This window comes from Lethenteron reissneri, chromosome 61 (genome assembly GCF_015708825.2).
Source record: "Lethenteron reissneri isolate LAM-NWPU_2019-01 chromosome 61, ASM1570882v1, whole genome shotgun sequence".
NCBI lineage: Eukaryota > Metazoa > Chordata > Hyperoartia > Petromyzontiformes > Petromyzontidae > Lethenteron > Lethenteron reissneri.
Window position 1 is genome coordinate 274,202 of NC_083839.1, and position 72,089 is coordinate 346,290.

At 49.7% G+C, this 72,089-nt stretch overlaps 2 protein-coding genes across 2 annotated transcripts; one reads left to right on the forward strand and one right to left on the reverse strand.

Moving 5' to 3' along the window:
• The first annotated feature begins 3,849 nt into the window (after window positions 1-3,849).
• Window positions 3,850-6,157, forward strand: LOC133358211 (gap junction gamma-1 protein-like). Its single transcript, XM_061576451.1, has one exon. It carries the CDS (start codon window positions 3,866-3,868, stop codon window positions 5,222-5,224), a length of 1,359 nt encoding a protein of 452 aa, XP_061432435.1. The 5' UTR covers window positions 3,850-3,865; the 3' UTR covers window positions 5,225-6,157.
• A 14,018-nt stretch (window positions 6,158-20,175) lies between these two features.
• LOC133358210 (villin-1-like) lies at window positions 20,176-59,291 on the reverse strand. Its single transcript, XM_061576450.1, has 21 exons — window positions 59,197-59,291; window positions 58,686-58,753; window positions 46,438-46,541; window positions 45,395-45,469; window positions 43,312-43,508; window positions 41,416-41,524; window positions 39,677-39,787; window positions 39,210-39,415; window positions 38,471-38,549; window positions 37,569-37,667; window positions 36,578-36,731; window positions 36,138-36,238; window positions 35,043-35,180; window positions 34,180-34,338; window positions 32,714-32,893; window positions 31,284-31,429; window positions 29,930-30,074; window positions 28,935-29,123; window positions 26,779-26,847; window positions 25,868-26,326; window positions 20,176-24,954 (listed from the first exon to the last, which is right to left on the reverse strand). Exons 3-21 carry the CDS (start codon window positions 46,504-46,506, stop codon window positions 24,841-24,843), a joined length of 2,799 nt encoding a protein of 932 aa, XP_061432434.1. The 5' UTR covers window positions 46,507-46,541; window positions 58,686-58,753; window positions 59,197-59,291; the 3' UTR covers window positions 20,176-24,840.
• Between the last annotated feature and the right edge of the window lie 12,798 nt (window positions 59,292-72,089).

Consider the following 72,089-nt stretch of genomic DNA (forward strand, 5'->3'; position numbering starts at 1 on the left):
CCCTCCCGGAAGCCATAGAGAATACATTGCAGCGCCCCCCGTTCGAAAAAAAACATCTTTCAATGTAAGTCTATGGGGCCACTCGGGGCGATTCTCAACCAGAGTGAAATCGCCCAAAAAGAGGCGGTACTCCACAGAACGTGATATGACGCTGATTGGACTATATCCAGAGGCACAGTGACGGCTAGCGTGACTCTGTGGTTGAATGACATTGGTGGTGCGTCGCCCAATCGCCCTAATGAAGAAACCGCCCCTGGTTTAGAATATAAACAGATGATGTACATAACTCAAAGGCCTCTGCCCATGCTGGTCAATGCCCATAAATGGACACTGCCCAATGCCTCGTGGTCAATACTGCCAGAGCTGGACACTGCCCAGGATGAAGACTGCCCAGGATGGACAACGCCCATGGTGGACACTGCACAAGATGGACAATGCCTAGGGTGGACACTGCACAAGATGGACAATGCCTAGGGTGGACACAGCCCAGGATGGACAATCCCCATGGTGGAGACTGCCCAGGATGGACACAGCCCAGGGAGGACAATGCCCAGGGTGGACACTGTCCAGGATGGACAATCCTCATTGTGGAGATTGCCCAGAATGGACAACCCCCATGGTGGACACAGCCCAGGATGGACAATCCCCATGGTGGACACTGCCCAGGATGGCCACTAGACAATGTTCATGGTCAATACTTCCATAGTGGACAGCGCCCATGGTGGACAATGCCTAGGGTGGACACTGGTAACAGTTGCCACCCCCGTCAGTACGGACCAATCCCACGGGCTTGCAAGTGGACACGGCAAGTGCCACTCTTGAATTCCCAGGGACTCCGCACCGCAGACACAAACATGATGTTGCATTCATTATCGCATCTTGCCGCGCGCTATTCCTGGAATGGCACCGACACCCCGTGTCTCTGTGAACTCCATGGCGTTTTGCCAAAGTTAAGAACAAAAATAAATAATATTTTAAAATACTTTTTTATGAAACACGCTTTAATGAAATGTACCGTACGATTTAACACGTAGCAGGCTTTCGCGACCAATATTATTCATAATCAACGTTTTCGGGTTGAGATCGCGTTATTTATAAATGTGTCGTAACCCTCCACCACCCGACACGTCCAATCAGCAAAAAAGTGTCACGTTGACAAAAGACAAATAGTTCACCGCTTTAGCCCACCGGTGTGTTGAAGCGTGAAACGTCGCGCCCTTTGAGGTTGCCGTCACATTCGTAACTTACGGCCCCGTCGTCAAACCGCTGGCCGGATGAAGGCTTTAAAACCACGCTGCGTTCGGTCACAAGGGTCAGTTGCTTTGACCGTACGGTCGGCCGGCGAGAGTTGGTAAAACCAAAATTATAATAATCATAAAAAACACAGGACGGGTTCAGATATCATTCGCCGCCGATGCTAACCACGGCCCGAAATAGAACAAACAAAGCTGGTGGAGCAGTGGCAAAACTATTTTGACTTGTTGTTGTTGTTCGTATTGTAAAGTGAGGATATATCCGGGTTGCAGATGGATCACACCTCGTTACGATGATTGGCTCTACTGGTCCTGGCCCATAGCCAATGGGGGGGAAGTCTAGGGGCGTGGCCCTGACGTAATGGGAAGGTGACATCTGTAAGTAGAGGATTGGTTCTGCTGGCTTTAGCCACAGCCAATGGGGGGACGAGTCAGGGGCGTGGTCCTGGGAGCGTACGATGGAGTCTAGAAGATTCCATAGAGGGTAACCAGGATTTTTGGAAAGGTACCACGTGACCCGGGTATCTAAAGGGGTGGAGACGGACAACACGTAATCAGATCTGGAACGAACGGAGGGTGAGGTCACGCTGGAGCGGGGTCCAGGCTGCCACGTGGTCCAGGCTGCCACGTGGTCCAGGCTGCCACGTGGTCCAGGCTGCCCTGTGGTCCAGGCTGCCACGTGGTCCAGGCTGCCACGTGGCCGTGCGTCTCTTTCTCTCACTCTCACGCTGTCTGTCAGCAGCGTGAATGAGTAAGATGGGAGGGTTGTGAACGAAAGACAAATAAAGACCGGATTCCAGAAGTCGCTTCCACGACCTTTATTACAGTATGGTCACGCTTGTTTACCACCGGGAAGCCTCACCGAGTCTCACAACTCTTTTTCAGGAGCGTCCTGCGAAGTTTTCGCAGTAAGACGGCGATGCTGCTGCCGCTGCCGCTGCTGCGTGCAATGCCTGTCGAGTAACTTCCAGGTAAACTTATCAGCATTCGGATGTTTGACCCAATATCATTTACATTGTGTGTGTGTGTTTTAGCTGTAGCTAGGTCGACTCAGCTTGAAATGAGTACCTGGTGCGGTGTGTAAACATTGCTACTGGGGGAGACAAAGGCGGACGGGCGTATCGCTGCAATCTGTTGAGGCGGTACGGGGGATCTTTGTCTTTGTGTGTGCCGGGAGTGGGGAGCGGTGGTGCAGCGGTTAGCGCGCTGCGCTTTGAAACCTGCAACCCGAGTTCGATTCCCGCTCACAGCCAACACAAGTGACAATTATCTGAACCGGTCCTCCCATTGGTCGACTCAGCCTCACGTGAGCATCTGGTTGCGGTGTGTAATATATAAAATGTATATATATAAGATTATTCTTTCGGTAAGGACACGTAGATAGAAGATGAAAAAATAATAATAACAATAATAGCAATAAAATAGTAAAAATTAAAATAAAGTTAATAAAAATAATTAAAATATCGCGACGTTTCGATCGCAACACAAGCGACCGCTTGTGACTTTACCGAAAGAACCGTAGAATATGAATTCCTGCAGTCACGAAAGTTTAAGTCATTAACGATATATTTTTTTCTCACAAATGGCACGAAAAGGCAAAACGAATATGCACGGGGTATCAAACATCTGCTTGGACACAACAAATGAGTCTGGGTGTGAAATATTGAAAATCCACGCAAGTTCGATAACGCCTTGCGGAGTGGGGTGGTAGCAAATTGCCCGTTTCGCGATCGTTAGGCGGGAGGGGGGGGGCATGAAAGTTCAAATCTCAGTTGGTGGCCGATGTTGCCCCCCAGCATTCCTCTGGGTACTAATTAATTAATTAACTAATTACTTCATTGATAATACGGCCAAGAGACCACTTGACGTGTCGGGCATCGGGGGTCTGTCGTTGCCCCGAGTGCGCATTTGAAATGTTTCTCCTGAATGGAATAATTTTATTTTTTCCATTCTACGTGACTTTACCGAAAGAACCAAGAAGATGTTTCTCCTGCACAATATCCCTGCGGCGGCCTGACCCCCCCCCACACACCCGACCACCACTACCCCCCCCCCCCACCACCCCCCGCGCCCCCCCAAAAGGGCTTCCGCCCTCCCCTGAAAGGCGTCACCACGGGCTGTAAGCCGTCGCTTCACCCATCCTCGATTCTAGATTTGAAGCTTTCGTGACTGCAAGGATTCATATTCTTGGGTTTTTTCGGTAAAGTCACGTCGCTAAAATTTTTTAATAAAATTAATAAAAGTTAAATAAATAAAAATTCACGACGTTTCGGAGGCAACACAAGCTTCTGTCTTCAGGTGGAACCGTCACAGCACGCTCGCTGTATCAAGTAAATGAGAGATTACAAGAGATCTGACCCCATATATATATTCTGGTTGAGGGGGATGGAGCCAGGACAGGCCCCCTTTTTATTTTTATTTTTATTATTATTATTTTACTTTTATTAATTTTTTTTACCTACGTGACTTTACCGAAAAAAACCCAAGCATACCATCCCCGATTCCCACCGACGTCCCTCGCGTCACGTGACCCTCACCCCCGTCGCCGCCCGCCGCTGTTCTGTCCGTCCGTCCAAGGTGCGTGACGGGCGCCGGACGTGGGCGGCGCCACCATGAGCTGGGCATTCCTGACTCGTCTGCTCGAGGAGGTGCACCACCACTCCACCTTCGTGGGCAAGCTGTGGCTCACGGCCCTGGTGGTGCTGCGCGTCGTGCTGGCGGCCGTCGGAGGCGAGACCATCTACTACGACGAGCAGAGCAAGTTCGTGTGCAACACGGGCCAGCCGGGCTGCGAGAACGTCTGCTACGACGCCTTCGCGCCGCTCTCGCACGCCCGCTTCTGGGTGCTCCAGATCATCTTCGTGTCCTCGCCGTCGCTCCTTTACCTGGCCTTCGCCGCCCACAAGGTGGCCAAACGGCCGGGCCACGGGCGGTGCCGTCGCGGCGGCGGCGGCGGCGGCGGCCACGGACAGAGCCGCGGCGCCCGCAGGGGCCTCATGATCCACCGAGGGCAGAACCACTTCCTGGAGGAGGGCGAGAGCAACTTGGAGGAGGAGCCCATGATATTCGACGATGCCGTGGGCCGGCAGAGGCACCGGCCCGACAGGGAGCACCGCCACGACGGGCGGCGGAGGATCAGGGAGGAGGGCCTCATGGGCATATACGTCTTCCAGCTCATCTCCCGGACCGCGCTGGAGGGCGCCTTCCTGGCGGGCCAGTACTTCCTGTACGGCTTCGAGGTGGCGGCGCGGTTCGCGTGCGGCCGGCCGCCGTGCCCGCACGTGGTCGACTGCTTCGTGTCGCGCCCCACCGAGAAGACCGTCTTTTTGTTCGTCATGTACGGCGTCAGCTGCCTGTGCCTGGCGCTCAACGTGTGCGAGATGCTGCACCTGGGCGCGGGCACCGTCCGCGACGCGCTGGCCCGGAAGGACCGGGGCTCGCAGACCGCGCCGCGCGGCTCCCCCGAGCCGGCGTGCGGCCGCGAGTCCGGCGAGGAGATGCCCACGGCGCCGTCGCTGCTCCAGTTCGAGCTGCGGCCCATTTCCAAGGCCTCGCAGACGCCCGAGGGCCTCGCCGCCGCCGCCAAGCGGCCCAACGGCGTCGCGGAGCCGAGGCGGGGAGGCGGCGCCGACGTGCCGGACGTCTCCCCGCCGCGGAAAAACCTCGCGGAGGGCGGCGGCGGCGGCGTCGGCGCGGGGGGCCGTCCGAGCCTGCCGGTGGCCGGGGCCGAGCCGGCGGCTGCGGCTGCGGTGGGCGGGGACGGGATGAGGGGTTCGGACAGCGGCGCCGGTTCGAGCGGCACGGCGGACGAGAACGTGGGCGGCGGGGCGGGGTCCAGCGCGATGGAGCAGAACGTGGCCAACGCCCGGCACGAGCGGACCGCGACGACGCACCAGGCCCCCTCCGAGTCGGACAAGGGGGGCAGCACGAGCAGCAAGCAGAACAGCACCCGGTTGGCCGTGTGGATATGACGTCGCTTTTGTATCGCTGCTGCTGCTGCCGTCGTCGTCGTTGCGAATTCGCGTTAGCAGCACGAACGTGCCGACGGAGGGCTGCCCCAATTTGGCTACGCTCGCCGGACGAGGGCCCGGCTCTTGGCACGAGCGCGAGCTGCGGGCGTCCTGATGGGAGTGGGAACGACCCGCTCTTCAGGCAGCTTCCCGGGTGGGACAAAGCGGCGCTGACCGGGGCAGGCAGGCGGCCGTCGCTGCGCGTCGCCGGAGGCGGCTTTCGACGCGACCGCTTCGCCAACGCGGAATTGGCCAGACGGTGCAGCTGAATGCAAAAACAACCTCCTGCTGCGTTGAGTAGCGGGGAGGTGCGGGGGCAGAATGCACCGCTAACGTACGCCATCGGCAGGGGAAAGGAAAACACGTGATTCGTGCGTCCATTCGACAGCGCCGAGTTCGTCAACTTTCCGCTTAAATTCTCGCCCCGCCAGTTTTCGCGAAGCCCCACTTGTAAAGTGTGCAGCCCCCACCCAGACGATCTTGCGTTGATCGTCTGTCGTCCTTCCCTCGCACCACTGATTGGCACGGTGGGCTACGTACGGTGCGAAAGAAGTCCCACAGACGTACGTACAGACTCTTAGTAAAACAATTAAATTAAAATTAATGCAAATAAAATATTCTTTTATTTTTATTAAGTTTTTATTTCATTTTTTTACCTACGTGACTTTACCGAAAAAACTAAGAGTATGAATCCTTGCAGTCACGAAAGCTTCAAATCTAGAAGTACGTACAGACGTCAAGGCGGCCAGCCCAAATCTCGCAGCCCCTGCGCTGAATGCGATGATGTTTCTCTGAATCGCCCGCCCGCTGTGCATTTGACTGCACAGCCATTTCCACGACAAGCCTACCCTGCCACGCAAAAACATAAAACGATGTCTCTAGACAATGCATTTAAACGTTCGAATAAGCCTGAATGCAATAAAGCCATGTGTACATATGTGTATATCGTTCAAGCAGAGTGTTGTGTGTTTCGCTGCGTGTAAACCGGTGTCTGACCCACCAGGGTCACCTTTGAGTAAAATTCAGATGTCAGCTGCCGCATCCTTTACCAATTAACTATTCATGAAGCCACAAAGGATAAACAATATATATATTAATAATTCCCCCCCTTCCACCCCAACCCCCCACCTTTAAGGCAATACGCATTCCCGCTGTCACGTATAAAAAGCCTTAACGGGATGTTTGGGGCAAGCGCCGTTAGCGAGAAACAGCAGCACCGACGAATGACATCACAGCGCACGAGCGTGTGGTACGACCAACACAACGCCCGGGCTACCTTCATGTCACGAGTACCACACCGGCGTTTGCACACGGCACCAGGTGCGCAACACGCAACACGCGCACGTCTGCAACTACGGGGGCCCGTAGAATGCACACCAAATTCTACGACAGGTCACGATACACCCGGCAAAGGGGTATCAACGAGGTTCTCCCGCAGACAATGCGAGTCTAACGCTCTCCCTCCGGCGCGGTCTTTCCGGGGGTCCGTTACGCCGAGTTGTGTCGGCACCGTGTCCGACGTTTCGCTCCGCGTGCTGGGATGCTTCGTCGGCAAACGGAGGACACCGGGCAAGAACGACGATGCGCTGTGACCCGATGGCACGTTGGGAGGAGCTGTACAGGACAAGCGCGGGAGGGAATAAACGCTCTAAGGCAGGGGTGGGGAACGCCGGGCCGTGGGCTGTACGAGGCCCGCGAAATCATTTGGTGTGGCCCCTGCCAAGGCAACCGCAGGCGAGACTCGAAGTTCAATAAATCTAGGAGCAAAAGCAGTTGCGAGTAGCAGCAACATCATCAATACCAGCTAACATCACACGCCTCGCCAAAGAGAAGCAGTTCCAGCCCATCACATTAGGGGTGAGTTGATTAAATGTTTGGGCAAATATAACCGGCAAATTTTTAAGTTGATAATTTTGTATGATCCGCGAATGATATTATAGATATCCAAATGGCCCTTGGCTGAAAAAATGTTTCCCACACCTGCTCTAAGGAGTCCCACGCACGCTCACTCACTCTCTCTCTCTCTCCCCGCATTCCCATTCTCAAAATGTTTCGACCCTTCCCTCGCCTGAATGTGAACGTAGATGTCATCAGGGTGGTGCCGCAGACGGACGAGGTTTTTTGTGAAAGAGAAAAAAATGTTTGCCAAACAAAGGTATCCCATGATGTAGCGCTGCTCAACCTGAGCTCTGAATGCTCTGATACGTGTGACATTGTCTCTGTATTAATTCTAGATTTGAAGTTTTCGTGACTGCAAGGATCCATACTCTTTGGTTCTTTCGGTAAAGTCACGTAGGTGAATAATAAAAATGATGATTAAAATAATAAAATGAAAATAACTAAATTAAATCACGACGTTTCGGAGGCAACACAAGCTTCCGTCATCAGGTGGAACAGCCACAGCAAAATGACTACAGAAAAATTACTGCAGTAATTACTACAGTATTTATATTATCAAGAGTTTTTTGCATGTTCGCCACAAGTATTGTGTGGTTAATGCAGACTTGATTCCATGCAAGAGGTATCCATTTCTAGATTTGAAGCTTTCGTGACTGCAAGGATTCATATTCTTAGGCTTTTCGGTAAAGTCACGTAGGTAAAAACATTTAAATTAATAAAAGTAAAATAAAACAAAATAAAAAATTCACGACGTTTCGGAAGCAACACAAGCCTCCGTCTTCAGGTGGAACCGTCACAGCCACGACAGCTGTATCAAGTAAATGCGAGATCACAAGAAATGCCACCCCGTATATATAATGGTTGAGGGGGGGAAGGGCCAGGAACGGCACACTTTTTAAATCCTTTATATTAAGTTCGCTTGCGTGCTTGCTTGCTTGCTTACGACCGTGCAAATCTTTCGGTCGTTTTTTAACCCACTTCCCGTGATCCAATCGAGCTGACATTTTGCACACAGACTCGTTGTGCGAGACAATTAATGTTCGTGAAAAAGAATTTCCAAAATTTTACACTGTTTAGGGAAAACAAATTAAATATTTAATTACCAATTTCTTAATACTGGCAGACAATCATCTGACCCATAGGTGGCAGCCATCTCAAGCCAGAGGACGAGAGGACTCTAGCTGCCACGCATATAAAGGATTTATAGTGAAAAACTTTGTTTTTACGGGTTATACTTATTTATTAATATGGTAAGGTGAGGCTTAAGACCAAGAGTAGACTGCATAACAAAGGACTGAGCCTTTGTTATGGACAGAGGTGCGGTTTGTAACTAACACCTAGCATACTTTTATTAATTTAAATTTTTTTACCTACGTGACTTTACCGAAAAACCTAAGAATATGTATCCATTTGGTCTTTGAACATCTTCATGCCACTTGTTTTAATTTCCACAAAAGGTAAAACCCATTCCTATTTTTCATCCTTCGATAGTGGCAAAAAAGTTCCATGACACGGAGGAGACTTTAGCTGTCTGCAGTAAAATTGGAGCCCACAGATGCCCTCCTGAATGCGCGATCACACTTCGCCCCGACTCCCATTACCCGTGGGAGCTGCAGGGCACGCGGGAAACCTCCAAATTACACTTCCCCATTTTTCGTCCCGCTAGATAAGTGGAGTAATTTTGCGGATAACCCGGCAGATGATAGGATCCACGAATGTTCGTCCCTTCCCCACCCTCCACATCGCATGGCATCGCCGTGAATGAGAGGATGAAGAGATTATTTCTTTTTCTTCTTGGTTCTTTCGGTGAAGTGACGTAGAAGGGAAATAATAAAATAATAAAAATAAAACAATAATAAAAATAAAACATAATAAAATAAATATTTTTGTGAGAATTATTTTATTTGATTGCTTTATTTTTTTATTTTATCTTTTCCCTTCTACGTGACTTTACCGAAATAACCAAAAAGATGAATCCCTGCAGTCACGAAAGCTTTAAATCGAAATTATTTATTTTGTTCTATCTTGCTCTTAACATTCTCAACAACGACGATGCATCACGAAGGATTTCTGGTAGGGCACGATGCACGTTGTTTTTGCGTCCAACTATGACCCACTCCTCACAACAACAACAACAACAATGCCTCTTCTTTGTTCTTTCGGTAAAGTCACGTAGAATGGAAATAATAAAATAATAAAAATAATACATAATAAAATAATTCTCACGACGTTTCGGCCACAACGTAAGCAGACGTCCTCAGGTGGAGAACAGGTCTGTCGAGAAGACAGCGTCTGAATGACACACCCCAGGCTTGGAGCGTCTATTTAACCAAGAAGATGAATCCCTGCAGTCACGAAAGCTTTAAATCGAAACAAAAATGCCCCTTGCCGAGAGACATCCGCAAGCTCGCCAGCATCGACGGTTCAAGCAAGCCTGACTCGGTGAGCTGACGAGGCAACGATTGTCGAAACCGGTCCAGAGTTTGTTTTAAAAAAAGCGAACGCGACCCAAGAGATGCACTCTCCCAGAAGGCTCGTATGGCCGATGGGTTGTTAACAAACAAACAAAAAACTGCTTCTTCTTCGGTGGAAAGACAAGTATGGGAAGGACGGCGTTATTTATTGGGAATAGAGAGGATTTATTTTTATCCACCCGGAATTGATGAACGGTGTCACATGAAGTTTTGCATTACACCAGATGGCCTTGACGCTGGATGGCCAGGCCGTAAGCAAGTTGCCAATGCACGCACGGTGGCGAGTGGGAATGAGATACAGCGCCGCTTGCTAGGATGGGGAAAAAAATATCTGACTGTTGCAAAGCTGTTAAAAGTGTCATTTCAAAAAATATCTAAAAAAAATTAACCCGTAAAAACAAAGTTTTTCACTATAAATCCTTTATATGCGTGGCGGCTAAAGTCGTCTCGTCCTCTGGCTTGAGATGGCTGCCACCTATGGATCAGATGATTGCCTGCCACCATTAAGCAATTGGTAATTAAATATAATAATTTTTTTCCTAAAAAGTGTACAATTTTAGAAAAAAATGTTCACGAAAATAAATTGTCTCGCACAACGAGTCTGTGTGCAAAATGTCAGCTCGATTGGATCACGGGAAGTGGGTTAAAAAACGACCGAAAGATTTGCACGGTCGTAAGCGCGCAAGCAAGCAAGCAAGTGAACTTAATATAAAGCATTTAAAAAGACAACCGCCAGTGATAAAACGCGGGTTCTCAAGTGCAGAAAGTTCATGGTCTTCGTCTGGTCACCGAAGGAATTCACAACAAAAACACCGTCATGTTACATGAGGGTTTTTTTATTGAAGCCGATTTGATTCCAGCAACTCAGAATATTGAAATTGGTCAGACGTGCTAACGACAATCTAAATACTAAGAATTTACATCATATTGTCTTCATATTAATAATATAAGCATCTCTAGATGCTCTACAGGAGCAACAGATGGTATTGCATTATGCGGACAAAACTTTCGAGTGACCTCGCACACAATAGCAGTAAAACCAAAAATACAATCTAGAATAAACTAGATTCAATTATGAAAGGCAAAACAAATCCGACTGGGCCGTATACTTTCCTACAGAGACTCCTCTGCGTACGAACGTTCAACTTCTGAACTTTCAGAGACAGGAACAAACATTAATTCGAAGCTTGCGTGACTGCAGGAATCCATACTCTTTGGTTCTTTCGGTAAAGTCACGTGGGTAGAAAAATAACAGATCACGACGTTTCGATCGCAACACAAGCAATCATCATCAGGTGGGACAACCACAGCAAGATAATAACTGCCGAAGTAGGCGAGAGGTCTGCCGTGGCACGAGGTTATATAGTGTAGTGTATAGTGTAGTGTATAGTAGTGTATAGTGTAGTGTATAGTGTAGTGTATAGTGTAGTGTGTAGTGTATAGTGTAGTGTGTAGTGTATAGTGTAGTGTATAGTAGTGTCTAGTGTAGTGTATAGTGTAGTATATAGTGTAGTGTATAGTAGTGTCTAGTGTAGTGTATAGTGTAGTAGTGTATAGTGTAGTGTATAGTGTAGTGTATAGTAGTGTCTAGTGTAGTGTCTAGTGTAGTGTATAGTGTAGTGTATAGTGTAGTGTATAGTGTAGTGTATAGTAGTGTATAGTGTAGTGTGTAGTAGTGTATAGTAGTGTATAGTGTAGTGTATAGTGTAGTGTATAGTGTATAGTGTAGTGTATAGTGTAGTGTATAGTGTAGTAGTGTATAGTGTAGTGTATAGTGTAGTGTATAGTGTAGTGTATAGTAGTGTATAGTGTAGTGTGTAGTAGTGTATAGTAGTGTATAGTGTAGTGTATAGTGTAATGTATAGTGTAGTGTATAGTGTAGTGTATAGTAGTGTATAGTGTAGTGTGTAGTAGTGTATAGTAGTGTATAGTATAGTGTAGTGTATAGTGTAGTGTATAGTGTAGTGTATAGTAGTGTATAGTGTAGTGTATAGTAGTGTAGTGTATAGTGTAGTGCATAGTGTAGTGTATAGTAGTGTATAGTAGTGTCTAGTGTAGTGTATAGTGTAGTGTATAGTGTAGTAGTGTATAGTGTAGTGTATAGTGTAGTGTATAGTAGTGTATAGTGTAGTGTGTAGTAGTGTATAGTGTAGTGTATAGTGTAGTGTATAGTGTAGTGTATAGTAGTGTATAGTGTAGTGTATAGTAGTGTAGTGTATAGTGTAGTGTATAGTAGTGTATAGTGTAGTGTATAGTGTAGTGTATAATGTAGTGTATAGTAGTGTATAGTGTAGTGTATAATGTAGTGTATAGTAGTGTATAGTAGTGTATAGTGTAGTGTATAGTGTAGTGTATAGTGTAGTGTATAGTGTAGTGTATAGTGTAGTGTATAATGTAGTGTATAGTAGGCCTCGGCAGTATGGGCAGTATGGGGCGAGAGAGAAGGGGGGGGGGGGGGCAAGGAAGCAGGGCAGAAAGTGGACCCCGCAGCAACCCCGACTGCTGTATATATTTTTTTTTTATGGAGAGGCTCCTTAAATACCAACGTTTGCCGCATATTTGGAGTTAGCGTGTCTCTCTGTCTCGTCATTATCATCATCACCGTGGCTAGGAGATGTTAACTACCTCGTCTGGTACACAGGAGGTCGTGGGTTCGAACCCGACCCTGATGCCTGCTGCTGTATATTTGGAGTTTGCATGTTCTTCCCGTGGTCAAGTGGATTTTCCTCCAGGTCCTGCGTTTTTTTACCCTTAACATTTAAATCAACACCACGTGTTTCATGTATTGGGCTGCTATCCATTTCAACGTGATAAGCCACTTTGTTGAGCAATCATTTGTGGCCAGGTCGCTTCTAAAAAAGATCTATACATCAGCTCAGTGGAACTTACCTGGTAAACAAAAAATACTTTACTTTAAATAGATGTCGTCAATGCTACAGTGACATTTGGACCACTGCGTGCAGTCACTTGCTAAACCCAGCGGAGAACAATTAACTTCCTACGCTTTAAAAGCCACTTGGTAAAATGAAAAAAAATAATTTAGACTTCACTCCCACCACAGTCATATTTCATCTCCTTCCCATGTGGCCCCTAATTTAATGTTCTGCCTTCTTTGGTCACCCGTTTACATAAATTCCCCTGACTCTCTCCCTCCCTCCCTCTCTTGGCAGCGCCACGGGGGTTTCATCCGTCGGCTGCAATCGCCGTGAGCGACGCGCCGACGTCGTTTTTCGGGCACGGACGTAGATCCTCAACCGCGTTGGAAAATAGGGATTCAATTGCGCGCGTTCTTTGGGAAATGGGTTGGTGGAAGGGGGGGTGGCACCGTTACTTCAAACTCACACGGAGATCTAAAGATTCACACTGAGACCCATAGACTCACATAGAGAACTATAGACTCACACAGAGACTCATAGACTCACATAGAGACCCATAGACTCACACGGAGATCTATAGACTCGCACAGAGACCCGTAGACTCACACGGAGACCCGTAAACTCACACAGAGATCTATAGACTCACACAGAGATCTATAGATTCACACTGACACCCAAAGCCTCAACATAGAGACCCGTAGACTCACATAGAGACCCGTAGACTCACACAGAGACCCATAGACTCACACGTAGACCCGTAGACTCACACAGAGATCTATAGACTCACACAGAGATCTATAGATTCACACTGACACCCAAAGCCTCAACATAGAGACCCGTAGACTCACATAGAGACCCGTAGACTCACACAGAGACCCATAGACTCACACGTAAACCCGTAGACTCACACAGAGATCTACAGACTCACACAGAGACCAATAGACTCACACAGATCTATAGATTTACACTGACACCCAACGCCTCAACATAGAGACCAGTAGACTCAAACGGAGACCCATAGACTCACACGTAGACCCGTAGACTCACACAGAGATCTATAGACTCACACAGAGACCCATAGACGCACACAGAGTCCTATAGATTCACACTGACACCCAAAGCCTCAACATAGAGACCCGTAGACTCACATAGAGACCCATAGACCCACACAGAGACCCATAGACTCACACAGAGATCTATAGATTCACACTGAGACCCATAGACTCACACAGAGACCCATAGGCTCACACAGAGATCTATAGACTCACACAGAGACCCACAGACTCACACGGAGACCCATAGACTCACACAGAGACCCACAGACTCACACAGAGACCCATAGACTCACACGGACATCGACCCGAAGCGGGCATCACCAGAGCGTTGTGCCACTCGGCGACTCCTCACGCAATCACGTGACTCTACCAGCTCCATGTAAAACCACTGCTGTTGTTGGACATCGACATCAGCGGCTACGCGAAGGAGAATAATGAATATTAATAAGAATAATTGTCTGGAGTTGTCACATGGAACCCATTTGGCGACACACACACACACTGTGCGGTGTATATAATTACAGTTATTTTCTGTCTTTAAAACACACGAAAAAACACACACAATAAGCAAAACAAACATGCTTTCACGTGAACTCTCTCAGTGTCGATTGCTTTGACTGGCTTTCTTATTTTAGTACGATTCTATTTTAGTACCTTGTGATTTTACTTCATGCTTTGCGCTCTCGAACTGTGGATGCCCCCCTTCATCCCCCGTAAGTCTGTGGGACAGGATGTGGAACCCACGCCATGCACCCCTCACTTCGTATTTCATAGGGTCGTCCCCAGTTTATAGGGGCGCCACGGTGGCTATGAGATGTTAACTACCTCGCCTGATATACAGGAAGTCGTGGGATCGATCCCGACCCTGACGCCTGCTGTATATTTGGAGTTTGCGTGTCTCTCATCATCATCACGGTGGCTATGAGATGTTAACTACCTCGCCTGGTATACAGGAGGTCGCGGGTTCGACCCCGACCCTGACGCCTGCTGTATATTTTGAATTTGCGTATCTCTCTCTCATCATCATCACGGTGGCTAGGAGATGTTAACTACCTCGCCTGGTATACAGGAGGTCGCGGGTTCGATCCCGACCCTGACGCCTGCTGTATATTTGGAGTTTGCGTATCTCTCTCTCATCATCATCACGGTGGCTATGAGACGTTAACTACCTCGCCTGGTATACAGGAGGTCGCGGGTTCGATCCCCACCCTGATGCCTGCTGCTGTATATTTGGAGTTTGCGTGTCTCTCTCCCCGTGGTGGCTTGAATTCTTTTCCGGGTCCTCCGGTTTTCCCCTGCACATTTAAAATCAACATCACGCGTTTCGAGTATGTGGCTGCTTTTAAATGTCCACGTGATGATGATGATATGCCACTTCGTTGAGCTATCATTTGTGATAACCAGGTCACTTCTAAAAACGAGCTATATATTGCATCTCAATGGGTCTTACCTGGTAAAATAAAAAAATAGTTCAATCTTTATGAGACATCTCCTTTACCAGTGGCAAAATATAGTAATAGGTTGTTACCCTTTCAACTGGTACAAAAACTGACACCTTTATACAAGGCATCATGTTTGCAATAACCACAACACAAGCAGTCAAAATGCAAACAAAAAGAAACAACTCTGATAATGATAATGATATGCACTGCCCTTGAAGTTGATTGGTCCATATCATTATCATTATCAGAGTTGTTTCGTTTTGTATGCATTTTGACTGCTTGTGTTGTGGTTATTGCAAACATGATGCCTTGTATAAAGGTGTCAGTTTTGTACCAGTTGAAACGGTAAAACCCTATTAATATAGTTCAATCTTTGTTTTGTGGTGGCTTCCGCTCCACCACCACCACACTCACCCACCCTTCATTTATTTGTTTATTTCCTCAACTCGAAAGCTGACAGCTCCATCCAAGCAGATAAATTGTGTGGCTCCCAGGCTCGGCATGGCTTTATTTGGATACATGGAGGCTTGCCAATGGGAACACGTCATGGGAAAAGGTCACAAAGTGAATGAAATCGTTAGCCCGAAGACGCGGACTCAAGCTGTTTACCATCGAGCCCCCCCCCCCCTTCCTGCCTTAGAGGGATCTGACAATATGCATGGGAAGGAAGGAGGACCTGGTCATGTTAAGAATGCGACCAATGCGAAAAATATACGAAAGGGAAAAGAAATAAACCACATTCCTCGATAACATTGCCCTAAAGTGAACGCACGTGCGTGCGTGTGTGTGCTTGTGTATGTGTGGCGTTGGCTCAGCCTCAAATGAGTACCTGGTGCGATGCGTAAACATCGCCACTAGGGAGACAAAGGCGGCCGGCCGTGGTGTCGGCCACCCACCCCCTCGTGTTCCGTGCCAGCCTTCATAGGTACTCGCTAACAGCACTTGCCCCAACAGTTCATTAAGGCTATACGGGGGATCTTTGGTGTTGGCCACCCATCCCCTTGTGTGCCGTGCCAGCCTTCATAGGTACTCGCTAAGAGCACTTGCCCCAACAGTCTATTTAGGCTATACGGGGAACCTCTGTCTTTGTATACAACAACGAGCGGAGCGCCGGGCGGCTAAAACACAGCAAGTTGTCGCACAGACGGTGCATCGGCCACTCGTCTCAGTCAGTCGACCCGTGGCACCTGCAGGGTCTGCCACTTGACCTCCTGGCAGCGGGCCTTCAACACTTCACGTGGCCTTAACGTGCACCTAGCCTGGCACAAGCGCCGCGGTGACGTCACCGCACCTCAGTGGCGAATGGCGGTTGTTGTTGTTGTCGTGTATGTGAAATAAGCGACGTTTCAGGCAATGGGCCATTCGTCATCGCACAGAGATCTATCCCACCCACGTGTTCGGCGTTTATTTCATTTCATGAATTGTTGAGAACGCTGGGCCAGGATTGGGCAAAAAATATATAAAAGTGGGCCCACGTTTCATAAGCGACAGCAGTGCGATGAATAATGATGATGTGAAAAGTAAGAATAGGTTTTATTACCCTTTTCTGCCATTGAAACGGGTGGTGTTAAGACGTTCGAACACCAAGTAAGATGCTTTTTGCAAGGCAATTACGTCCCTATCAACTACACGGTACCTGTAGTGAACATGCAAACCAACATGCTCTGATAACACTGGTTAAAAAAAAAAAACTTTTTTTCTGGCCTGGACATTTGCAGCTGTTTTATACTAATTTCAGGGTGCTGATTCCAAATCTGATCTCAGATTTGCTCTATCACATCTCATTTTTATGCTATCGGCATACCCCATTTTCATTGATTTTACCCGAAACTAACTCTGTCACTTATGATTGCAAGTTATTGCGAGTCAGTGACTGCTTTAGTGTTAAAATATGGTGCTGTATTTTTAGGATAGTGTGTTTATAATATCATTTTATGTAGATATCCACATTTATTTAATCTTTTTCTTCTGCAGTTTTTATTGAAAATGCAATATTTGATATCTCAAAACCTGATGTGATAGACAAAAACTGATGCCAGATTTGGAATCAGCACCCCAAAATTACCTTAAAACCGTTGGAATACCTTATGCCAGAAAAAGTGTGTTGACCAGTGTAATATATGCATTGACCTTGAAACTGATTGGCCCTACACACCAGCAACCTTCATGGACGAGTCTCGCTGGTGTAAGACCAGAGAAGGTCAACAGTTGAACAGTGCCAAGGCAATGCCACACGTCTCAGAGAATGTATAGCTCGGGGTGAGAAGCTTCATCATGGGAGCCCTATTTGTCAGTATCAAAGTATTACAAATAAGGAAAGGTTTCACCCTTTCTGGCAATACAACAGGAGTTGTGTTAAGATTCTAGATTTGAAGTTATCGTGACTGTAATGGTCCATACTCTTGGTTTTTTCGGTAAAGTTACGTAGGTAAAAAAAAAAAAGATTTTTTTTTTTATTTTATTCTTTGTTTTTTTTCGGTAAAGTCACGTAGGTAAAAAAATATATATTTTTTTACCTACGTGACTTTACCGAAAAAACCAAAGAGTATTGATGTTAAGATGTTCACCAAATAGAAACCTTTTGCAAGGGATCACGTTACTGCATTAACCACGTACAGTACTTGCGATAAACATGCAAACGAACAGGGCTCTGATGATGTTTGCATTGACCTTGAAACGGATTGGCCGACGCCAGAGGCAGCAGCCTTCTTCAGGGCCTCATCTCACCACCAGTGTCAGACCAGAGGACAGCGCCGAAAGGCGAACAGTGCACAGACAATGCCACGCGTAGCAGAGCATTTAGAGCTCGGGCTGAGAAGCTATATCGTCAGTACTGGCTAAAAGGTCCCATGATGATAATAATACTAATTTACATTTGTAATTTATATTTGCGCCGCCGCGTACGGAAAGCAGTAGAAATCAGATGGAGCCAGCAGTTGTAAATAACCAAAACTATGGCCGGGGGGGGGGGAGAGGATATTTTTAGAGAGGTGACTTTTGAGGGCAAAGATTTAAATAGCTCTATTGATTGTCCTATTACAGGGGATTATTGTGTCCGTCGTGCAGGGAGGGGCTGGGTGGGGAGGGAGGGGCTGGGTGGGGAGGGAGGGGCTGGGTGGGGAGGGGAGGGTGAGGAGGGGCTGGGTGGGGAGGGTGGGGCTGGGTGGGGGGTGGGAGGGGTGGGGCTGGGTGGGGAGGGGCTGGTCACCCCGTGGTGCCCTTATAAAACTCAACGTTTCACCTACTCACGCCGGCTTGTGCCCGCCCTCACAGTCGGGCATATTTGCGGAATACACCACGCCGCCGTTGACCCTGCAGGCCATTGACCGAGCAACCCAACGTTCCTACCAGCTCCCTCCGCAGGAATGTGTTTAGTTATGACCTTGCTGCTGTAGTGAACTTGCATGTAAAAAATAAGTGGTTCAATCTTGATTTGAAGCTTTCGTGACTGCAGGAATCCATACTCTTTGGTTCTTTCGGTAAAGTCACGTGGGTAGAAATAAAATACGACGTGTCGCCAGTAACCTACATAACCGCTTGCCACGGCAGCTCTCTCGCCCACTTCAGCTATTTTTATTTCTTGCTGTGGTTGTCCCACCTGATGACGGACGTTTGTGTTGCGCCCAAAACGTCGTGATTTGTTTTATTTAATTTTATTTCTAACTACGAACCAAAGAGTATGAATAAGTGAAATTTCGATTTAAAGCTTTCGTGACTGCAGGGATTCATCTTCTTGGTTCTTTCGGTAAAGTCACGTTGAAGGGAAATAATTAAATAATACAAATGAAACATAATAAAATATAATTTAATTTCGATTTAAAGCTTTCGTGACTGCAGATATTCATCTTCTTGGTTCTTTCGGTAAAGTCACGTAAAAGGGAAATAATAAAATAATACAAATAAAACATTAAAATAATTCTCACGACGTTTCGGCCACAACGCAAGCAGCCGTCCTCAGGTGAAGAACAGGTCTGTCGATTAGACAGTCAGACTCTGTCTTATCGACAGACCTGTTCTTCAGACAGACCTGTTCTCCACCTGAGGATGGCTGCTTGCGTTGTGGCCGAAACGTCGTGAGAATTATTTTATTATGTTTTCTTTTTATTATTTTATTATTTCCCTTCTACGTGACTTTACCGAAAGAACCAAGAAGATGAATAAGTGGTTACACTTGTCCCATGGCGTGACCACGTGGCCCTGGCGAATGGACTGTCCTGGGTAAGAAAAGTACTTCTGTGGAAGTTGGTGGACATTTAAACAACAACAACAAATAAAAGGCAATAGTTTCCATAAATACATTCTCACTAGTAGTAGGTTTAAGGAATGTTTCCCTCGGAAGCAACTTTTCGGATTATGTGGAGGTCTTCTGGTGACGGGCAGACATCTGAAAAAAAAATCTGTTCTCAACAACGCCATGAGGTGAGCTCCATCTTACCCGGGTTCACCTTTGCCTTGACCCATGCCCTGGAATTTTTTTTTTTTACCAGGTAAGGCCCCTCTGAGCTATGCAGATCGTTTTCAGAAGCGACCTGGCTCTCAAAAATGATAGCTCAACGAAGTGGCTCATCATCATCATGTGGACCTTTGTAGCAGCCAAATACCCATGAACGCGTGACGTTGATTCTAGAAAAATCCACGCGACCACAGAAAGAGAGACACACAAATTCAAAATGTACAGCAGGCGTCAGGGTCGGGGTCGAACCCACGACCTCCTGTATACCTGGCGAGGTAGTTAACATCTCCTCGCCACTGTGATGATGATGAGAGAGAGACACACGCAAACTCCAAATATACAGCAGGCGTCAGGGTCGGGGTCGAACCCACGACCTCCTGCAGACCAGGCAAGGTAGTTAACATCTCCTAGCCACCGTGATGATGATGATGAGAGAGAGAGACACGCAAACTCCAAATATACAGCAGGCGTCAGGGTCGGGATCGAACCAACGACCTCCTGTAGACCAGGCGAGGTAGTTAACATATCCTAGCCACCGTGATGATGATGAGACACGCAAACTCCAAATATACAGCAGGCGTCAGCATCGGGATCGAACCCACGACCTCCTGCATACCAGGCGAGGTTGTTAACATCTCATAGCCACCGTGGCACCCTTTTCATCTTCACAGATCTGCCATTCGCGACATAAAACTAACCTCGATTGTCTCGTCGATTTTTCTGCATTTTATTAACATCCGTTGTAAGTAAGTGACGAGGGAAGGGGGGGGCGACACGTACATTTCTCGAGAGGCAACAAGTTTGGAGTTAGATCGAAGCGTAAAAAAACAATTATCATATTTGTACTGGCAAATGAGGTTCCCATAGTGTAGATGCTTGCCCCGAGCTCTCATACTCTGATGGTGCATTGTCTTTGAGTTGTGCGCCTTTTGGCGTCATCTGGTCCAACCCATGTGAGACTAGGCTCTAAGGAAAGCTGTCTCGGGTGTGGACCAATCAACTTCAAGGACAGTGCATACATTATCAGAGTTATGTTTTTTGTTTGTATTATGACTGCAGGTATTGTGGTCTATGCAAACATGACTCCTTGTAAAAAGGTGTCAGTTTTGTTGCCATATAGAAGGGTAAGAAAAGAATTATCAAGTTTGGAGTTGTGTGTGGCAGTGGCTCGTGACCTGGGCCTTTTGGGGATGGTTCTCAAAAAATGTCCCCCCCTCTCTTCTTACACAACGCTGTCGCTGAGAGCAAAGCAATTGTTGAGTTTTGCCCCCAACTGTTACAGTTGAGAAAAAAATATAAACTGAAGTTTACAGAGAGAGAGAGAGAAAGACGGGAGTCGATTCGGTCGGGGTCACGTGTGGCGCTTGTTGCAGAGGTCTGTGCGTGGTTCGCACCCCAGGCGGCTGCCCTAGTAAATACCGCAAACCCCGCGCCGTCCCGTTTAGCCATTGACGATGTTTTATTTTTCAAGATCCCCGTGGACCAGATCTGCAAAAAGAGCCGGCGTCGTGGTCCAACCATGGGACCTTTTTTTTGTTGCCGGTATCAAAGTATGAAAACTAAGAAGAGGTTTTATCCCCTTTGGGGCCATCCATTTAGTACGTACGCATGGAGGGGGGAGGCGGGGTTAACCCAAATGCGTTCGCTTGCGTATAGGGGGTCTACTGACAATGTACGCATAGGAAACGGGAGAGGGGGGTGAATCCTCGATAATAATGTTTGTCTACATTGGCCTTCAAATGAGTTAGATAGTCCGGTGGTGGACTATCTGTTTGCTGAAACACGTCAATATTGTTAATCCTTGATCGTTTCTGATTAAATATCGGCCGTTCGAATCGATTCGGGGGGGGGGGGTGTGTGCATCAAGCGTACGTACGCAGGTGGGCGGGAAGTAAAAAGTCCGTGTGCGTACAGGGAGGGGGGGAGGGGTCAAGTTTTGGCAGATGTTTGCGTACTAAATGGATGGCCCATTTCCGGCAACAAAACAGGAGTTGTGTTCAGATGTCTAAAGACCAAAAATAAACCTTTTGTAAGGAATCAAGTATTGCGTTAACCACACACAGACGTACTTGTGGTGAACATGCAAACAAACATGGCTCTGATAATATCTGCATTGTCTTAGAAACGTATTGGCCTACAGCAGAGACTGCCTTCTTTAGGGGCCTAGTTTCAACAGTGTCAGACCAGAGGTTGCTAAAAGGCGAGCAGTTCCTAAGACAATGCACGTATCAGAGCATTTATAGCTCTGGGTAGGCAGCTACATCAAATTGATATCGTTTCTTCACCTCCTGATTTCATTTGCCCGAAAGGATAAAGCCCATTCTTGTTTTTCATGTCGTGGTCCAAATCCATTATAAAAGCCCGGCGTTCTGTTTTGTCCGTCAATGAAATAATGAGATGTTTCAGAAGGCCTGAATCAAAAAGTTAGAGAGTGCACTCCCCTCCCTCCCAGAAGTGGGGGTAAAAAAGTTGATTCAACAGGTCTACAACAATTGTCGACCTCCCCAAACAAAAAATAAATACAATTTGAAGGCATATATGCCTACACACCCTACATACAATAGAGTCAGTCGTATCTCCTATAGAGTCAGGAGTCTCTACTCATACTACACCTGTACCTAGCCACACGGCAACACCAAGCCACACGGCAAAAATTTGCACTTGCGAACCCTTTTCCTGGTGTCTCTCGCTGCGTCTTCTAAGATTTGCGTGCGTTTCCTCCAACCACCGTTTCAACGCCTCTCTCGTCTTGTGCGTTATCCCTTGAAGAGGGCAGTGAGGCGGTTGACATTCTTCTTGTTGTTGTTGTTATTGTCTATGTTGTCGTTTTTTGTCGCTGTTGTCATCTCTGTGGTTGTTTTGTCTGTGTTCTTAGGTTTTTTCGGTAAAGTCACGTAGGTAAAACATTAAAATTAATAAAAGAAAAAGAAAATTAAAATCACGACGTTTCGGAGGCAACACAAGCTTCCGTCTTCAGGTGGAACCGTCACAGCCACGACAGCTGTATCAAGTAAATGAGAGATTGCAGGAGCTACCACTCCGTTTATATAATGGTTGGAGAGGGGGGGGGCACGTACAGCACACTTTTTATTCATATGGTAAGGTGAGGCTTAAGAGGGTGAGCCTTTGTTATGGAGAGGTACGGTTTGTGACTCAACCTGTGACAAGGAGACAACCACTAAACATCAGAGGTGTGGACTCGAGTCATGTGACTTGGACTCGAGTCAGACTCGAGTCATGAATTTGATGACTTGAGACTCGACTTGGACTTGCATAACAATGACTTTGTCCCACCTCTGAGGTGTGGACTCGAGTCATGTGACTTGGACTCGAGTCAGACTCGAGTCATGAATTTGATGACTTGAGACTCGACTTGGACTTGCATAACAATGACTTTGTCCCACCTCTGCTAAACATGGTAAACCTGCCCTAAGTCTGTCAAATAAAATTGGCCAACTAAGTGTAGTTAAATCTTTTTTGCATGGTTAATCACATCTTTCCAATGATTGTTTTGTCTCTTGTTGTTATCTCTGTTGCTTTTGTATCCGTTGTTGTTGTGTCTGTTGTTGTTGTTTTTTTGTCTCTGTTGTTGTGTATGTTGTTGTTGTCTCTGTTGTTGTTGTCTGTTGTTGTTTTTTTGTCTCTGTTGTTGTTTTTGTTGTTGTCTCTGTTGTTGTTTTCTCTGTTGTTGTTGTCACTTGTTGTTATCTCTGTGGCTTTTGTCTCCGTAGTTGTTGTGTCTGTTGTTATTTTTTTGTCTCTGTTGTTGTTGTGTTTGTTGTTGTTGTTGTCTTTGTTGTTGTCTCCGCTGTTGTTGTTGTTGATGTCTCCGTGGCTCAAGCAACGCCGTGCACCTCTCGTGCAAGACAGCCGCGGCAACGACCGGCTCAACGGGAAGTGCCATCCGCGTGACGCTGTGGGCCTTCACTGCAAGGCCCCCACGGGGCCACTGACGGTCTCCCTGGTGGCCTTTAGTGCGGCCCCTGACGTGCCCCCCCCCCCCCCCCACGACCACACACAAACAGTGACAACACCCCATCATCATCATCGTCGTGCTACTGTCAAACCACAACAATGGTTTTCATGAGAGTTTTTGGGTTAGATCTCGTAAATAAAAACGCGTCCTTAAACCCGCCGCAGCCAAACAGCAAGGTTTGGCACGTAGCACAAAACGCGCCAATGAGTTCCTACTTCGGCGCACACGGGTTGAGCGTTGGAGAGTTAAGCCCCACAACGGTCACCACGGGAAAATATTGGTGGCGAAAGCCTGCGCGTTGAAAGCCGACGAACCAAATGGTGTCAGATGGCGTGGCGTGGCCTCGCGCGCTGACTTTGTCTTATCGGCGAAAGCGGGCCATCACCTCTGGGAATTAGCGGAGGAAACGCTGGCGCAACGGATCAAAATTAACTCGAACTCAGGCGTTGCCTGTCTTGCGAAGCGTCGCCGTTGTAAGGGAAGTCGGGGGCAACGCTGCCGAGGTGCGACGCGTCATGATAATCCGTGAAGGCCGCTTATTGTAAAGATCGTTATTTTCTGCGGAAGGACGGCCGGAATGCCAATATTCCTCTCCAAATATACAGCAGCAGGCGTCAGGGTCGGGATCGAACCCACGACCTCCTGTATACCAGGCGAGATAGTTAACGTCTCCTAGCCACCGTGATGATGATGAGAGAGACACACGCAAACTCCAAATATACAGCAGGCGTCAGGAAAACTAAAGTGAGCAAAAACATCGTTATTATTTTCAATTATCCCGTTGTTTTTCGCCCCGCGTAAACTCTCGTTGTCAGCGCTCGAAAACGGCTGCGAGCCAACCACGCGGAAGACCATGGTCCATAATGTTCCAAATTTGGTAAAAATTTAATTGGGATGAAAAACAAAAAAAAACAGCACGTACAAGCACAAAGACAAAGATCCCCCGTGTAGCCTGTACACAGACTGTTGGGGCAAGGGCTGTTAGCGAGTAGCACCTACGAAGGCCGAAACGGCACACAAGGGTGTGGTTGGCCAGCACCACGCCCGGCCGCCTTTGTCTCCCCAGTGGCGATGTTTACGCATCGCACCGGGTACTCATTTGAGGCTGAGTCGACCCAGGGGAGGCCCAGGACCGGATAATTGTCACCGGTGTTGGCCGTGAGCGGCAATCGAACCCGGGTCGCCGGGTTCGTAGCGCAGCGTAGCGCTAACCGCTTCCCACACACACGAACGGGAGAGTAACATCGACCCTCCCCTCCTACTGCCAGGAACAACTACCACTGGGGGGAGAAAGGTGGCCTCCCATTGGCTAAGATTGCAGCCGGGGGGGGAGGGTAGGGGGGTGAGGGGGGATGAGATGAGATGACGCCCCAGGTGCTTCTGCCGTGCCGCTGCGCTCTCATCAGAAGAGGCCCTTGGCTTTCTTCAGCTCTTTCTGCCTCCACTGGGGCAGGCCGGCGAACTGCGATGGAGACATTTCAAAGATCCTCTCGAAGTCCTCGCTGCCGAGGTAGACCTGGGGGGAGCACGGAATGTGAAGATGATCAGTATTCTTAGGTTGTTTTGGTAAAGTCACGTAGGTAAAAAATTTAAATTATTAAAAGTAAAATAAATAAAAATCACGACGTTTCGGAGGCAACACAAGCTTCCGTCTTCAGGTGGAACCGTCACAGCACGATAGCTGTATCAAGTGAGAGAAATTCCAAGGACACAGTATTTGTATATATACTGGTTGAGGGTGGGAGGAGCCAAGGTAGGCCCTGAATATTGTTTATGATGATCAGTGTTCGTAGAAGGAGAAGAAGTCGGAGAAGACGAGGTGGCGACAAGTCAGTGATTGCATTCCTCATGATAATTGATAATTTGTTTTTTTGCCCTTTTATCTGGCAACAAAACTGACACCTTTTTTTTTTACACGGAGTCATGTTTGCATTGACCACAAAACCTGCAGTCGGAATGCAAACAAAAAACACAACTCTGATGATGTTCTGCATTGTCCTTGAAATTGATTGGTCCACACCCGAGACAGCTTTCTTTAGAGCCTAGTCTCACATGGTGTTGGACCAGATGACGCCAAAAGGCGCACGAAAAGGTGCCAGTTTTGTTGCCAGAAAAAAGGGTCAAAAAACAATTATCATATTTTGCTACTAGCAAATGAGGTTCCAATGGTGCATTCCTCATTTTTGAAAACCTCCCGAAAGGCCCAGGCCACGAGCCACAGGCAGCCACCACACGGCCACCGTCACACACAAGTCCAAACTTGTTGCCTCTCTAGAAATACACGTTCCACCTCCCCCTCGCCTCGTAATTTACTTACAACGGTCCACACCCGAGACAGCTTTCCTTAGAGCCTAGTCTCACATCTACGAGTGCACAGAGAACTGGCCGGTCCCCACTGCGCATGCCGCACCACCGTCCCCGCTACTCACCTCTTTCTTGCTGGGGTCCACGCCAGGCGGCAGATCCTCCGTCGCGACGTTCACGAGGCACTCCGGGGGGTAGGGCCCTGAGTGGGCGCCGTCCACCTCATTCCCGCCGGGCTGGTGACCCCCGCTTTGGTCTGGTTGAGCTGCCACCGCCCCGCCGGCTCCGGCTCCGGTCCCCGCACCGGCGCTCGTCGTCTGCCTCGCGCCTCCCACGGAATTCTGGGTAGCACCGCCCCCTCCGCCGCCGCCGACGCCGGCGACCTTGGCGGAGGCCTTCTCGTCCGCGGCGCTCTTGTAGCCTTGCGGCTGGAGCCCCGGCGCTCCGACTCCCGGCAACTTGCTCCCCGAGGACGCCTTGGCGCCGGCGACTTTGCCGCCACCGCCGGCGGTGGCTGCTGCCGCCTTGCCGCTTCCGCCGCCCGGCTTGCTTTGACCCCCGACGCTCGCCTTGTTGTTCATGTCCTGCCGGGACGAGGGGGCGAAAGGACGTCGATATTCCGTGCCGTGACCCCCGCGGGAGAAGCGAGATTTCGCTTCCCGAAGAACTAACTTGATTTTTTTTCTTTTTTTACCAGGTTAGGCCCACTTAGCTGTGGAAAGGCGAACTGGCCTATAAATGATGGCTCGACACAGTGGCGGAAATGTAGAGCAGCAGCTGGATATCCGAAACGCACGTTTATAAACAACAACACAGACATCATCAACGTTGCAGAGAACGAGTGAGTACAGCAGCGGGCCTCCTCGAGGGATAACCGCATGACCGACAAAACGAGGAGTTTGACGGCCATTATCGAAACAGCACAAGTGTGATAATATGAGAGAAAGAGGCAGGGGAGAGAGACCGGGGGAAGATGGGGGAGTGGGGTTGCAGGTGGAGAGCGGTGCCATCATTGGTGGAGTGGAGTGGAACTCACCACAGTGATCTGGGAGATCCCCGTCACATCCCCGAGCTCCAGCTTGAGATCTTCGTAAGACTTGGCGCTCTGGAATGACACGGTGAACGGGAGGCATGAGAAGGCGGCCACTTTGGCTGGGAGATGTTAACTACCTCGCCAGGTATACAGGAGGTCGTGGGTTGGATCCCAACCCTTGTGACGCCTGCTGCTGTATATTTGGAGTTTGCGTGTCTTTCTCTCATCATCACGGTGGTTAGGAGATGTTAACTCCCTCGCCTGGTGTACAGGAGGTCGCTGGTTCGATCCCAACCTGACGCCTGCTGCTGTATATTTGAAGTTAGTTTGCGGTGTCCCTATCTCCCCATGGTCACGTGGATTTCTCCCCCCCCCCCCCCCCCCCACCGGTTTTTCCCTACACATTTAGAATCAATATCACGCATTTAGGGAATGTGTGGCTGCGATACATTTGCACGCGACGACGCTGATAAGCCGCTTCATTGAGTTATCATTTGAAGCCAGGTCGCTTCTGAAAAAGAGCTATAAAGCAGTTCAGTGGGCATTACCTGGTAATAAGAGTTGTGATGACGGACGGGAGGTTGGAGGCGATTCGTCGCTCGCGCAACGAGGCGAGTGCACGCAGCTCGACAACATCAACCGCGTCGCATATTTACACCTGATTTTTGTGAGTTAAGTTTTTTGTCCAACCCTCCCGCCCTCATACCTCCGATTAGCACGGTGCAAAAGAAGTTCAACATACACACGTACATATGAGTCTCTATGGATATCTGTGGGTCTCTGTGGGTCTCTGTGGGTCTCTACAGTTCTATACGAGTCTCTGGTTCGTCGTGGGTCTCTATCGGTCTCTTCCTTGCTCGTGAATAGCAAATTTGGAAGATAAAGATATTGGCCTTTTTAATGAATTATCTTAAATAAATACATAAATAAGCTATGAAATACTTGCAAGTTATAAGAACGCATCACTTCATCTCATCACTTTATCTCTCGACGCAGTAGCCATGTAGACTCCCAGATGACATTCACGGACAGCCATTGTATCAGACAGCCAATGTATCAGACAGCCAACGTATCAGACAGCCAACGTATCAGACAGCCAACGTATCAGACAGCCAATGTATCAGACAGCCAACGTATCGGAAAACCAACGTATCAGACCGCCAACGTTTTAGACAGCCAACGTATCAGACAGCCAACGTATCAGACAGCCAACGTATCAGACAGCCAATGTATCAGACAGCCAACGTATCGGACAGCCAACGTATCAGACAGCCAATGTATCAGACAGCCAACGTATCAGACAGCCAATGTATCGGAAAACCAACGTATCGGAAAACCAACGTATCAGACAGCCAACGTATCAGACAGCCAACATAGCGGACAGCCAACGTATCAGACAGCCAACGTATCAGACAGCCAATGCCACAGACAGCCAATGTATCAGACAGCCAACGTATCGGAAAACCAACGTATCGGAAAACCAACATATCAGACAGCCAACGTATCAGACAGCCAATGCCACAGACAGCCAACGTATCAGACAGCCAATGCCACAGACAGCCAACGTATCAGACAGCCAACGTATCGGAAAACCAACGTATCGGAAAACCAACATATCAGACAGCCAACGTATCAGACAGCCAATGCCACAGACAGCCAACGTATCAGACAGCCAATGCCACAGACAGCCAACGTATCAGACAGCCAACGTATCGGAAAACCAACGTATCGGAAAACCAACATATCAGACAGCCAACGTATCAGACAGCCAATGCCACAGACAGCAAACGTATCAGACAGCCAACGTATCGGAAAACCAACGTATCGGAAAACCAACATATCAGACAGCCAACGTATCAGACAGCCAATGCCACAGACAGCCAACGTATCAGACAGCCAACGTATCGGAAAACCAACGTATCGGAAAACCAACATATCAGAAAGCCAACGTATCAGACAGCCAATGCCACAGACAGCCAACGTATCAGACAGCCAACGTATCGGAAAACCAACGTATCGGAAAACCAACATATCAGACAGCCAACGTATCAGACAGCCAATGCCACAGACAGCCAACGTATCAGACAGCCAACGTATCAGACAGCCAACGCCACAGACAGCCGAGCTCGCGACCGCCGGGGAAGAAGCTCGCGCGTCACCTTCCACTTGAGGTGGTCCCAGGCCATGAACCACCCGGTGAAGGTGGGCGGCTCGAAGCCCTGCTTGACGGTCACCACGGGGGTGTCGGGGTCCCGTTGCGACGGGTGAGACTTGAGGAACTCCCTCGCCGTGGCGGCCGACTCCACGCGCTCCTTCTCGCTCGCTCCGCTGCCCAGCCACAGGAAGAGCTGCGGTGGCGGCAATGCCAGCCGGCATCCAACGAGAGAACCGTCGGTACACGGAGATGGTGAGATGGCTCCACGGCTCTTCCCCCCACCGTGGTCCCCCCCCCTCGCTCCCTCCCCCCAACTCACCGCCCCCCCCCACCCTGATCACCCCCTCGCTCTACCCCCCCCAACTCACCGCTCCCCCCACCTTGATCCCCCCCTCGCTCCCCCCCCTCAACTCACCGCTCCCCCCCCCACCACCCTGCTCCCCCCTCACTCCACCTCCCGCTCCCCCCTGCTCCCCCCACACTCACCGCTCTCCCCCCCCCCCCACCCTGCTCCCCCCCTGCTCCCCCCTGCTCCCCCCACACTCACCGCTCTCCCGCCCCCGCTTCCTCTGCCCGCTCACACCAACCCTGCTCCCCCCTCCCCGCTCCCCCCCTCCCCACTCCCCCCCTCCCCGCTCACCGATCCCCCCGTCCCCCACTTCCCCTGCCCACTCGCCCCCCCGCTTCCCCCTGCTACCCCCCCTGCTCCCCCCCACTACCCCCCCCTGCTCCCTGCTACCCCCCCCTCTCCCTGCTCCCCCCTCACCCCCGACCGGAGGTGTCGGCAGGCTTCGGCCCGCTGCGCCCAGGGCGAGATCACGACCAACACCGTCGGCAATAACCCAGTGACCACCGATCGCAGATCGATCGTCGATGCACCACAGTATCGCCCCGGTGCCTCGGCGGGGTGGGTGGGGAGGGGCGAGGGGTGTTTGGATAGGGGGAGGAGAGGGGCGAGGGGCGGGGGCGGGGGGGAGGGAGAGGGGGGGGTGGCGGCACCTCTTCGCCGGCGTCCAGCAGCATGACGTCATCCTCGTCCAGGTCGTCCTGCGTGAAGCCGGCCACCTCGGTGACGAAGAAGCGGCCGCTCTGCGTGGAGCACTCGAAGAGGCGCGGCATGAAGTCCGTCGCCTCCTCCTGCAAGCTGTGGGCGCATCGCACGGACCCACGTTGGACTTCTTTTGCACCGTACGTAGCCATCGGTGCTAATCGGAGGTGCTGTGTATGTACGTTGAACTTGATAATTGTTTTTTTACCCTTCTACCTGGCAACAAAACTGACACCTTTGCAAACAAAAAACATAACACATTATCAGAGTTGTGTTTCCATTATGACTGCAGGTATTGTGGTCTATGTAAACATGACTCCTTGTAAAAAAAGGTGTCAGTTTTGTTGCCAGATAGAAGGGTAAAAAAAACACTTATCATATTTTTACTGGCAAATGAGGTTCCAATGGTACGTTGAACTTTCGCACCGTAAGTAGCCATCGGTGCTAATCGGAAGTGCTGTGCATGTCCATATGTTGAACTTCTTTCACACCATACGGAGCTAACCCAGCTAATCAGATGTGTGGAGACACGCGAGGCCTTTAACAGGGCATCACGTGCAGCGAGCGCTGTTTGCGAGCGCCTATTCAGGCCGCCACGGCACACAAGGGGGCGTGTGGCCAGCACCACGCCACGGGGAAGTTCGCGCACCGCACCAGCTATTCATTTGAGGCTGGGTCGACCTAGGGGAGGGCCCAGGACCGGTTCAGATCAATCATCGCCGGTGTTGGTGGCCGCAAGCCGGGAATCGAATCCGGGTCGCCGGATTTGACCGCGAGAAGCCTCCGTCTCTGTGTGAAACGGCTGTACGACGTATGGACCTGAAAACTCAATTTCCTTGCACAAGAATATGGGTTGAACCGTATGGGTTGACAGGTATGCAGTTATCATTATCATCGTCAACCGTGATGAATCCACCACCGTACGAGGATTCGTAACGATCGGTTCGATTATGGCCGCATAGCAATGCACCTCGGCCAAGCTCTGCAGTCCTGCATCTGTTAAGGTGTTCTCGGCCAATTGGTGAGCGTTTATTTGCGGGAGCAATGCAGAAAACCTGGAGAATCGTTGAGTTTTGCCCCCAACTGTTACGAGTTGAGAAGAAAATATTAACCGAGGTTTACAGACAGAGAGAGAGAAAGAGGGGAGTCGATTCGGTCGGGGTCACGTGTGACGAGATAGAAAGAGAGACACGCAAACTCCAAATACACAGCAGGCGTCCGTGCCCGGTTCCCGACACGAGGCCCGCGCACGGTGCCGCCGCTCAGGCCGCGGCCGCGGGGGGCCCCACCGCCGCGCTCACCCACCGCTTGTCGCTGGCGTAGGCCGCCTTGCCGCCGATGGCCAGCCAGAAGTCGACGGGCTCCTGGCCCTCCAGCACGGTGACCTTGTCCCCGCGGGTCAGCAGCCCGGCCACCGACTTGCCCAGCTCGCGCTCGTCGCCGCTGCAGCCCTGGCGACGCGAATCACCGCGGGCGGAATGGTGACGGTGGTGACTGTGGTGACGATGGTGACGGTGTGCGTAGCGAACCGCGCTAATCGGAGGTACGTGGAAGGACAACGAATTATGGGTCTCTGTGTGAGTCTATGGGTCTATGCGTTGAGTCTATGGGTCTATGCGTTGAGTCTATGGGTCTCTGTGTGAGTCTATGTGTATCAGTGTGAGTATGGGTCTCTGCGTTGAGTCTATGGGTCTCTGTGTGAGTCTATGAGTCTCTGTGTGAGTCTATGGGTCTCTGTGTGAGTCTATTGGTCTCTGCGTTGAGTCTATGAGTCTTTGTGTGAGTCTATGGGTCTCTGTGTGAGTATGGGTCTCTGTGTGAGTTTCTGTGTGAGTCTACGTGTTTCTGTGTGAGTCTATGGGTCTCTGTGTGAGTATGGGTCTCTGTGTGAATCTGGGTCTCTGCTCTCTGAATTGAGTCTATGGGTCTCTGTGCGAGTCTCTGTGTGAGTCTATGTGTATCAATGTGAGTATGGGTCTCTGTGTGAGTATAGATATCTGTGTGAGTCTACGGGTCTCTGTGTGAGTCTATGGGTCTCTGTATGAGTCTATGTGTCTCTGTATGAGTCTATGTGTCTCTGTGTGAGTCTATGTGTCTCTGTGTGAGTCTATGGGTCTCTGTGTGAGTCTATGGGTCTCTGTGTGAGTCTATGGGTCTCTGTGTGAGTCTATGGGTCTCTGTGTGAGTCTATGGGTCTCTGTGTGAGTATGGGTCTCTGTGTGAGTCTATGGGTCTCTGTGTACGTCTATGTGTCTCTGTGTGAGTCTATGGGTCTCCGTGTGAGTATGGGTCTCTGTGTGAGTCTATGCGTCTCTGTGTAAGTCTATGTGTCTCTGTGTGAGTCTGTGGGTCTCTGTGTGAGTCCACGGGTCTCTGTGCGAGTCTATGTACGTACGTTGAACTTCTCTCGCACCATACGCCGCCGACCTCGCTAATCGCCGGCGCGCGACGCCCCCCGCGGCATCTCCCGCATGCCACAGAGGTCGCAAACGGGTTTTGATTCCTTACCCGTACCTGGCCGCACCAGGGTCGTACGCTACCCATACCCTACCTGAAATGAGTGACAAACGGTGACTCACCAGTGACTCACGGCCTACCTGTACACGTACCCGGCCGCGCCAGGGTCGCAAATGGGTACCCGTACCCCCGTACCCGGCCGGGTACGGGTAGCCGGGTATCGGGTAAGGGTACGGGTATCAGGTAGCCGGTTGCGACCTCTGGCGTGCCGTGCTCACCTTGCCGCACCACACGTCACAGTGGTTGGGCTGCTGGAGCACGAAGACGTCGTTGGAGTTGAGCGACCCGGCGCAGGCCGGCACCTCGATGGCCTTGGTGTTGTGGCTGCCTGTCCCTCGCACCTGGAAGAGCCTGGTGGCTCGCTCGAGCTCCTGGCCGCCCTTGCGGGATGTGCCGCCCTGTTGGAGCGCAACGACGGGTCGTCATCTTCGCCGTCACACGGATGCCAACCCCTTAGCAGTGCCCTTGCCTTGTTACAGACCAAGTCAGACCTCACTGGTCACCCCGTGTCCCGTATACATCTCAACGTTCATCCTACAAAGTCACTATACACTACTCTACTGGACACTACATTACTCTACACTACATTACTATACACTACACTATACACTACACTATACACAACACTATACACTACACTATACACTACACTATACACTACACTACTATACACTACACTATGCACTACACTATTACATACCTGTCAACCCCTTCTCAGTGCCCTGCCTTATTATAGAACAAGTCAGTACCTTCTTGGTCACCCCGTGGCCCTTATACATCTCAACGTTCATCCTACAAAGTCACTATACACTACTCTGCTATATTTGGATTTATAGCTTTCGTGACTGCAGGGATTCACATTGTTGGTTCTCTCGGTAAAGTCACGTGACTTTACCGAAAGAACCAAGAATACTCTACTATAAACTACATTACTATACACTATACACTACACTATTGCATACCTGTCAAACCCTTATCAGGGCCCTGCCTTATTGCAGAACAATCAGACCTCACTGGTCATCCTGTGTCCCTTATACATCTCAACGTTCATCCTACAAAGTCACTATACACTACTCTATACTATGCACTACACTATACACTACACTATTACATACCTATCAACCTCTTATCAGTACCCTACCTCCTGTATACTAGGCGAGGTAGTTAACACCTCCTCGCCACCGTGATGATGATGAGATAGAAAGAGAGACACGCAAACTCCAAATATACAGCGGGCATCAGGCTCGGGATCGAACCCACGACCTCCTGCGTACCAGGCGAGGTAGTTAACATCTCCTAGCCACCGTGATGATGATGAGAGAGAGAGGCGCAAACTCCAAATATACAGCAGCAGACGTCAGGGTCGGGATCGAACCTGCGACCTCCTGTATACCAGGCGAGCTAGTTACCATCTCCTAGCCGCCGTGATGATGAGAGACAGAGAAACACGCAAACTCCAAATATACAACAGCAGGCGTCAGGCTCGGGATCGAACCCACGACCTCCTGTATACCAGGCGAGGTAGTTAACATCTCCAAGCCACCGTAGCACCCTCGACCTGGCTATCACAAATGACAGCTTGTTGAAGTCGCCTATCGTCACGTGAACATTTACAGCAGCAGCAGCATTAGCAGCAGCAGTCAAATCAATCCGCCGCAGTCTGACTAAACGACGACCACGATACCTCGAAGATGACCACGGGCCCGCGGAAGATGGCGAGGAAGTGACGCGGCTCCTTGCCCATGGTGACGCGCACCTGCGTGGGCTCACCGCCGTAGCGGCGGTCCAGCTCCACCGCCTGGTAGGCCGAAGCCGTCACCTCGTCGCGGGATGCGTGCCGGCCCTGGTGGGTCAATCGCGCGTCCGTCACAGGGTGGTTTTTTGTTTGTTTGTGTCGTTTGGATTTTTTTTTCTAATTATCATTTACTTCTTCTTGGTTCTTTCGGTAAAGTCGCGTAGAATGGAAATGATGAAGTAATTGAAATAAAACATGATAAAATAATTCTCACGACGTTTCGGACACGACGCAAGCAGCCGTCCTCAGGTGAAGAACAGGTGAAGAACAGGTCAGACGCTGTCTTTCCGGCAGACCTGTTCTTCACCTGAGGACGGCTGCTTGCGTTGTGGCCGAAACGTCGTGAGAATTATTTTATTATGTTTTATTTTAATTATTTTATTATTTCCCTTCTACGTGACTTTACCGAAAGAACCAAGAAGATGAATCCCTGCAGTCACGAAAGCTTTAAATCGAAATTGATCTTTCACTTGCTTACGCTTTAAAATGGATTTCATAATTTTATTATCACATACTTTTAGATCCATAACACAGGGTGTTTTTTTTTCTAATTATTTTTTACTCTCATTATTTTATCGCGCATTAATATTTATTATGTATTTTTATTCAAATAAACTTTTATATCCATAATACAGGGTTTTTTGGGGGTTAGGTCGCGGTGGTGGCGGTGGTGTTGGCGGCGGTGGCGGCGGTGGCGGCGGTGGTGTTGGCGGTGGTGGCGTCGGTGGTAGCGGTGGCAGTAGCCGTCGTACCTGCCACATGTAGATGAGGTGGGAGGGCTTGTTGGCCTTCAGGTAGGTGTAGAGCACCAGGTAGCAGTCCCCGCCGTAGAACTGCCCGTGGAACTTCTTCTCCACCGGCTGCAGCTCCAGGTTCTCGATGCGGTAAACCTGCGCCCGGCAATCCGCAGCGACGGCCGCGGTTAGCAGGCGGGTGGCGGTGGCAAACGCCCGTGACCTCGCGGCACGAAAGGGCCTGGGTTCGACTCCCAACTCGCTGCGGCCCTCTCTGTGTGGAGTGTCTACGTTTTTTCTCTCTGTTGTCTCTCTGTCTCTGTCTCTCTCTCTCTGTCTGTCTCTGTCTCTGTGTCTCTCTCTCTCTGTCTCTCTGTCTCTGTGTCTCTCTCTGTCTCTGTGTGTCTCTCTCTGTCTCTCTCTCGGTCGTCGCTCTGTGTCTCTGTGTCTCTCTGTCTCTCCCTATCTCTCTCTGTCTCTCTCTGTCTCTGTGTGTCTCTCTCTGTCCCTCTCTCGGTCGTCTCTCTGTCCCTTTGTGTCTCTCTGTCTCTCTCTGTCTGTGTGTGTGTCTCTCTCTATCTCTGTGTGTCTCTCTCTGTCTATGTGTGTCTCTCTCTGTCCCTCTCTCGGTCGTCTCTCTGTCCCTTTGTGTCTCTCTGTCTCTCTCTGTCTGTGTGTGTGTCTCTCTGTCTCGCTCTGTCTCTCTCTCTGTCTCTCTCTGTCTCTGTCTGTCTCTCTCTCTCTCTCTGTTTTTCTCTCTCTCTCTCTGTCTCTCACCACGTGTGTTTTCTCGGGGCTCTCCGCTATTTCTCCTCCCGGAGGCAAAGCAAGTGACGCGCCGACACCCGGCGTCTTTGGCCAAATCGTTCCACCCGGGCCGACGACTTCAGCGACTCAACTGGCGCGAGCTGTAAACTCCGCAGTTCCCCTGGCAGAGCCGCTTCCGGGCAGCCGAGCCACCCCACGGGGCAACCGCGAGGACGCTCGGCACGGCGAGCAACGAGCGGATCGCGTAACGTGGACCGGTGGCGTTCCTTGGAAAACTGGGACAGGTGGTAACCTGAGCTGGGTGGGGGGCAGTGGGGGGCAGTGGGGGGGGGGGGTGACCCTGACCTCCACGTCGCCGGACGCGTCGTCCACCATGCGCTCCTGGGCCGCGATGTCCGGCCGCGCGTGCAGCAGCGTCGCGTCGAACTTGCCGTCCTCCACCTTGGCTGTGGGGGCACGCGGCGTGGTTACCGCGGCGACGTGGAGAGAGAGCGGCGCGGTTACCAAGGCGATGTGAAGTGAGAGTGCCACGGTTACCAAGGCGATGTGAAGTGAGAGCAGCACAGTTTCCGAGGTGACATGGAGAGAGAAGTGGAGAGAGAGAGAGTGGCGCGGTTACCGAGGCGATGTGGAGACAGCGACACGGTTACCGAGGCGACGTGGAGTGAGAGCGACACGGTTACCGAGGCGATGTGGAGAGAGAGCAACACGGTTACCGAGGCGACGCGGAGAGAGAAGTAGAGAGAGAGAGAGCGGCGTGGTTACCGAGCGCTCTCGGCCCTCACCGATTTTGCCGGCGTTGTAGGCCTTGCCCAGGCCCACGGTCTGCCCCGGCACGCTCCACTTCTGGAAGAGCTGCTTGAAGACGGCCGACTCGGCACCGTCGTTCACCAGTTCGACGCCGGTCGAGGACGGATATCCCTTGGCCTTGATGAAGCCCTGCGACGGCGAGGATCGACGCGTCAACGCCGAGAGCGAGCTACGGGGTGGGCTGTGAGACCCACTGGTGATGTGGGGACCTCACTCTGAGACCCACAGGACCTCACTCTGAGAACCACTGGTGGTGTGGGGACCTCACTCTGAGACCCACTGGTGATGTGGGGACCTCACTCTGAGACCCACAGGACCTCATTCTGAGAACCACTGGTGGTGTGGGGACCTCACTCTGAGACCCACTGGTGATGTGGGGACCTCACTCTGAGACCCACAGGACCTCACTCTGAGAACCACTGGTGGTGTGGGGACCTCACTCTGAGACCCACTGATGGTGTGGGGACCTCACTCTGAGACCCACTGGTGGTGTGGGGACCTCACTCTGAGAACCACTGGTGGTGTGGGGACCTCACTCTGAGAACCACTGGTGGTGTGGGGACCTCACCCTGAGACCCACTTGTGGTGTGGGACCTCACTCTGAGACCCACTGGTGGTATGGGGACCTCACTCTGAGACCCACTGGTGGTGTGGGGACCTCACTCTGAGACCCACTGGTGGTGTGGGGACCTCACCCTGAGACCCACTGGTGGTGTGGGGACCTCACTCTGAGACCCACTGATGGTGTGGGGACCTCACTCTGAGACCCACTGGTGATGTGGGGACCTCACCCTGAGACCCACTGGTGGTGTGGGGACCTCACTCTGAGACCCACTGGTGATGTGGGGACCTCACCCTGAGACCCACTGGTGATGTGGGGACCTCACCCTGAGACCCACTGGTGGTGTGGGGACCTCACCCTGAGACCCACTGGTGGTGTGGGGACCTCTGGACCACACAACTCACCAGTGCACGGCTCATGGCCTCCTTCTTCTCCGTTTTGGTCGCTCCTTTCCCCTTCCACACGAAGATTTTGGAACCGCCCTGGTCCAAGATGTAACAGTCCTGCCCACGGGAAACACGCACGGTACCGTCACGGTGCAATCAGATCAACTGCACGACTATGCACGTTTCATTGCGCCGGGTTAAAGCCCACTGAGCCATATGGAGGCCTATTCTTAAGTTTTTTCGGTAAAGTCGCGTAGATAAAAAAATTACAATTTTAATTAATAAAAGTAAAATAAAATAAAAAATCACGACGTTTCGGAGGCAACACAAGTCTCCGTCATCAGGTGGGACCGTCACAGCCAGATTTTCTGTATCAAGTGACTTTATTTTTTTTTTACTTTAATTAATTTTAATTTTTTTACCTACGTGACTTTACTGAAAAAACCTAAGAATATTAATCCTTGCAGTCACGAAAGCTTCAAATCTAGAGCCATATGGAGGCCCTTGTTTCTGAGTCGACCTGGCCACGAGTGATGATGGCTCGCCATCGCGTGGGCCAGCGGTCATTTTACGTGAGGTGCACTCCGCACCCTCTGGGGGTGCGAGATGCCCTTGTTGGAGTGGCGAAACATTTAGACGGTAAATGATCAAAAACACAAATTCAGCACGGGGCATCAAACCCGACGTGCTTATGAACATTGTAACAACAACAATCACTTAGGGATGCAAGGCTCCAGCAAAGGTTAAGAACCACTGGGCCGTGGACATTCACAGCGGGCTTTTAACACGTGGGCTCTTCGCGACCAACATCATCCACTTGGCACGCCGCGTCCGGCGTTCACCACCACCGGCGCCGCCGCCGGCCCAACGGCGAAAGCCGGGACGACCGTCGGCGGCGCGTGGCGTTCGGGGAGACTTACATCGTGCATCAGGAGGTCCTGGGTGAGGGGTCTCGTCGCGACCTCCTGAACCACGAGGCTGCCCTCCGAGTCGGACACGCTGGGGGGCGGAAGCACAAACATCGGCCACGGTCACTCTGCTGCTGGATGAGGGCCTCCCCGGGGCCGCACGCACCGCGGGCTCGTTTCGTGGCACGCGTCCCAACCGCGGCCTGCACGTCACCTCCCTGTTTCTCCGTCACAGCTACGAGCGTGGGACCTCCGTGAACGACACATCTGTTGTCCCTTCTGCATACCGTGTCAACCCACACAGTTTACTCCGTATTCTTGTGCAGGGAAATTGAGTTTTCAGGTCCATACGGTGTACAGCCGTTTCAATAGGGCAACAACAATCACATTTTGTCTATTTCTTTGTTTGCGTCTGTAACAAGGTAGGGCACTGATTAGGGGTTGACAGGTATGCAATGGTGAGCACTAGGGGTGAGTGCAGTAGTGGTGGTTGTCTATTGTTTGTGTTTCTCCCTCGCCATGTGACTTTGTAGGATGAACATTGAGATGTATAAGGGGCGCGGGGCGAACAACGAAGCCTGAATTTGTCTGTAACAAGGTATGGCCACTGATAAGGTGGTTGACAGCTCTGCTTCCGTAGTCCACACGTCACCGCCTCCTTGCATCTCCTTGCATCTCCTTTCGCTACATCCCCCCCCGCCCCCGGGCCGCTCCGACGGGGCGGCCGTGGGCCCCCCGTGCGAGGCCTCACTGGTAGAGCTTCACGTTGGACTTCTGGTGCTGGTCGGCGCGGTCGTCGGGAGCCCCCTCGGGGAGGGGCCCCTTGCGGGGGCCCAGGATCCCGACCATGGCGGCGACGAGGTCGGGGCTCTCCTCCTCGCGGTCGCCCTCCACCACGCCGATCTGGCTGCGGCCACCGCGCTCGCGGTCGCGCACGTCCATCGCCAGCTTCATGCCCTGGTGGTAGAGGGAGGGGGGGGGGCGCCATAGCGAGCCAGCGAGCGAGCGCGTTGTTAGGTCGACGATAGTTTTTGAAGAAGAAAAAAACACACCGGGCATGCCACGTGGCTGTGTGTGTGTGCGTGTACGTGTGATGAGGGAGCGGCGAAGGAGTGGTGGTGGAGCGGCGAGAGATTGGCAAAGGAGTGGCGAGGGAGCGACGGTGGAGTGGCGAGTGAGTGGCGGTGGAGCGGTGAGGGCGTGGAGCCGGGCACCGACCTTGAGGCGCTCCATGCGGTTGCTCCCGGCGCCATTCCACTGGACGATGACTTTGCCGATGTCGAGCAGGAAGACGTCGCTCGTGTTGAAGCTGTCCCACGACAGCTCCACCTGCGCCCGTCAACCAAACCATAATTAGACAACAACAACATCAATATGATGGTGATGTCACATTCATTGCATACATATTCAGGTTATAATTGCTTGTTGATCAACTGTGACTAACCCAACCGGTGATAGATCCTGCATATTCTCAAATTAATATGATTCATTGACAATAAAATAATAGGAAAATATAAAACAATAAAATTCTCACGACGTTTCGATTGCAACACAAACAATCATCATCAGGTGTGAAAACCACAGCAAGAAATGTTTTAAAAAGTGGCGTTTTTTTACTTTCTTGCTGTGGTTTTCACACCTGATGATGATTGCTTGTGTTGCAATCGAAACGTTGCGAGAATTTCATTGTTTGAAATTTGTATTATGTTATTGTTTCCCTTCTACGTGACTTTACCGAAAGAACCAAGAATATGAATCCCTGCAGTCACGAAAGCTTTAAATCGAAATTTACGTGACGACATTAACCCCCTTCTGATCTGCGCACATGACAGGCTCACGGGCGGTGACATCACCTCTACTCCGTCTATCTAAGACGGGAATCAGCACGACTTCTTCACAATTCTGACTATCACCTGACGAAGCTGGTGGTTGTTGTTGTTGTAACCGCCAGGCGACACGTCACGGCGCTACTGGAATTGTAAATGCCGTCGTGGGTTTACTCTCGTAACAACGGAACCGAATTGGCACGTTTCGTTAACGTGAACAGAAACTTTCTGGATGTGTCGCCGCTTTGGCACACCGGTGTGTGTTGGAGAGGGGGTTTCTTTCGCTGTAGTAGTATTTGTACCCTGGGGTTCAGGGATCATATAGTATTCTGTACCCTGGTAGGTGTGGGGGGTTATAGTGCTCTAATAGTATCTGTATAATCTTGATTTGAAACTTTCGTGACTGCAGGGTTCCATACTCTTTGGTTCTTTCGGTAAAGTCACGTGGGTAGAACAATAAAATAGATTACGACGTTTCGGGCGCGACACAAGCATCCGTCGTACTCAAATTGTAAATGTTGTGGTTTCACGCTTCAACAAAAAGGTGTGGGGCTAAAGCAGTGAACTATTTTGTCTTTTGTCAGCGTGACACTTTTTTTACTGATTGGCCGTGTCGGGTGTTGGAGGGTTACGACACATTTATAAATAACGCGATCTAAACCCAAAAACGTTGATTATGTGTATCAGTATAGTTTTTTTTTTCTTCTTGGTTCTTTCGGTAAAGTCACGTAGAAGGAAAATAATAAAATAATAAAAATTAAACATCATAAAATACAATTCTCACGACGTTTCAGCCACAACGCAAGCAGCCGTCCTCAGGTGAAGAACAGGGCTGTCGGAAAGACAGAGTCTGAATGAACACCACCAAGCTTGGTAGCGTATATTTAAGCTGGGTTAGAAGAGGAGGGCGCCTTGACAAAGGAATTTGCATATCAACAGAGGGATTTAGCATATTTATGGAAAATGCAGATATGGAATTAGTCACTACTTGTGGAATGTGTAGGTTCACGATACTATATGACGGAGTTTGGGGGGAGAAAGTTATATTGCTATAATAGTATTCGTCTTAGGATCCTGAAATCAAGATACTATGTGGCAGGCGGGGTAGGGGGGGCGGACGGGGGCTGTCACCTCGCTGGCCGTCACGTTCTTCTTGCCCTTGACGTGCAGAAGCCGTTTCACGTTGTAGGTGTTGCTCTCCACGTGCTTGAAGCCGGATGCAATGCCTCCTTTCTTGTATCTGAGTAAAGACAAAGATTTCGATTTAAAGCTTTCGTGACTGCAGGGATTCATCTTCTTGGTTCTTTCGGTAAAGTCACGTCGAATGGAAATAATAAAATAATAAAAAGAAAACATAATAAAATAATTCTCACGACGTTTCGGCCACAACGCAAGCAGCCGTCCTCAGGTGGAGAACAGGTCTGTTCTTCAGACGCTGTCTTCTCGACAGACCTGTTCTTCACCTGAGGATGGCTGCTTGCGTCGTGGCCGAAACGTCGTGAGAATAATTTTATTATGTTTTATTTTTATTCTTTTATTATTTCCATTCTACGTGACTTGACCGAAAGAACCAAGAAAAGACAAAGATCCCACCCCCTGTGTAGCCTCGACAGACTGTTGGGGCAAGGGCTGTTAGCGAGCAGCACCTATGAAGGCCGGCACGGCGCACGAGGGGGTGGGTGGCCAGCGCCACGCCTGGCCGCCTTTGTCTCCCGGGTGGCGATGTATACTCTACACGCGGCAGCATCTACTCATTTTGAGGCTGAGTCGACCTAGGGGAGGCCCACGACCGGTTCATATAACCGTCACCGGTGTTGGTGTCCATCAGCGGGAATCGAACTCGGGCCACTAGGTTCGCAGCGCAACGCGCTAAGCGTTACGCCGCCTCACACACCGCAGCGCATGCAGCAGCAACGCAAGCGATTCGTGAGCACCCCATTTCCACTGGCACATCCGAGCCGAGCCAGAACTAAACCATGAGTAACCTGGGCCTCGCAGAGAAATGATCTGGGCTGGGGCTAACGACTCGTTCATTGCGTGCGACGATGAAGATGATCAGGACGAAGACGATGATGACAATGATTGCCGATGCTGATAATGGCGTTTGTGATGATGATGATGATGATGGCGACGATTATGCTGATAATACTGATACTAATGAGGAGCACGATGTGCATGGTGACAATGGTGTTGAGAATGATCACGATGATGATCGTGATGATCACTGTAATGATGATACACTAATTATGAGGATGATGACGATGATGTTGATGATCACTATCCTAATGATCACAAATGATGATTATCACGATGATGATGTTGCAGATACTAATTATGGGGATGATGATGTCGATGATCACTATTCTAATGATCATCACGATGATCATGATGATCACCATAATGATGACACACTAATTATGGGGGTGATGGTGTTGATGATCGCTATACACATGATGATCACGATGATGATCACATTATAATCACACACTAATTATGGGGGTGATTATGTTGATGATCGCTATACTCATAATGATCACGATGACCATAATGATCACATTATAATGACACACTAATTATGGGGATGACGATGTTGATGATTGCTCTACTAATGATGATCACATTATAATGACACACTAATTATGGGGATGACGATGTTGATGATCACTCTACTAATGATGATCACATTATAATGACACACTAATTACGGGGTTGACAATGTTAATGATCGCTCTACTAATGATGATCACATTATAATGACACACTGATTATGGGGGTGACGATGTTGATGATCGCTCTACTAATGATGAACACATTATAATGACACACTAATTACGGGGTTGACAATGTTAATGATCGCTCTACTAATGATGATCACATTATAATGACACACTGATTATGGGGATGACGATGTTGATGATCGCTCTACTAATGATGATCACATTATAATGACACACTAATTACGGGGGTGACGATCGCGACGATCGCGACGATCGCGACGACGGCTACGAGCACAACGCTCCGGCTCACATGACGCCGGACTTGAAGTAGCCCTTGAAGGTGTCGGACTCGCTGCCCTGCACCTCGCGCCGCTGCACGGCCGCCCCCCCGAGCTGCTCGTCCAACTGGGTGCACAGGATGGCGGCGGCGCCCTGCTCGTCCTGCGTCGACTCCCCGCCCAGCCAGTAGTGCACGTCCAGCGTCGCGCCGCTCGGAGACTTCAGCACCTGCGCACCGTGCGCCGAGCGCAGTCAACACCGTCATCGTCGTCGTCGTCGTCGTCGTCATCGTCATCATCATCATCGTCATCACCGTCGTCATCATCGTCATCGTCATCATCGTCATCACCGTCGTCATTGTCATCATCGTCATCACTGTCGTAATCACCGCCGTCATCACCGCCGTCATCGTCGTCATCATCATCATCGTCATCGTTGTCATCACCGTCGTCATCGCCGTCGTCATCGTCGTCATCGTCATCACCGTCATTATCGTCATCATTGTCATCGTCATCACCGTCGTCATCACCGTCGTCATCGTCATCATCGTCATCACCGTCGTCATCACCGTCATCATCGTCATCATCGTCATCATCGTCGTCATTGTCATAACTGTCATCATCACCGTCGTCATCGTCGTCATCGTCATCACTGTCGTCATCACCGTCGTCATCACCGTCGTCATCGTCATCATCGTCATCATCGTCATCACCGTCGTCATCGTCATCACCGTCATCATCGTCGTCATCACCGTCGTCATCGTCATCATCGTCATCACCGTCGTCATCACCGTCGTCATCGTCGTCATCGTCGTCATTGTCATAACCGTCGTCATCAAATCGTCATCGTCACCATCGTCATAACCGTCATTACCGTCGTCATAATCGTCATCACCATCATCATAACTGTCATCACCATCGTCGTCATAACTGTCATCACTGTCATAACCGTCATCATCATCACCGTCGTCATAACCATCATCGTCATAACCATCATCATCATCACCGTCGTCATAACCATCATCGTCATAACCATCATCGTCATCATCGTCAGCAGTGTCGGCGTGGTCCATGTTTGTTTTTGGGTTGGGGTCACTTGGTGGTGGCTTTTAGTCCAAAAATGTTTTTTCATTAACCCCTCCACCACCTGATGAGATTGTCATGTTCACACAGATGGTATTATTATTGGAATTTATACATTGCCAATGTATTGATTATAGGATATATGGGGGATATTTGTCTTTCTCTGTGTGTGTGTGTGTCGGCACGGACTAAAGATGAGATGGACTGATGCTTTACAGGAGGATAGCCCGCATGCCCAGCCACCGCATGCCTTAACAGCTTTTGTTTGGCCGGATCGAGGGGGCTAAACGGGCGCAGCACGGGCTAGAGAAGAGATGGAGTGATGTGGTACAGTAGGATGTGGAGCTGAGCGGACTTGCCGATGACCGGTACCGGCGGTGTCAAGATCGGCCTCTGTGGAGGAGGCTCGTGAAGGATGCTGCTACTGGTCAGTTGGAGGCAGTCGCCCACTCCAGCAACAATGAATGGCAGAGGAGCGACGCTCACAACAATGAGCGGAGCGCCGGGCGGCTAAAGCTCAGCAAGTTAGCACGGTGGAGGGCATAGACGGTGCATCTGCCGGTCATCTCAGTCAACCCACAACAGCGTGGTCTGTCCCGTGACGACCCGTCATCAGCAAAAGCCTTCGACACTTCACGTGACGTCTTCCAAACGTGCACCTAGCCTGGCACAAGCGCCGTGGTCACGTCACTGCCACTTGGTGGTGAATGTGGTCTGTGCTGTTTTTGTCTTTCTGTGCGTGTGTGCGTGTGTGCTTGCAATGCACGGTGCGGTATGCATGAACGTTAAACTTCTTTCGCACCGTGCGTCGCCAGCTGCACTAATCGGAGGTGCGGGGGGAAGGACACCAAAATAAGCACGCAAGAGGCAGTTCTAAAGAAACGAGTTGGTCAATCTAGAACACGGTTTAAAAGGGAGGGCGCTCCAGACGGCTGCAGGAGCGCGTCTGAAAGCGCCGCGAGGTGTCGTGCTTTGTTCGCGGACGAACGGCTTTGAATGCGGTGCGGCCTTCCAACGCAATGCGTTACTCACGTTCAGCAGGACGTAGCAGTCGCCCTCGAAGAAGTTTCCGAAGGCTTTTGGTGGCACCGGCACGAGGGCCATGTTCTGAAAGGACACCGAGAGGAAGGCCCTCGAAGTGATTCACGGGAGGCCATGCGCTAAGACAAAGACGCCCCGTGTAGCCTCAACGGACTGTCGGGGCAAGTGCTGTTAGCGAGTAGCAGCATCTGTGAAGGCCGGCACGGTGACACGCGAGGGGGTGGGTGGCCCAGCATCCACGCGCGGCCGCTTTTGTTTCCCCAGTGGCGATGTTGACCGCACCGTACCAGGTGTTCATATGAGGCCGAGTTGATTTCGGGGAGGGCCAGGAGTGGTTTAGATATAATCGTCACTGGCGGTGTTGGCCGTGAGCGGGAATCGAACTCGTGTCGCCGGGTTCGTAGCGTAGCGCTGACCGCTACACCCCCCCATATAGACATACATCACGAATACCGCGTATCTATGGGGCCTTTTTGCCAGTATCAAAATGTAATCAAATAGATGTCAAGATATTCAAACACCAAAGAGAAACCTTTTTTGCAAGGCATCAAGTCTACATTAACCACACGCGGTGCTTGTGATGAGCATGCAAACAAACACGCACTGATCATTTATCTGCGTTGTCTTTGAAACTGATTGGCCTACACCAGACGAGTGAAGCAATCCACCTGCTTCTGGTCTTAAATAGAGGAAGATGACGTTATCTTGTGTGTGTGTGTGCGTGTGTGCGTGCGTGTGTGCGTACGTGTGTGCGTGTGTGCGTGTGTGTGTGCGTGTGTGTGTGTGTGTGCGTGTGTGCGTGCGTGTGTGCGTGCGCGCGTGCGTGCGTGTGTGCGTGCGTGCGTGTGCGTGCGTGCGTGTGTACGTGTGTGCGTGTGTGTGTACGTGCGTGCGTGTGTGTGCGTGTGTGCGTGCATGCGCGTGTGTGCGTGTGTGCGTGTGTGTGTGCGTGTGTGTGCGTGCGTGTGTGCGTGTGTGCGTGCGTGTGTGCGTGCGTGTGTGTGCGTGCGTGGGAGTGTGACTGTCCTTCACACCTCGACCCTCCACACGTTGAGCCCCGACACTTTCGTGACGGCCTTCACGGTGTCCGGGGAAAGCGCCATCGTCGTTGAGCCTCGCTTGAGGTCGGTCTTGTCAGCTGTGCCGGGAAAGAGAGAAAAGTTACAATGTAAGGCTATGCATGTCAATAGAAGTCTATGGGCAATGTTAGTCTGTGGGCAATGTAAGTCTATGAGCAATGCAGATCTGTGGGTAATGTTAGTCTATGGGCAATGTTAGTCTATGGGCAATGTTAGTCTATGGGCAATGTTAGTCTATGGGCAATAATGTTAGTCTATGGGCAATGTTAGTCTATGGGTAATGTAAGTCTATGGGTAATCTTAGTCTATGGACAATGCTAGTCTATGGGCAATGTTAGTCTCTGAGCAATATAAGTCTATGGACAACAATGTCAGTCTGTGGTCAATATCCTAAACCCACAGTGGTCTGCATTCCTTCAGCAGAGGAGGAGGAGGAGTAGGCACAACGAGAATGTGTCGCTCAGGGCGAGCAGCTACATCATGGAAGACCTTTTCTGCCGGTCTCAAAGTATGAAAAACAAGAATGGGTTTTACCCTTTCTGGCGATATCACAAGAGAATAGGTGTTAAGATGTCCAAACACCAAATGGAAACCTTTTGCAAGGAATCAGGTAACTGCATTAAGCACACATGCTCCTTGTGATGAACATACAATCCAACGCGCTCTGATCATGTAGAATGCATCGTCTTTAAAACTGATTGGTCTACACCAATGTTAGTCTATGGGCTCAAAGACTAGCATTGCCCATATGGCCTTGTCTCATCGCTGTCAGTCCAAAAGGCGAGCAGTTTTTGTTGTTGTTGTAGTGAGAATGTGAATTCAGTTCCTTGTCCCGGGATCGCATCTCCTCCCACCGTCCTTTCGAGGTCGATAAACACAAAGTACCGCTTGGAGCAAGTCAGAATCATAAAATGTGTTTATACTTCAGGAGGAATCCGATGTGCTATAAAGCACGGGGTCAGACCATTACAACAACGGGCGCAGTGAAAAAGCACGATCGGAGTTCGAAGTAACAGGAAATGTAAACACATCACTTGGAAAAAAAATACACAAGTAAAACTAAACTATTTTAATGTTTCGATTTAAAGCTTTCGTGACTGCAGGGATTCATCTTCTTGGTTCTTTCGGTAAAGTCACGTAGAATGGAAATAATAAAATAATAGAAATAAAACATAATAAAATACAATTCTCACGACGTTTCGGCCACAACGCAAGCAGCCGTCATCAGGCGAAGAACAGGGCTGTCATAAAGACAGCGTCTGACCTGTTCTTCACCTGAGGACGGCTGCTTGCGTTGTGGCCGAAACGTCGTGAGAATTTAATTTTATTATGTTTTATTTTTATTATTTCCCTTCTACGTGACTTTACCGAAAGAACCAAGAAGATGAATCCCTGCAGTCACGAAAGCTTTAAGTCGAAATTGAACGCTGAGCCGTCTTGCGGCGTTCCGAGATTCGTCGCTGAATGGGACACCCAAGCACTGCAATTTGGCAGATGCCTCGGAGCGGGAAATAGTTCATTGACAGGAGCGGGCTGGTCGGAGGAAATGTGGAACAATTTGATGATTAATTCGTTATGAATTCTGTTCACGGCGATCACCACAGTCGCGAGCGCACACGCTCAACACATGTTAGCAGAATTATTTATGTCTCTTGAGGTGTGCGCGGCGCAAAGCTGTACAACAGACGGACAACCGAAACTCTCATTCATTATTAAAGCCACGGCTAAGTTCCTTGTTGTGTAGATCGTAGTAATAGGTTTTTACCCTTTCAACTGGTTCAAAAACTGACACCTTTATACAAAGCATCATGTTTGCAATAACCACAACACAAGCAGTCAAAATGCAAACAAAAAGAAACAACTCTGATGATGATAATGATATGCACTGTCCTTGAAGTTGATTGGTCCACACCCGAGACAGCTTTTCTTAGAGCCTAGTCTCCATTGGTGTTGTCTCGGGTGTGGACCAATCAACTTAAAGGACAGTGCATATCATTATCATCATCATCAGAGTTGTTTCTTTTTGTTTGCATTTTGACTGCTTGTGTTGTGGTTATTGCAAACATGATGCCTTGAATAAAGGTGTCAGTTTTTGAACCAGTTGAAAGGGTAAAAACCTATTACTATATTTTGCCACTGGTAAAGGAGGTCTCATAGTGTGTAGATCGTAGTTCAAGCCCTTTCCCAATCATCATCATCGATTCACTGCTGGATGAAGGCTTCCCCAAGCCAACGCCGTCTTTCGGCGTTCCCCGATGTTAGTAACTCGCCCGTCACAATCAATCCTCAAAATCACGTGTCATCAAAGCGTGAATGTGCCATCATTGCACCTCCGATTAGTGCGGTCCGGCTACGGAGGCTGCGAATGAAGTTCAACGTAAAGTCACGTAGAAGGGAAATAATAAAATAATAAAAATAAAACATAATAGAATACAATTATGTTTCATTGGTATTATTTTATTATTTCACGTAGAAGGGAAATAATAAAATAATAAAAATAAAACATAATAGAATACAATTATGTTTTATTGGTATTATTTTATTATTTCACGTAGAAGGGAAATAATAAAATAATTAAATTTATACTTTATAGAATACAATTATGTTTTATTGGTATTATATTATTATTTCCCTTCTACGTGACTTTACCGAAAGAACCAAGAAGATAAAAATGTAAGTGGGTGTGAGACGGATGAATGTACACGTGTGCTGAATGTATCTTGCGCCGTGCGTAGCCAACCGCGCTAATCGGAGGTGCGGTGTATGTACGTGTGTTGAACTTTTTTCGCACCGTACGCCGCCAACCCGTGCCAATCGGAGACGTCAGTTATCGCACTCGCAGGCCACCTTCATACCGATTGTGAAACGGCTCCTCGTCCGGTTTCAGCTGGATCGGGAGTGGAGTTGCTGACCGGTTGTACTGCTTTTATTTACCCACGCAGGGGCCAACAGCGCCGGCGTCACACCGGCGTGACACGCCAAAGGGCAATCAACCACAAGCGCCAATCTATTCGTGCGCGTGGATGGCAGCGATGTGGTTCAGGATCTCGATGTCAACGTGCAGGCCCAGCGGCTGCTGCACGTAGCCAACCCTGAATGGATGAGTGGGTGAGTGAGTGGGTGAGTGAGTGGGTGGGTGAGTGGGTGAGTGTGTGGGTGAGTGAGTGCGTGGGTGAGTGAGTGAGTGGGTGAGTGAGTAAGTGAGTGGGTGAATGGGTGAGTGAGTGGGTGAGTGAGTGGGTGAGTGAGTGGGTGGGTGAGTGGGTGAGTGGGTGAGTGGGTGAGTGAGTGGGTGAGTGGGTGAGTGAGTGGGTGAGTGAGTGGGTGTATGTTGAACTTCTTTCACACCGTACTTCACTAAGAGTGAATGAATGAGTGGGTGAGTGGGTTAGTGAGTGAGTGGGTGAGTGAGTGGGTGAGTGATTGAGTGAGTGGGTGAGTGAGTGGGTGAGTGAGTGGGTGAGTGAGTGGGTGAGTGAGTAAGTGAGTGACTGGGTGAGTGAGTGAATGGGTGAGTGAGTGGGTGAGTGTAATGTGTGTATGTTGAACTTCTTTCACACCGCACTTAACCAAGAGTGAGTGGGTGAGTGTGTGGGTAAGTGGGTGGGTGAGTGAGTGAGTGGGTGAGTGAGTGGGTGGGTGAGTGAGTGGGTGAGTGTGTGGGTAAGTGGGTGGGTGAGTGAGTGAGTGAGTGGGTGAGTGAGTGGGTGGGTGAGTGAGTGGGTGAGTGATTGAGTGAGTGGGTGAGTGAGTAAGTGAGTGACTGGGTGAGTGAGTGAATGGGTGAGTGAGTGGGTGAGTGTAATGTGTGTATGTTGAACTTCTTTCACACCGCACTTAACCAAGAGTGAGTGGGTGAGTGAGTGAGTGAGTGGGTGAGTGAGTGAGTGGGTGAGTGAGTGAGTGAGTGGGTGAGTGAGTGAGTGGGTGAGTGAGTGGGTGAGTGAGTGGGTGAGTGAGTGGGTGAGTGAGTGGGTGAGTGAGTGTGTGTGTGGGTGTAATGTGTGTACGTAACGATCGCTATCCACGTGCGGGCCACCGCTTATCTCGGACAACTCGGCCACACAAATGTGGAATGTCCACAATTTTGCTCAGGGCGACGGTGCGGTACAAATAGCAGCTGCTCAATGCTCGCTTTCAGGGCATTGACCTTTTGACACGACCCAACATGAATTCCCGCTGCCCCGGGGCAAATTGCTCACGACTGGTTGGTAGGCGCACACTCAGCGTGCACAGCGGCAAATCCATTCGCGTCGGCTTCCCTCGCTCTCCGCGGGTCTCCCTCTCTGCTTCCCTCGCTCTCCGCGGGCCTCGCTTTGTGCGGTCTCGCGTGCGGCACGTGCCAGTCACGTGACGTGTTTGGCGACACGAGCACAGGAAGTGAACGTCCCTCCAGCCAGATAAAACTAGTTTGTTTTTACGTTTAACAGCCCTGCGGAACAGATGGGAACTTTTATTTTTTGGACACGCACTTTAGCGTTTGAAAGTGTGTTTTTTCTAATGCGGTCAAGTTGTTTTGGTACGCTGTGAATGGACACACGGTGTGTGTTCATTCTGAATAACGCGATGTGAATAATACATAACGACAACGATGATGGTGGTGGTGGTGACGATGGTGGTGGTGGCGATGATGATGATGGTGACGATGATGATGGTGGTGGCTATGATGGTGGTGGTGACGATGATGATGGTGGTGGCTATGATGATGGTGGTGGTGGCGATGATGATGGTGGTGTGGTGATGACGATGATGATGGTGGTGGCTATGATGATGGTGGTGGCTATGATGGTGGTGGTGGCGATGATGATGGTGGTGGCTATGATGATGGTGGTGGTGGCGATGATGATGGTGGTGTGGTGATGACGATGATGATGGTGGTGGCTATGATGATGGTGGTGGCTATGATGGTGGTGGTGGCGATGATGGTGGTGGTGGCGATGATGGTCGTGGTGGCGACGATGATGATGGTGATGGCTATGATGATGGTGGTGGCTATGATGATGGTGGTGGCGATGATGATGGTGGCGGTGATGGTGGTGGTGGTGACGATAATGGTGGTGGTGACGATGATGATGGTGGTGGCGATGGTGGTGGCGACAATGATGATGGTGGTGGCTATGATGATGGTGGTGGCTATGATGATGGTGGTGGTGACGATAATGGTGGTGGTGACGGTGGTGGTGGCGATGATGATGGTGGTGGTGACGATGATGATGGTAAGGATGATGAATTTCTCACTTTTGCATACAAGCAGCACACTCACTCGCACAAACATGCACGCACTCACTGCCACACCTATACAAAGACAAAGAGGCCCCGTATAGCCTCAACAGGAAGCCACTGTGAGCTTTGCACTTTTAAATCTAGATTTTAAAAAACAACGAATGTCTTTAGAACTGCTTTTCGCGTGATAGCTTCCTGCCCTTCCCACACGCTTCCGATGAGCCCCGGATGGCGACGTACGGTGCGAAAGAAGTTCAGAAAAAGTTTTACCCTTTCTGGTAATAAAACAGGCGTGTTAGGGTGTTAAAAACACCAAACAAAATCCTTTTTTTTTTTCAAGGAATACTGTCTGCAACACATTCCTGCGGAGGGAGCTGGTAGGAACGTTGGGTTGCTCGGTCAATGGCCAGGGTCAACGGCGGCGTGGTGTATTCCGCAAATATGCCCGACTGTGAGGGCGGGCACAAGCCGGCGTGAGTAGGTTAAACGTTGAGTTTTATAAGGGCACCACGGGGTGACCAGCCCCTCCCCACCCAGCCCCTCCCCTCCCACCCCCCACGCAGCCCCACCCTCCCCACCCAGCCCCTCCCCACCCTCCCCTCCCCACCCAGCCCCATCCTCCCCACCCAGCCCCTCACCACCCTCCCCTCCCCACCCAGCCCCTCCCTCCTCACCCAGCCCCTCCCTGCAGGACGGACACAATAATCCCTTGTGGGCTGGTGTAACCAGGAGGTTCCTACCAGTAATAACCACACACACACTACTTGTCGTGAATATGCAAACAAACACAAGAACCACGCCCTGATAACATGATGGCATTGTCTTTGAAACGCATTGGTCCACACCAGAGACAGCTTTCTTTAGAGCCCAATCTCAACCGGTGTTAGGCCAGAGGACGCCAAAAGGCGTTCAGCAACAGAGAGGCAATGCCACTCTCAGGGTATTGAAATCTCGGGGTGAGCAGCTGCAATGTTATAATACTCTGATTGATGCTCCTGCTGTTGTAGAGTGACTCATGCAGCCAGCTATGGCAGCAGGGTTTTGGTAGTACATGTTGTTGTTTATGCCATTTATTGTGAAAAGTGTATTGGTTTAGCCATGTTTGTTTGTTGTAGTACAGAGTTAGACTGATGGCCTTAATCTAAGTTGTCTTGTGGTTGTTGTTGTTTGACTTGCATCCCACTGGGATTTTTGCACACAGCGTTGGTGTACGGTGTTTTTTCTGCAATATTTTGCCGTCTTTTCTTGGATTTTCTGTTTGCACTTAGTCACATATTCACTTTAAGATGTTTTTTGCTCATGTTTTTGTTTGTTGCGGTTGCACCCGATTCAAGAGCCGAATGGCTCACAGGGCTATATACCTAATCAATGAACTTGAATGTTGTACATGCGCTGAGAGGCAATTGCGTAGTAGTCAGTTTTTTTTAAATCCTTTATATTAAGTTCGCTTGCTTGCTTGCTTACGACCGTGCAAATCTTTCGGTCGTTTTTTAACCCACTTCCCGTGATCCAATCGAGCTGACATTTTGCACACAGACTCGTTGTGCGTGACAATTAATGTTCGTGAAAAAATGTTTCCAAAATTTGACACTGTTTAGGGAAAACTAATTAAATATTTAATTACCAATTGCTTAATACTGGCAGACAATCATTTGACCCATAGGTGGCAGCCATCTCAAGCCAGAGGACGAGAGGACTCTAGCCGCCACGCATATAAAGGATTTATAGTGAAAAACTTTGTTTTTACGGGTTATACTTGTTTTGTGTTTGCATGTTCACCAAAAGTGCGTGTGCTTAATGCAGACAGGAAAAACGGTTTCTGTTTGCTGTTTGAACATCTTAACAGAACTGTTGTATTGCCAGAAAGGGTACCACTATCGTTATATTTGAATATTGATTTGACGCTTTCGGCCCGCAGGAATCCATACTCTTTGGTTCTTTAGGTAGCACATAAAATCAAACAAATCACGACGTTTCGGGCGCAACACCAGCGTCCGTCATCAGGTGGGACAACCACACAGACCACTTAAGCAATTTTGAAGTTGAACATACGGTACACACACATACAACAGACTGCTGGGGCAAGTGCTGTTAGCGAGCACCTATTAAGGACAGCACAGCGCACGTGGCGGTGCTGTGTCCACCAAATACCACCCTCCCCCCGACCGCCTTTGTCTCCCCCAGTGCCGATGTTTACGATCCGTACAGCGAACTGATTTTAGGTTGAGTGGACGTAGAGGACGCCCACTCTCGGCTCAAATATTCGCCACCGCGTGCTGGTGAATCGAACTCGGGCCCATTGCGCTAACCGCTGCACCACCACTCCCCGTAAATACACCAAAGATAAAGATCCCCCGTATAGCCTTGACAGACTGTAGGGTCAAGTGCTGTTAGCGAGCACCTATGAAGGCCGGCACGGTACACGAGGGGGTGGGTGGCCATAACCACGCCCGGCCGCCTTTGTCTCCCTAGCGGCGATGTTTACACATCACACCAGGTACTCATGTGAGGCCGAGTCGACCTAGGGGAGGCCCAGGACCGGTTCAGATAATCGTCACTGGGTGTTGGCCGTGAGCGGGAATCGAACCCGGGTCGCCGGGTTCATAGCTAAGCGCGCTAACCGCTACACCACCGCTCCCCACCGCTCGTGGAGGCGAGCACCTACACGCACGCACACACATGGAACATTTAATTCGGACTGAGCCAGAAATGTTCGCGAGAACAGGCTGGACCACATTTCTCGCCCCTTGTCATTCGCTCACCAAGCGGAATCGCATTAAAAACTACCCACACGCCACCAACACCACACACGCACCACCACACACGCACCACCACACACGCACCACCACACACGCACCACCACACACGCACCACCACACACGCACCACCACACACGCACCACCACACACGCACCAACACCAACACCACACACACACCAACATACACTACTATACACTATTATACACTACACTATACACTTATACACTACACTATAAATTACTATACACTACACTATACACTACACTATACACTACACTATACACTATTATACACTATACACTACACTATACACTATTATACACTATACACTACACTATACACTACTATACACTACACTATACACTATTATACACTATACACTACTATACACTACACTATACACTACACTATACACTACACTATACACTACTATACACTATACACTACACTATACACTACTATACACTACACTGTACACTATTATACACTATACACTACTATACACTACACTATACACTATTATACACTACACTATACACTACACTATACACTGCACTATACACTACTATACACTACACTATACACTACTATACACTACACTACACACTACACTATACACTACACTATACACTATTATACACTACACTACACACTACTATACACTACACTATAAATTACTATACACTACACTATACTCTACACTATGCACTACACTATACACTACACTATACACTACACTATACACTATTATACACTACACTATACACTACACTATACACTACACACTACACTATACACTACACTATACACTTATACACTACACTATACTCTACACTATGCACTACACTATACTCTACACTATGCACTACACTACACTATACACTATTATACACGACACTATACACTACACACTACACTATACACTACACTATACACTACTATACACTACTATACACTACACTATACACTACAATACACTACACTATACACTAATATACACTACTATACACTACACTATACACTACTATACACTACACTATACACTACAATACACTACACTATACACTAATATACACTACTATACACTACACTATACACTACTATACACTACACTATACACTACTATACACTACACTATACACTACACTATACACTACTATACACTACACTATACACTACACTATACACTATACTATACACTAATATACACTACACTATACACGACTACACTGTACACTACACTATACAAGGCTACACTATACACTACACTATACACTACAATACACTACACTATACACTAATATACACTACTATACATTACACTATACACTACTATACACTACACACTAGTGCTGTACTAGTGACGAATTGGCCACGTTCTGTTCACGTGACAACCCCTTACTAGTTGACCGTGTCGGGTGGTGGCGGGTTTAGCGACACATTTATATTTTCACGCGATCTCACCCCCCCCCCCCCCCCAAAAAAAAACTCCAGGCCTAGATTGGCCCGCGTCAATTTCCATTCGCTCCGCGTTCAACCAGGGGGAGAAGAAGAAGAGAGAGAAAACAAGGGCAAGACCAGCGGAGTACAACACTGAAATACGTGAACTCCCCGCGCCCATATAGTATTGCACCGTTGATATCACTGGTCAACACACTTTTTCTGACATAAGGTATTCCAACGGTTTAAAAGTAATTTTGGGTTGATGATTGATTCCAAATCTGGCATCAGATGTTGTCTATCACATCAGGTTTTTGAGATATCAAATGTTGCATTTTCAATAAAAACTGCGGAAGAAAAATATTATATAAATGTGGATATCTACATAAAATGATATTACAAACACACTATCCTAAAAATACAGCACCATACTTTAACACTAAAACAGTCACTGACTCGCAACAACTTGCACTCATAAGTGACAGAGTTAATTTCGGGTAAAATCAATGAAAATGTGGTATGCCGATAGCATAAAAATGAGATGTGATCGAGAAAATCTGAGATCAGATTTGGAATCAGCACCCTGAAATTAGTCTAGAACAGCTGCAAAAGTCCAGGCCAGAAATTATTTTGTTGTTGACCAGTGTAATACTCGGCCAAATATTATTGAGTATTTTGCCAGGTAAGGGCACCACCTCCCCCACTCTCTTTTTCAGAAGCGACAGCGGCAATGACAAATGATAGCTCAACGAAGTGGGCTCATCGTTACCGTCGTCGTGTGGAAATTCATAAGCATCAGCCAGATGACTCTAAAACGCGTGACGTTGATTCTAAATGTGGAGGGGGGGGGGGGGAATCGGAGGACCCGGAGAAAAATCCACGCGACCACGGGGAGAGAGAGAGACGCAAACTCCAAATATACAGCAGCAGGCGTCAGGGATGGGATCGAACCCACGACCTCCTGTATACCTGGCGAGGTAGTTAACATCTTCTAGCCACCGTGATGATGAGAGAGAGAGAGTGACACGCAAAGTCAAAATATACAGCAGCAGGTGTCAGGGTCGGGATCGAAGCCACGACCTCCTGTATACCAGGCGAGGTAGTTAACATCTCCTAGCCACCGTGATGATGAGAGAGAGAAAGACACGCAAACTTCAAATATACAGCAGCAAGCGTCAGGGTCGGGATCGAACCCACGACCTCCTGCATACCGGGCGAGGTAGTTAACATCTCCTTGCCACCGTGATGATGAGAGAGAGACACGCAAACTCCAAATATAGAGCAGGCGTCAGGCTCGGGATCGAAGTCACGACCTCCTGTATACCTGGCGAGGTAGTTAACATCTCCTAGCCACCGTGATGATGACAGAGAGAGACACGCAAACTCCAAATATACAGCAGCAGGCGTCAGGGTCGGGATCGAACACACGACCTCCTGTATACCTGGCGAGGTAGTTAACATCTCCTAGCCACCGTGATGATGAGAGAGAGAGACACGCAAACTCCAAATATAGAGCAGGCGTCAGGGTCGGGATCGAAGCCACGACCTCCTGTATACCTGGCGAGGTAGTTAACATCTCATAGCCACCATTTCATTTGCTGCAGCTACATACTATTAACATTCCTTCCCTTTATTAATGCTTCCCCCTGTCCCCTCCCTTTGATGCTGCTGGTCCTGCATAATGCACGGGCAAAACATGACTTTAAACACCCCGCCAAACCTCTTACGCATTTCACAAGTAGTACTCGTCGCATGTCTGCATTTCCCATAAATATGCTAAAATTCCTCTTGATATGCAAATTCTTTTGTCAAGGCGCTCTTCCTCCTCCCTCCCAGCTTAAATAGACGCTCCAAGCCTAGGACGTGTCATTCAGACGCTGTCTTATCGACAGACCTGTTCTTCACCTGAGGACGGCTGCTTGCGTTGTGGCCGAAACGTCGTGAGAATTATTTTATCACGTTTTATTTTTATTATCTTTTTATTTCCATTCTACGTGACTTTACCGAAAGAACCAAAAGAAGAATAAGCCACCGTTTCGCTTTCTCTATCGCTGCTGTGAGTCAGCAAGATCCATCAGCAGGAGCCGTGGTTGATCCCCTGCTGGATTAAGGGCGTCACGCCAAAGTCGGCCGTCAACATTCCAGCGACCAACATTTTTTTTAAAAATCATTTGGTGAAAAAAAAAGATACAGCCTGGTCAACTTGTAGACGGCTCGAGTTTGGTGTCTGCCGAGCACCTCCACCCCCCCCCCCCGGGACCCCTAACTGGGTATTTGTGGTGGGCAAAGAGCTTGACAGCTCATCGGATTTTTCTCCAGGACAAATCAAGATTACTACATTATCAGTGACGTAGTTACCATTGTTAAGACAGAGCGGGCTTATCCCAGGAACGCCGCGCATCCATTCTGCTGCTTTGGCGTTGAGAATTGCCGGCGTAAGGCACTACCACTAGACCACAAAGCCGCCGGGTACGAGTTATCCACAGTAATCCTATCTTACAGGTGTCAGTTGCTCCGCATCAACATCAGCCATACGAAAGACCGAGCGTTATTGCGATTGTATTGCCCCTAAATCACTCTCGTGCTAAGAACATATTTAATTTGGACGAAAAAAAGCAGGTAAAAATAGTAATAAAATAACATAATAATAAATGAAAATAACTATTTTTTTATTTTTTTTTACCCACGTGACTTTACCGAAAAAACCTAAGAGTATGAATCCTTGCAGTCACGAAAGCTTCAAATCTAGAAAGAAAGAAACAGCAGGCACATCGACTCACCTGTGTTCGCTGATGTCAGTTTCTCACTCGGGAATACCTTTCTGGGACAGCCTTCGGAAGCGTTCCGGCTGAAATCAAGAACCAGCATCTGTACTTAATACTGGGGGGGGGGTGAATGAATCCGATGATCTATAAAGCTCTTAACAGGCGTTCACGGGTTCATCTTCTTGGTTCTTTCGGTAAAGTCACGTAGAAGGGAAATAATAAAAATAAAACATCATAAAATAATTCTCACGACGTTTCGGCCACAACGCAAGCAGCCGTCCTCAGGTGAAGAACAGGGCTGTCGGAAAGACAGCGTCTGAATGAGCTGTCTTTCCGTCTGAATGAGCTGTTTTTCCGACAGACCTGTTCTTCACCTGAGGACGGCTGCTTGCGTTGTGGCCGAAACGTCGTGAGAATTATATTATTACGTTTTATTTTTATTATTGTATTACTTCCCTTCTACGTGATGACATTACCGAAAGAACCAAGAAGAGGCTTCCACGCGTAAGCACAGCAGCGTTCTTACCTGGTCGGTGCACTGCTGCTGCGTCTCGTTCCTTGTTCAACCTTTCGCTCGAGACGCTGTGGGCTGAGCTCGGAGCTGAGTTATTTAAACTCAGCCCACACACACACACACCCTCCCCTATCCCCCCACCACCCCCCACGTGTGTGTATGTGTGTGTGGTGTGCGCGTTGTGTGACAATGCCTGTGGGCATGGGAGTACACTCCGGGTCGCAACACTGTCGCACGAGCCGACAGGGGTGTCTGGTGACACGTGGGGAATTGAATTGTCACTTGGTCTGGTCAGGTTTTCTCGTGTCCGGCTCGTAGACCTCCTGAGAGAAAGCCTCGAGTCTTGCCCCATCAGCCGCTCGTTTTCGCCGGGGCAAAACAACAACGCCGAGAAATTCGTGGCTTCAGGTCTTGCTGCAAACACCTTTGAGTCTGAACGCGTCCGAACTCGCTACGCTGCGCTACGAATCATAGCGAACGCGAGTTCGAAAAATTTTCGAAACGTTTTTTAGTTTGGCCATTTTTTGTTTGTTGTAGTACAGAGTTAGACTGATGGCCTTAATCTAAGTTGTCTTGTGGTTGTTGTTGGTTGACTTTTATGGCTTTATTTTGTTGATTTCGAAAAGTGTTTTGGTTTAGCCATGTTTGTTTGTTGTAGTACAGAGTTAGACTGATGGCCTTAATCTAAGATGTCTTGTGGCTGTTGTTGTTGTTTGACTTGCATCCCACTGGTATTTTTGCACACAGCGTTGGTGTACGGTGATTTTTTTCTGCAATATTTTGCTGTCTTTCCTTGGATTTTCTGTTTGCACATAGTCACTTTAAGATGTTTTCTTGTTCATGTTTTTTTTTGTTTGTTGCGGTTGCACCCGATTCAAGAGCCGATTGGCTCACAGGGCTATACCTAATACTTGAACTTTGCTCACGGCCAACGCTGGCGGCGATGATTTATCCGGACCGGTCCTGGGTCACCCTCCCACTCCCCCCTAGGTCGACTCAGCCTAGAATGAGCGCTTGGTGCGGGTGCGTAGTAAACATCGCCGCTGGGGAGACAAAGGCGGCCGGGCGTGGTGCCGTTCACACCGTCCCCTCGCGTGCCGTTGCCAGCAATCATAAGTTGCGAGCTCGCTAACAGTACTTGCCCGGGCTACACGGGGGATCTTTGTCTTTGTTAAATAAACACCATAAACGGGAAGACCTAACACGATTATTTACATGCCCTTTTAAAGGCTGTTGGGAGCAAGTGCTGTTAGCGAGCACCTATTAAGGTAGCCGTGGGGAACGGTGTTGTGGCCGGTGCTCAGCACGATGTTACGACAACCTCGCTCATTTGCGCGGTTTGTGTTGAGCCGATGTAACTCTGCCACTGATTTTCTTGGTTCTTTCGGTAAAGTCACGTAGAAGGGAAATAATAAAATAATAAAATATAAAACAATAAAAATTATCACGACGTTTCGACTGCAACACAAGCAATCGTCATCAGGTGTGAAATCCACAGCAAGAAAATTAGAAAATTAGAAAATTTGAAATTTGACAATTTTAACTTTTCTTGCTGTGGATTTCACACCTGATGACGATTGCTCGTGTTGCAGTCGAAACGTCGTGAGAATTTTGATTGTTTTATATTTTTATTATTTTATTATTTCCCTTCTACGTGATGACTTTACCGAAAGAACCAAGAATATGAATCCCTGCAGTCACGAAAGCTTCAAATCAAAATCTGCCACTGATGTTAGCCGTCGCTGGGAGGCGCCGGGTTTTTATTAGACGTGAGACTGGGTACTCATTTCAGGCTGAGTCGACCTAGGGGGCGGGCATGGGTTGTGTGTGGGGGGGGGAGTTCTATTAAACTAAAACTAAACTAATTTTTTTTATTTCACCAGGGGTAAGTTCCCACTGAGCAGCTACGTAACTTTATTTTTCGGAAGCGACCATGACCTCACGAATCGTAGCCCAACATCATCATCATCATCGGCTACACAGGAAACAAGGACAACTAATAACTTACAGTCGTGGAAGAATTTTCGGTAATTATTAACGAGTCCGAGTCTCGATCACTCCACTGTCAGTAAAGTACAGCAAAAAAAACAAACACTGTTGTACTGTACTATGCCCCAACGTCTATGCTGCCCTCCTGCCAACCCGCAGCTAGCCAGCCGTGGTGAAGTATAGTCAAAACTCCCTCCACCCCCCCCCCCCCCATGATCCACATTGCGTGGGGAAACCCTCATCCAGCAGTAGAGTAACAAAGCGACTGTCTCTCTCTCTGGTACATTTTTACATCCCAGATTCATTCAAGAACCTCAGTGGGTTCCAGTTGTTTAAAGAAACCAAAATAAGTATAACCCGTAAAAACAAAGTTTTTCACTATAAATCCTTTATATGCGTGGCGGCTAGAGTCCTCTCGTCCTCTGGCTTGAGATGGCTGCCACCTATGGGTCAGATGATTGTCTGCCAGTATTAAGCAATTGGTAATTAAATATTTAATTAGTTTTTCCTAAACAGTGTAAAATTTTGGACAAAATTTTTCACGAACATTAATTGTCTCGCACAACGAGTCTGTGTGCAAAATGTCAGCTCGATTGGATCACGGGAAGTGGGTTAAAAAACGACCGAAAGATTTGCACGGTCGTAAGCAAGCAAGCAAGCGAACTTAATATAAAGGATTTAAAAATAGCGAGAGGTGGGAGGCTTAATTCGCAATCTGCCGCGGTGTCTTTGCGTTAGCGATCAACGTCGCCAGATACAAGATCATTCACCTAATATTCAATGCCCAGTGTTCTCATGTACAGTCCCAACAAAATCTACATTTGCCGTTCTCTTAAATTTTTCCCGTGAATTTAACTTTGTACCTGCCACCCCAATGTATATATATAGATATACTCACGTTATTCACTTTGTCGGCCAGTTTTTTTATAAACACCCTTACATAAAAACAAACTTTTTATACAAGAGTGACTAAGTTATTCATTTACCCTGGGTGATCATTATTTTCTCGTGCCGTGTAATTAATCATTCCTCATTTCAGCTTCGGGGTAGGAGGAGGAGGAGAAGGGAGGTTTTCCCCATTCCTCCGTCTTCAAATGGTCAGCGCCGTGAGCCGTGGCCACGTGAGTTCCATTCCGGACCACGTGAGCCAATGCTAGTGGCGAATATTCGAACCAGTTCTGACCTCATGGGATCTCCTTTGCCAGTACCAAAATATACTAATAGGGGTTTTTCCCCTCTTTTCTGGCAACAAAACTGACACCTTTTGCAAGGACTCATGCTTACATTAACCACAATACTTGCAGTCAAATGCAAACAAAAACAATACTCTCATAACTCTGATGAAATTATCAGAGTATTGTTTTTTGTTTGCATTTGACTGCAAGTATTGTGGTTAATCTAAGCATGATTCCGTGCAAAAGGTGTCAGTTTTGTTGCCAGAAAAAAGGGGGAAAACCCATATTAGTACAGTTCTGACCTATCCGCCCCCCACCCTCTGCTGCCCTCACTCCACCACCTAGGTCAACTCAGCCTTAACAGGAGAACGTGGTGCGGTGCGTAACCATCAGCACTGGTCGAGGGAGACAAAGGCGGCCGGTCCTGCCCTACCCTGCCACTGCCCCTACCCGAACTGTCACCGGCCAACGCGGTGAAGCATAACAACAACAACAACAACAAAAACAACAACAACAACAAACAATAACAAGTGGAGTAGTAGCAGTAATAATAATAAGCTGCTCTAGAGCAACGGCGTTGATTCTACATTGGGGTGGTGGCTGAGCCATCTTCATCATCATCATCACATCATCCCTGCGGGGTCCGGTAAAATGTGTACTCCGTGGCTGATGCTTTCACCACTGAGTGATACGTCGGTAAGTACTTTGTCGTTGATGTCTCGTTGATGGACCTCAGCTAGATACTGGTCCCTGTCATAAGAACGTGGACATTACGCAATCAGCTCAGAAGAGCCCAACTAACGTGGGACGTGCACCAGCAAAAGACAAAGATCACCCGTATAGCCTTAACAGACCGTAGGGGCAAGTGCTGTGAGCGAGCATCAGCACCTGTGAAGGCCGGCACGGCACACGAGGGGGTGGGTAGTCAGCACCACGCCCGGCCGCCTTTGTCTCCCCAGTAGCGATGTTTACAGACCGCAGCAGGTACTCATTTGAGGCTGAGTCGACCTAGGGGTGGGAGGGGGGGTACGCCCACCAGCCAGCCACCCACCATCACCACCACCCAGCCACCATCTAGAATACGCCAGCGATGGGCGTGCGTGCGTGCGTGCGCGCGTGTGTGTAAGGGGGTGTCACATTACGCATGGGGTGTGCCTGCCTCAAAGCGAGCTGGCTCCCCCCAACCAGCAACCAACGCAGCCTCCGAAGAACCAGTCTGACCTGACACACACACAAGAGAAGCAGAACCCGCCACGGCTTCCCACCACCACCCCGCCCACACACCACCCGTCTCCTCCTCTGAGCTGCCCCCCTCCGCATTTATTTGCACGAGCAAAAAAACACGGCGGGTTAAATAGACTCGTGGCGTGAACTCGCCTCGCGCGATTACACAGCCCTCTGTGGCACTTTCACACACGCGGCCGGCTCGAATTACCAACGTTTGCAGTTCGAAGCCGCAGTTGCGATAACAATCGTGTCACCCAGTCACCGACTAACCCACGTACCCATACAGCCAACCACAGACTGACCCACCCACCCACCGACTAAACCACTCACCTACCGACTAACCTACCCACTCACCCAGCCACCCACCTACCAACTAACCCACCCACACACCCAGCCACCCACCCACCGACTAACCCACTCACCCAGCCACCCACCCACCGACCTACCCAGCCACCCACCCACCGAATAACCCACCCACCCAGCCACCCACCCAGCCACCCACCTACCGACTAACCCACTCACCTATCAACTAACCCACCCACCCAGCCACCCACCTACCGACTAACCCACCCACCCACCCACCAAGCCACCCACCCACCGACTAACCAACCCACCCAGCAACCCACCCACCAACTAACGCACCCGCTCACTCACCCACCCACCTACCGACTAACCCGCTCAGCCAGCCACCCACCCACTGACTAACCCAACCACTCACCCAGCCACCCACTCACTTACTCACCCAGCCACCCACCGACTAACCCACCCACCTACTGACTAACCCGCCTATTCACCCAGCCACCCACTCACTTACTCACCCAGCCACCCACCGACTTACCTCCGCATTGTAATTGCTTTGCTCTACTCGCGTATAAGATGCCCACAGTACTAAATAAAACGTGTTTTTTTTTTCAGTTTCAACTTCACATTTAACGCCGCACCCAAATGCCAAGAATGTCCTTCCTTGAGGGGGGACATACCTGGTGTTAGATGTTAAAGCGAAAATGAAATAACATTTCATTTTAACAATGCCATTCATTTATCCAAGAAAGCGTCTCAAGACTTTTTTTCCAGGAGGGTGCTGCTACATTCTGTTCGCCGTCGTGCTGTGCTCACTTCCTGAAGAAGGTCTCGGCACCAGGGCGAGCGAAACGTCGGACAACGTGCCGTACATCACGCTGCACTTCTTGCGGAATGATGGCAGCGGCAGCAAGATGGCCAGGAGCTACGGGTCTATACATCTCTATGAGTCTCTACGTGTCACTATGGGTTTCTATGTATCTCTGTGTCACCGGCTGCATGATCAGCCACAAACGCACATGCTCCAAACCCTAAACCCCACACCGGCAGAGAGATACGTGGATGTGCCTCTGTGTGCGCGCGTGTGTGTGTGTGTGTCTTAGGTCGACTCAGCCTCAAACGAGTACCCGGTGTGGTGTGTAAACATCGCCACTGGGGAGACAAAGGCGGCCGGGCGTGGTGCTGGGACCCCCACCCCCTCGCGCGTTGTGCCAGCCTTCATAGGTGCTATAATCTCTGGTTCTTTTGGTAAAGTCACGTAGGTATGAAATAAAATAAAATAAAAAATAAAATAAATTATTGTATTTTTTTATATTATACCCACGTGACTTTACCGAAAGAACCAGAGATTATGGATTCGAAAGCTTCGGATCTAGATCCATAGCTACTGCTGCTCGCTCACAGCACTTGCCCCACCAGTCTATGAAGGCTACACGAATCTATAATCTCTGGTTCTTTCGGTAAAGTCACTTAGGTATGAAATAAATAAAAAATAAAATAAATTATTGTATTTTTTTTATTTTATACCCACGTGACTTTACCGAAAGAACCAGAGATTATGGATTCGAAAGCTTCGGATCTAGATCCATAGCTACTGCTGCTCGCTCACAGCACTTGCCCCACCAGTCTATGAAGGCTACACGGGGGGTAGGGGGGGACGAGGGGAGATCTTTGTCTCGTTTGTTTGCGGCGATTAACAACTTACTACCGGTGCTCAGTCACTGACCCGCCGAAATCCTCCCGCAAATCATGTGCTTGATCCCACGTGCCGTATCGTTTGCCCTGTCGTGTTGTTTGCCTCTGGGATCATGGCTCTTTGCGGCGGCTCGGGTAAAACGAAGTGCCCTGCTCCCGTTGGGTCAACAGCGCACGAAAGACGAAGCCGCTCCACCCGGGGCGTGGTCGATCCATCCGAGTCACGATCAGCGTGCACCATGAAAGCCTCGCCCGCCCGCCATACCTCGTAGAACACGTTGACAGCGTGTGTCACCGGCTGTATCGCTGGCTGTGTCACCAGCTGTGTCACCAGCTGTATCACCGGCTGTATCGCTGGCTGTGTCACCAGCTGTATCGCTGGCTGTGTCACCAGCTGTGTCACCAGCTGTATCGCTGGCTGTGTCATCAGCTGTGTCATCAGCTGTGTCACCAGCTGTATCGCCAGCTGTGTCACCAGCTGTGTCACTGGCTGTGTCATCAGCTGTGTCACTGGCTGTATCACCAACTGTGTCACCAGCTGTGTCACCAGCTGTATCGCTGGCTGTGTCACCAGCTGTGTCACTGGCTGTGTCACCAGCTGTATCGCTGGCTGTGTCACCAGCTGTGTCACTGGCTGTGTCACCAGCTGTGTCACCAGCTGTGTCACCAGCTGTATCACCAGCTGTGTCACCAGCTGTGTCATCAGCTGTATCACCAGCTGTGTCACCAGCTGTGTCACCAGCTGTATCGCTGGCTGTGTCACCAGCTGTGTCACCAGCTGTGTCACCAGCTGTATCGCTGGCTGTATCACCAGCTGTGTCACCAGCTGTGTCATCAGCTGTGTCACTAGGTGTATCGCTGGCTGCGTCACCAGCTGTATCATCAGCTGTGTCACCAGCTGTATCACCAGCTGTATCACCGGCTGTATCATCAGCTGTATCACCAGCTGTATCACCAACTGTGTCACCAGCTGTATCACCAGCTGTGTCACTAGCTGTGTCACCAGCTGTGTCATCAGCTGTGTCATCAGCTGTGTCACCAGCTTTGTCACCAGCTGTGTCACCAGCTGTATCGCTGGCTGTGTCACCAGCTGTATCACCAGCTGTGTCACCAGCTGTGTCACCAGCTGTATCATCAGCTGTGTCACCAGCTGTGTCACCAGCTGTGTCATCAGCTGTGTCACCAGCTGTGTCATCAGCTGTGTCACCAGCTGTATCACCAGCTGTGTCACCAGCTGTGTCACTGGCTGTGTCATCAGCTGTGTCACCAGCTATATCACCAGCTGTGTCACCAGCTGTATCACCAGCTGTGTCACCAGCTGTGTCACCAGCTGTGTCACTGGCTGTGTCATCAGCTGTGTCATCAGCTGTGTCACCAGCTGTGTCATCAGCTGTGTCACCAGCTGTATCGCTGGCTGTGTCACAGTCAGTGACACATGCGGGGTGACCACACCTGAGTAAAACACACCGATGAAACAAACGTCCCCTCGAAACTCGTGCGAGAGACTACCCTGGGTACACACACACACACGCGCGCGCGCGCGCGCGTCGGTGACGACGGCGATGATGACGACGATACATCGTAGTAATTATAATCATTCGTGATCATCGCTAGACAGATCGCACCCCTCCTCTAGTGCCAGTGCCCTCGTGTGCACGAGGGCGTCGTAGGTGCTGTTCCGTGACCAACCACGCAGGACACATTAAGCAAATGTTTGCTCCGATGTACCAAAGCCACCACCCCCCGCCGCCCCCCACCCCTGAAAGAATGAACGCGGATTTGCACGAAGATGAGCAGCCAACGTTGTCGCACCGTTCGACAGCGAAGATCGAGTTTCGAAGTCCGTTCATTTGCCAAAATTCGAGTCGCGTGCGGAGGTCCCCCCCCACCCCCCCCGACCTCGATCTATGCGAATGGCTTCACCGCGACCTTATAAGGGATTGACGGCACGGTGGCTATGAGATGTTAACTACCTCGCCTGGTGTGCAGGAGGTCGTGGGTTCGATCCCGACCCTGACGCCTGCTGCTGTATATTTGGAGTTTGCGTGTGTCTCTCTCTCGTCATTATCACGGTGGCTATGACATGTTAACTACCTCGCCTGGTATGCAGGAGGTCGTGGGTTCGATACCGACCCTGACGCCTGCTGTATATTTTGGAGTTTGCGTCTCTCTCTCTCATCATCATCATCACGGTGGCTAGGAGATGTTGACTACCTCGCCTGGTGTGCAGGAGGACGTGGGTTCGATACCGACCCTAACGCCTGCTGCTGTATATTTGGAGTTTGCGTCTCTCTCTCTCTCATCATCATCTAATGTGCCGCTGCACTCTGATGTTGTAGGAGAAAACATTTATTAAAAAGTCTATTTAATTAAGTAGAACATGTTGTCTATATTTATTCAAAGTTGCGCATTTTGATGTGACGTCACATTTCTCAACCCCCCCCCCTCGTCACACATCGTCACAAATGTCAGACCCCCCCTAGGTGCGTGACGTCATTTATGAACCGCCCCATACCTGTCAATCCCTTATCAGTGCCTAAATTCAGACCTTATTGGTAACCCTGTGCCCTTTTAAATCTCAACGTTCATCCTACAACGTCCCAGCACAAGGGAGAAGCACTCACCACTAGTACACTCACTACTACACTCACCACTAGTACACTCACCACTACACTCACCACTACACTCACCACTAGTACACTCACCACTACACTCACCACTAGTACACTCACCACTACACTCACCACTACACTCACCACTAGTACACTCACCACTAGTACACTCACCACTACACTCACCACTAGTACACTCACCACTAGCACACTCACCAGTACACTCACTACTACACTCACCACCAGTACACTCACCACTACACTCACCACTACATGCACCACTAGTGCACTCATCACTACTACACTCACCACTACACTCACCACCAGTACACTCACCACCAGTACACTCACCACTAGCACACTCACCAGTAGACTCACCACTACACTCACCACTACACTCACCACTAGTACACTCACCACTAGCACACTCACCACCAGTACACTCACCACCAGTACACTCACCACTAGCACACTCACCAGTACACTCACCACTACACTCACCACTACTACACTCACCACTAGTACACTCACCACTAGTACACTCACCACTACTACACTCACTACTACACTCACCACTAGTACACTCACCAGTACCCTCACCACTACTACACTCACCACTACTACACTCACCCCTACTACACTCACCACTACTACACTCACTACTACACTCACCACTAGTACACTCACCAGTACCCTCACCACTACTACACTCACCACTACTACACTCACCACTAGTACACTCACCACATTGAAACAGCTCTACGCCGTATGGACCTGAAAACTCAATCTCCCCGTACAAGAATTCGGGCAGACGGTGATGGGTTGACACGGTATGGAATTCAGTTCAAGTTCATGTATTAGGTGTAGCCCTGTGAGCCATTCGGCTCTTGAATCGGGTGCAACCGCAACAAACAAAAACATGAACAAAAAACATCTTAAAGTGAATACGTGACTAAGTGCAAACAGAATATCCAAAGAAAAGACAGCAAAATATTGCAGAAAAAAATAGTCGCGAAAAGTCAGCAAAATGTCGAGGTCGCTTGATTGGGCACACATTTTTTTGTTATTGTTTTTTTTATCAATACCAATAATGCCAATCTTCGTAAGCGTCACCACGCGGTCATGTGGTGGAGGGGCTCGGCGAGAAATGATATTGGCACAAAGGCGAGCAGTTGACCTCACACAAAGCCAAACGTGGATCAGGCGAACGTCTCAGGTGCTATAGGCTGCGTGGGCAGCAGAGGGACCGTGCAGGTGAAATCCATTGTCCGACTTTCCCTCCACCTTCACCAACCCGTAGCTGACCAGAGTGGTGAAGTATGGTCAAACAGAGGAGGGGTGGGTGGGTGTGAGATCCTGATCCAGCTGTGCATTGACAAGCACTGGCTGAGCTGTAAAACAATGTCACGTGCACCTAGCCTGGCACAAACGCCGTGGTGACGTCCCCCCCCCCCCCCCTCCTCCTCCTCCCCGTGAGTAGCCAATGGGCGCGTCGCGTTTTGGAAACGTGTCCATGTAGGGGCAAGGTGAGGTTCAAGGTGTGCCGTGACATGACGTCACACGACACGTTCACTCTCAACTGGTGACGTCACCGATTCAGCAGAAATTGGCTTCTCGTGTGTGTGTCTGCGTGTGTGTGTGCGTGTGTGTGTGTCTGCGTGTGTGTGTGTCTGCGTGTGTGTGTGCGTGTGTGCGTGTGTGTGTGTCTGCATGTGTGGGGAGCGGTAGTGTAGCGGTTAGCGCGCTGCGCTATGAACCTGGCGACCCGGGTTCGATTCCCGCTCATGGCTAACACCAGTGACGATTATCTGAACCGGTCCTGGGCCTCCCCTAGGTCGACTCAGCCTTAAATGAGTACCTGGTGCGGTGTGTAAACATCGCCACTAGGGAGACAAAGGCGGTCGGGCGTGGTGCTGGCCACCCACCCCCTCGTGTACCGTTCCGGCCTTCATAGGTGCTCGCTAACAGCACTTGCCCCTACAGTCTGTTCAGGCTATACGGGGGATCTTTGTCTTTTGTCTGCGTGTGTGTGTGTCTGCGTGTGTGTGTGCGTCTGCGTGTGTGTGTGTCTGCGTGTGAGTGTGTGTGTGCGTATGTGTGTGTCTGTGTGTGTCTGCGTGTGTGTGTGTGTCTGCGTGCGTGTGTGTGTGTGTCTGCGTGTGTCTGCGTGTGTGTGTGTGTGTGTCTGCGTGTGTCTGCGTGTGTCTGCGTGTGTGTGTGTGTGTGTCTGCGTGTGTGTCTGCGTGTGTGTGTCTGCGTGTGTGTGTATGCGTGTGTGTGTATACGTGTGTGTGTGTTTGTCTGCGTGTGTGTGTGTCTGCGTGTATGCGTGTGTGTGTATACGTGTGTGCGTGTGTGTCTGCGTGTGCGTGTGTCTGCGTGTGTCTTCGTGTTTGTGTGTGTATCGCCTCGGCCTCAAATGAGCACCTGGTGCGGTGTGTAAACATCGCCACGAGGGAGACAAAGGCGGCCGGGCGTGGTGCTGGCCTCCCACCCCCTCGTGTGCCGTGCCGGCCTTCATAGGTGCTCGCTAACAGCACTTGCCCCAACAGTCTGTTACAGGCTATACAGGGGATCTTTGTCTTTGAATACGAGACGGCGGTGATGGGTCACTTAGACACATTCCTGCGGAGGGAGCTGGTAGTAACGTTGGGTTGCTCGGTCAATGGCCAGGGTCAACGTCGGCGTGGTGTATTCCGCAAATATGGCCGACTGTGAGGGCGGGCACAAGCCGGCGTGAGTAGGTTAAACGTTGAGTTTTATAAGGGCACCACGGGGTGACCTGCCCCTCCCCACCCAGCCCCACCCCTCCCACCCCCGACCCAGCCCCACCCTCCCCACCCAGCCCCTCCCCACCCTCCCCTCTCCACCCAGCCCGACCCCTCCCATTTTTGGATGTACGACGGACGGACGGACACAATAATCCCCTGTGGGCTGGTGGAACCAGGTGGTTCCTACCAGTTTAAATAGCCGTCACTAAAGAGCCAAGCACGCGAACTCTGCTAACCGCAGCTTTGCCTCCCCCCTCAAACCCCCCCCCCCCCGCCGATCACGCCATAAAACTGTCGAGTGGCATCCACGTTCCGTTGTGTTGCTGTCGTGCTCATGTGATGTTCCTTGACGACGCATAATGAGTTTGCACGGACGCAAAACTTTTCGTTTTGAACAGAAAAGGAGAGCGAGCGTCTATCATTATCTACCCTTCCCCCCCGTCCTCCTCCTCTCTCTCTGTCTCTGTCCTGTGTGTGTGTGTGCAATTATCCCGCTGTTCATATTTACAGAAGCATCAACGACACCTTCTCTCGCTGTCTCTCTCCGCGTGTGTGTCTCTGACAAGTTGGGGACGCGCACGTACCGTGGATGAGACGACAACAACAACAACAATTAAACACCTCTTCCCGCCACCCCCTACATGGTCATACTTCACTCGTACGTGGCCGAGGGTCGTCGTTGATCTAATTCGATGTCCCATTCACTTCAAGCGCACTTTAAATGTGGCCGTTTATTTGAATTGAGACTATAAACGGGTGGTTCTTAAACCTTTACCCGCAGCCTTGCACCCTTCCCCACGCCCCTTGCGTTCTCAATCGTAAAAAAATAAAATGTGTACATTGTTGATAAATACATAGGCTTTGATGAAACAAAGTAAGTTTTATTCATGTTCTTGGTTCTTTCGGTAAAGTCATGTAGATAGAAAACAAAAAACAACCCAAAATACATAAATAAATACATCATTTTTATTACAATTTTTTTGAATTAAAATAATTTGTAAAAAAAATTAACCCACAACACATTCCTGCGGAGGGAGCTGGTAGGAACGTTGGGTTGCTCGGTCAATGGCCAGGGTCAACGGCGGCGTGGTGTATTCCGCAAATTTGCCCGACTGTGAGGGCGGGCACAAGCCGGC

Excerpts from the sequence above, each read along its gene's own strand:
- LOC133358211 (XM_061576451.1), top strand. The coding sequence starts at position 3,866 with ATGAGCTGGGCATTCCTGACTCGTCTGCTCGAGGAGGTGCACCACCAC.
- LOC133358210 (XM_061576450.1), bottom strand. The coding sequence starts at position 46,506 with ATGGCGCTTTCCCCGGACACCGTGAAGGCCGTCACGAAAGTGTCGGGG. Across the intron at positions 39,788-41,415 it reads AGAACGTGACGGCCAGCGAG|GTGGAGCTGTCGTGGGACAG; the intron begins GTGACAGCCCCC and ends TGACGGGCGCAG. Across the intron at positions 26,327-26,778 it reads GGATCTCCCAGATCACTGTG|GACATGAACAACAAGGCGAG; the intron begins GTGAGTTCCACT and ends TCGTCCCGGCAG.